The sequence below is a fragment of the Rutidosis leptorrhynchoides genome, chromosome 6 (genome assembly GCF_046630445.1).
Source record: "Rutidosis leptorrhynchoides isolate AG116_Rl617_1_P2 chromosome 6, CSIRO_AGI_Rlap_v1, whole genome shotgun sequence".
NCBI classification, from domain to species: domain Eukaryota; kingdom Viridiplantae; phylum Streptophyta; class Magnoliopsida; order Asterales; family Asteraceae; genus Rutidosis; species Rutidosis leptorrhynchoides.
Window position 1 is genome coordinate 157,332,294 of NC_092338.1, and position 72,089 is coordinate 157,404,382.

A 72,089-nucleotide genomic window follows, 5' to 3' on the forward strand; every position below is an offset into this window, starting at 1 on the left:
GAATACCCCGGAAAAGATAGAACTGTCAGGATGACATGTTCCTATTATGTTTGAGAATTGGATAGAATGTAAGAGCCGTGTAACATGGCACATGATGATGGTACTGTGAATCATCACATTTCATTAGAAACTTAACATGACTTACTGTAATATAATGAAGTTGATCAAGTTTCATTATATTATACTAATTCATGCATCAGTTCCCAACACTGCTTCAGAACATTCCTATTTTAAACTTGAAGGTTTTAGAACTTAGAAACTAACACAGTTTCTTTTATGTTGTAACGCAGATATTACGGAGAGATAAATATTCTCAGATAAGAATAGTTGTGAAAATATCTCCAGAAATATGGAGAATATGTATAACGGAAGATATGAAGATATCTTATAATATCTAAGATAAGATGATGATGAAGAATATCATCGGGAAAGGTTTAGAATAAGGGGTAGGGTTTTTACTAATGGTTTCAGCAGGCACTGAATCGTTTGAATCCTTTGAAAGCAGATTCAGTTCTTGTGATTTATCCACAACCTCTTTCATACTTTGCTCAAACCGTTTTCCGGTTCCAACTCTTCTCTTTTTCTGAGTTTTATCAACACACCGTGCTTCATCATCAAACTTTTGACTGTTTAAAATCGTTTACAATTTTCGCTGCTTCATCAGCATTTAAAGAACTACTTCATAATTCAGGGTGTTTTTCAGAAACTTCACCTTCAGAGTATGAAATCCTTAGGAATAGACGTTATAGGTATGACTGAGAAGTTTTGCGAGATTTTTAAAATACTAATTGCGGATTCCGCCAAAAAGATGACAAGCTGCTGGTACATGATGTCGTGGAATATGAAAGGTTCTCCGGTAGCAACGGTGAAAGGATAAGGTATATATATCGAGGTTATAATAAGAGTAGTCCTACTGAGAAATCAAAGTGGAGCTGTGACAAAATTGACTTATATTTAAAAGAGAAATGTAAGGTTGTTTTTGCCAATGAATGATAAGGAATTTGACGTGGATAAGTTTTAACGATAACTTCGGTTTCGAAAGTTTCAGGTGTATAACTGTATGCATAAATCTTCCTTCCGTAGACGAGGTGCGGCTGGTTCAACTTCTCGATCGAGGTGTTTTCAAGAATCATGAAAAGAATTGAACGAGGATTATAATTGTCGAAGTACAAATGAGATTTTGGATGAAATCAAGTGGCAAACTTGAAGAATTGTTTTAGTTTTATATGTTATAATCAACATTTTATTTCATTTTAATTGTCCAAAGTTAGCAGTCCAAAAGTCCGATTGTCCAATGGTTCAATAAATTCGTATATAAATTAAATATATAATATTCGAGTTAATTTATACGTATCGTGACCCGTGTACCGGTCTCAGTGTCGATCACAACTCAAACCATATATATATTTTGGAATCAACTCCAACCATGTATAGCCAACTCCCATCTTCACATATAGAGTGTCTACGGTTGTTCCGAAATATATATATATAGATGGGTCGATATGATAAGTCGAAACCTTGCATACGTGTCCCGTTTATTTAAAATGCTTAAAATAAATAAATATATATCATGACCCATTATACAACGTGTTGTCTCAGAATTAATCCGACGTATTGTTGTACATGTGTCCCGACGGTATGTAAAGTGCGGAAATTAAATAACGATAAATAAAATTGCGAGAATGTAAATTGCGATAAATTAAATGTTAATCAGTTAGCTGGGAACAGTTAGCCGAAACAGTTAGCATGGAATCTTAACAATGTTCATCATAGTTAATTCGTGTGTTTCTAACCAATTTTTAATTTGTCCAATGTTTCTTCTTTATGCCACTTGTTGGATTCGGATAGGTAAAAATCCAAATATGAAATTTAAATGGAAATGGTTATTCTGGGGTGAACGGATACGTATATCGATGGTTGTAAGTAGAATAACAAATGACCGTTGAATCAAATTCGAAGAATGTACAGTGTAACTTATTAATATGAAATCTAAATATTCCACGGGTACTACCTACCCGTTAAAATATTTTTCATCATTAACAGTTTGTACGAAAGAATTTTTAATTACAATCTTTATGAAAATATACTTGCATATATATTTTCTTCGGATGTAATTATGAATTTAATGAGTCAATAAGATATTAAACTCATTTGATTTTTCGGTTAGAATTGGAGTACATAATCTTTAAAACATTAAAGATTACATAATCGCTATGTAGAACAAAAACAAATGATGTAGAACAATACGTAGAACGATGATAATCAATGTGGAACAATATATAGAACAAAGATCATACTCGAAGTTCCGATGAGGTTTTTGAGGTATGTGATGTTGATATCCGAGATACAGTTTGTGAGGTTGAGATTTTGGGGGTGACAAGAGTACTGTCGGCGTTGATGATGGTGGTACAGATTATGCTGCTGGTGCTGCTGCTGGTGTTTGTAACCTTCGCACCGTATTTTCTAAAGCCACTACCCGAGCGCGAAGCTCGTTGACTTCTTCTATTATACCGGGATGATTGACGGTTGGAACGAGCGAATGAACAAGATTCGAAATATGGGATAGTATGTAGTCATGACGAGATACTCTAGAAATGAGCGAGAAAATGGTGTTTCGAATAGGTTCGCCGGTAAGTGCTTCAGGTTCATCGTTAAGAGGACAATCTGGTGGATGGAATGGATCACCTTCTTCTTGCCTCCAGAGATTTAGTATATTACGAACCCATCCCCAATTCATCCAGAATAGATGATGGGAAATTGGTTGATCCATTCCGGTGACGCTGTTCTCGGAGCTCGAATGGAAATCCATATCGGCGTAGCTATCGAAGTCGGAGGAATTCGAACTGGATGAAGAATCCATCTTGTATAGTCAGAGAAATGAATTTTTGGTTTAGAATAGATTATAGAAATTGGGTTTGGTACTCTTCAATACATAATTTACATATGTATATATAATACCAAAATCCCGTGAATTACGGAGAATTTTTGAAATACGTCAAGCAATGTCTATAGTAACAGATACGCTAAGATATGAATTTTGCCTATACACTATCGATGCACTAAATGCAGTAAGACGTGTTTAAACTTAAGAATGATAAGCAGGCAGTTTCCTAAGGATGATAAACAGATGATTTCCGACTAGAAATGATAAGCAAAACTTTTGACATGTAGACACGGTCAAAGTCCAGACTCACTAATGCATCCTAACAACTACCAGTTAGACACACTAATGCAAGGCCTGGTTCGCTAAGACCAACGCTCTGATACCACATGAAACGACCCGACCCAATCCATAGGGACGAATACAATAACATATGATAACATTGCGAGGTACATGACCTCTATATGATACATTTTACAAACGTTGCATTTATTCTTAAAAGACAATCTATCATTACATCAAAAGTTGACATGTTCGCCTAACATTTTATAATATCCAAATGACCTAATCTGTCATTTACTTAATAATAGTCTATAATGATCTTCAATGACTTGAATGCAACGTTCTTGAATCCTGGCTTAAATGGTCCCAAATAGTATCCTTTATATGAGCTAATGCACAGCGGAAGACTTAATACATACCTGAGAATAACATGCTTTAAAACGTCAACATAAAGTTGGTGAGATATAGGTTTAATGCCGGCAGCAATATATATATATATAGACCACAAGATTTCATATATAAACATTTTAATAAAAATATTCTAAGTGGTTGAGCACTTGGTAACCATACTTAACATTTAATCACGTCGCATATTCCCTTTATTATGAAATCTTACTACACCGTACCAAGTGTAGTCACGAAACGAAGTACTGTGCAACCGTTGAATACTGGTCGTCCAGTCCGGTTGGGATTGTCAGGCCCGATAGATCTATCAACAGGATTCGCGTTTACAATACCGCTGTAAATATTAGTTACCAAGCTACAGGGAAGTATGCCAGTGGTACAACTCAACGTAGAATATATTTTTCAGTTACTTGTGTCCATAACGTAAAACATAAAATACATGTATTCTCATCCCGAAATATTTAGAGTTTAAAAGTGGGACTATATACTCACTTTTGTCTTGAAGATATGTAATTTCGACTTGGTCTCCGATTGATATCACGAACCTATCCATATATAATATATCAATACCTTTTCTTTTTAAAACAATCGTCACATATATATACTTATTATACTTTTAATACTTTTAATAATTTCTTAGTCCGTAGTTAGCAGTCCGATATTAGTAATTCAATTTTAATGGTTCATTTTTAGGTGTTTAATAAACCCCCAATGAAATAAATAAAACCCCCATCGTATATGTATTGGTCGAGATTAATCTTGACCCACGGTACCGGTGTTGTCAAATGACGTGTTGCGTACATAAAGTACCGGTGTTGTCAAATGACGTGTTGCGTACAATCATGGGATCTTATGATTAATCTTCTCGTGTTGTTTACGGGTGAACCTGAACCATATAAAATTGAATTATGAGTACATATATATAAAATATCATGTTATCTTAGAAAGATGTGATTTATTTAATTTTCTCCAATTATTCACGTAGCTAAACTAGTCTTGGATAACCAATTTTGTTTTAGTCGTAGTTTCTTCGTTACAACTCCGTTTTCGTTGATTCAACTTGCCATCTCCTTGGATCGAGTCCCTCTTTAAGTCTATGAACTGTAAATACCTTAGTTTGTATTCAAAATCACACGGCATAGGTGAAACTTTAGTGAAACTTATGAAGTTAAACATTTTTGTTACAAAAATATCATTCAATGACCATTTTTCTTAAAAATATTTATACTTTGAATTAAATCATGAAATTTTTATGTGTTATCATATTCATAGTAAAAATCATTTTTCCAGAGAATAAACCTTCAATTCAAAGTTTAAGATGGTTTTTAATTATCCAACCCAAAACAGCCCCCGGTTGCACTCTGACGTCGTAAAAACAGTTTTTAAGGTGTTCTTTGAAAAACCAAGTTATACCTTGTTAAATTAGCATATATTTAAGTTATATTACAGGTCTTGAAGTATTTTAAAAGTTAAGTTAGAAGGATCTATTTAGTTTGCAAACAAGTTTGAAAACATTCAAACTATGTTCTTGTTGTTAAAATTTTATACCACAAAATAAGATAGCTATATATATATGAATCGAATAAGGTTATGAACAAAGTTACTACCTCAAGTTACTTGGACAAGATTGCTGTAAAAGAGGAGTGAAAACCTAGAACTAAAAGGGTGATGGAATTGGATGAAAGATTGGAAGTAAGTTTGTGTTCTTGGAAGGATTCTTGAAGTGTTTTTGTAAGGGTTTTCTTATGATGTTTAAATGTTGTTTTTGAAGCTAGTTCATGATGAAAATTTGCTGGAGTGTTTAAGGGATTCTTTTCTTTCTTAAAAGAGTGTGTTTTAGTTAAAGGAAATGTGTAGTAAAATGAAAATGGAATGGAGTATAAATGGTGGTGTAAAAGGTGTATAAGTTTGTAATTTTGTGAAAAAATCTTTTAATCATGTGAAATTGTCATACTAGATAACAAAAGTAGTTACCTTATACATAAGGCATGAACAAGGGCTGGTTGGTGGTGATTTGATGTGTATATACCAATAGTAAATACGTATAGAAGCTAGGTATGATACGAGTACATATACTCTAGATATACGTATAGAAATCTTGTGAAAAATGGAATGAGAATTCAAATATAGCTATCTTTTGTGAATATACTTATATTGTTTTATGTATTTAAGTCCTTAAAAAGTGATTAAATACATTATATATACGATATATGTATAAACATTATAGGTCATAAGTATTTATGTCAAATAACGTTACGTATGGTTATCGTTTTGAAAACTTAAGTTAGTAGTTTCAAAATATACTTATAACTTATTGTTATTAATACAAAATGAGATATTAAAACATTCTTAGATCATGTTAAATATGTATATATACATATATATACACAAACGTATAATTATCATATATTATATAGTTCGTGATATCATCGGTCAAACTACACGGTCAAACGTTGTGTAAAACTCTTTTCAAACTCATAAATCTCAACAATTTAGATTGCTTATCATGTTGGTAAGGTTTAATTTATGTAAATATTACTCTTATAAGTGTAAAACGATCGGAAAAATCCGGGTCGTTACACCAAGTATCGAAGTCCTTCACGAATCGGATATCCATGATGATTTTCCCGATGAATATCTCATGGCGATGGACAAGGTGGACGAGCCGTGGTACGTGGACATTGCTAATTATCTCATTGGGGGATTCTTGGAAAAAGGGTGGTCGCATCAAAAGAGGAAGAAATTCTTCAGTGACCTTAAGTACTATTTCTAGGAGGCTCCCTATCTTTTTCGTTGTTGTCCCGATGGGGTTATCCGCCGGTGCGTTTCTGGTAATGAGTGTAAGCGTATTTTAACCGAGTGCCATAGTGGGTCTACCGATGGGCATTTTGGACCCCAAATCACGGGGCGTAAAGTCTATGATGCCGGTTTCTTTTGGCCGACAATTTTCAAGGATGCCCACCGAATTTGCAAGTCGTGTGATTCTTGTCAAAGGGCCGGTAAAGTCACCAAACGGGATGAGATGCCTCAACAAAGCATCCAAGTTTGTGAAGTATTTGATGTTTGGGGGATTGACTTTATGGGGCCATTTCCAAAATCTCAGAATTATAGTTACATACTCGTTGCCATTGACTACGTGTCTAAATGGGCCGAAGCTCAAGCTTTTCCCACAAACAATGCACGAGTTGTGATTTCGTTCCTTCAACATTTATTCTCTCAATTTGAAACTGCTAAAGCTTTGATTAGCGATAGGGGTATTCATTTTTGTAACGCCTAAATGGAGAAGGTATTGAAGCGATATGGAGTTCTCCATAAAGTTTCTACTTCATACCATCCCCAAACGAGCGGACAAGTTGAGAATACCAATCGAGCTCTCAAAGGGATTCTTGAGAAAATTGTGGGGTCGAATCCGAAGGAGTGGGCAAATAAGCTCGATGAAGCTTTGTGGGCGTTTTGAACCGCTTACAAAACGCCAATTGGTACCACTCCTTATCGGTTAGTTTATAGAAAAGCGTGTCATCTCCCATTGGAGATTGAGCATAAAGCGATGTGGGCGCTTAAAAAGTGCAATTTGGATTTGAAGGAAGCCGGACGCCTAAGGGCGGGGCAATTGAATGAGCTTGGTGAATTACGCCTTGATGCGTATGAGAATTCATTAATTTATAAAGAGAAAACCAAGATATGGCATGATAGAAGGTTAAAGGGTCCGAAAGAGTTTAATGAGGGCGATCGAGTGCTCTTGTTTAACTCTAGATTGAAGCTTTTACCGGAAAAACTTAAGTCCCGGTGGACGGGACCATTGGAGGTTGTTAAGGTGTACCCTTACGGTACGATTGAGTTGAAAAATGCAAGTGGTACTACTTTTAAGGTTAATGGACATCGTGTTAAGAAATATTTTGATGGTCCGATGGAGATTGATGACGGGGTTCACATTGAACCCCATCCTAAGGGTACTTGAAGTTGAAAACGAGTTTTGTGAACGACTCGTTAAACATGGTTCACATTGTTGTATAGTTTGTATTAATATGTAGGTGATCACGGGTTTGCTGCGTCTTAAATGCTAAATGATTGATTATGATAGTTTACTTGTTATTTTTGTTGGTTGTTATGGTGATTAAAGGTGATTGAGGTTGCTGCATACATAACAAAGTCGTGGTATCAGGATGTGTACATTGCCGCGGCGCGACATTTGGGGTCGCGGCGCGATATTTGAAGGGTTTGCGGAACAGAAAGTCACTTTAAAATGGTTTTTAAACACGTTAATTTCCGCGTCGCGAGGAATGCGGTCGCGGCGCGAGGTTTCAAAGGTTTTGAGGTTCATGAATTTTTAAAGAATTAGAATCAGGTATGGTGTAAAGCCGCGGCGCGGCCACTAATGTCCCGGCGCGACGTTTCTGCTGCGCAGATTCCTACCCGTCGGTCATCGTTTTAAATTAAATGGGGTAACCGACCCACTACATAACCCGACGGGATTTTAACTCTTTTTAGGGGTTTTTGGATCTGTTTGCACCCACCATTCTCACACTTACCTCTCAAACAAAATTAGAGCTCTCAAACCCTAATTCCAATTATCACTAATCCATGTCTAATTTCTTCAATTCCTTGTTCAATCATGCCGGTTAAGGTCCGATTTTGCTATTCTCTTGCTTTTTCTCTCATGTTTCTTGATTAATTTTATTAATTCTAGGGTTCATGTTAGAAATTTTAAGGGGTTTGTTTAATTGAAATTTTTATGCCTTAATATTTGATGAATTATTGATGAATATGATATTATTGTGTTTTCTTCATGAATTCTTGTGTTGTTTATGCATAATATTGATTCTTGAAATTAGGGTAGTGATAAATCCGAATTTGATATTGAATGTTTGGTGATTTTGTTTGTGAGGGAGATGTTTGCTAATAATTATATGTTTCAAGATAGTGTGGGGTGATTTGGGCGGGTTACATGTGATTTTGGAAATTGGTAAAGCATGATGATTTTTGTGATTTGTGAGATGTTTATTTGGTTGTTGGAATGGTTTATTCTTCTTGGAATTGGTTAATTAACTAGATGAGTTTGTGAAATTGAGTTAAATGGGGGTTGTTTAATGGGGCACTTACATGATATAGTGTTTTGAGAATTGGTTTGAATTTGATACCATGGAACACAAACATATGTTGTGAATACTTGTTTTTGTCTAAATGCCTAATTGAAGTTGAGACGAGTATTAATGGTACTTGGTGCAAGTATGTGGAACATGTTGATTTTCCTAACGCTAACTTTTCAATGTTTTGTGTTTGGTTTGGTTTTTGTTTCATGTGTGTAGAGAAGCAGACTTGATACTCCATCATCCTCCACGGCTCAATCCCGAAGGGATGAAGAACGAAGAACTAATCCGGAGATTTGGTTACAAAACGTTGAGGAGCAATTCTCGGAATATTTTGGATACATTTCAACTCGGAATATTCAAGCGACCTGGTATTTTAGTTGGGATGAGTTGAATAGTGCATCTAGTGAGATAAAGGAGGATATTGCTTATATGTTGGTGATGTCGAGACAGGGGGTCGATCTTGGCACTTGGGAACGTGCTTTATCTTTGAGAGACGATCTGTATCGTGAGTTAATTGTTGAGTTTTTCTCCTCTTTAAGTTTCCGTTCTTGAAGGGATGAGACGGATCAAGCCTTTTTGACATTTCATTTAGGAGGAGAAAGTCGAGCCATGAGTCGAATTGATTTGTCTCGAGCACTAAATTTGTATGAAGAATTGGATGAGAAGTCTTTAATACGCTATTTGAAAAAAGAAACTGAGTTCATCGGGAATCAGGATGATTATAACGAGCGAGACTTTTGGTTTGAAATTTCGGGTTTGACTCCATTTGTGTCTAATGAGTCGAAAGGGTCCGATATTCGAAGCAGAGATCTACGGTTACTCCATAAACTGTTGTCGTGTACTTTTTGTGGACGAAGAAATGGGAACGATAAAGTTAATTCTACCGAGTTGTGGATAATGCATCGATTTCGGGCTAATGCGCATGTTGATTTGTGTATGTTAATTGCTACATATTTATCTAATCAGTCGAGGGAGACACACCCTTCGAAGCCACTGCTGGGTGGTCATTTTGTTACAAAAATTGCACGATTTTTCAACATTAATTTTAGCAGGTGTACAAAATTGACCGACCCATTGCAAGTAATGAAACCTTTTAATTTAAGGTTTTATCTTAATGTGCGTTTTGTGATGTGGGATGCGAATCGAGTTGGCTTGGTCGCATATGTTGAGCCACAAGAGCCCGAGGCCGGTGGTAATGTTCAAGGAGGTGATGAGGCGGAGCCGGTTACTCCGAATGTGCCAGCGGGGGGTCAGCCTTGGGGTATTTCCCAAGAAATTTGGGATAACTTAGTCTCGCGGGTTGATAACGTGCAAATCGGTGTGTCAGACAGCTTTGATGAGTTTCGGGGAGAACAACGGTCGCATAATGACCGTATGTGGGAAAGTCAGCAGAGGGTCGATGAGAGTTCGGCTGAGTCTTTGTATGACCAGCAATGGATGGCATATGGGAGCGATTGGCAAAGGCACAATGCTCGTCTTTTCTACTACAACCTGGATCATTATTATGGTACTACTGCTCAGCCACCCGTGTATTATCGCAGTCCAGTTCGGCCACGAGTGCAGGCCCCGATTTACAGTGAGCAGGAAAGGTTTAAAGATGCGCATCAGAGGTTTCAGCAGCAATATCTGCACGGCAATTGGCCGTATGATGGTTTTCAGTGAGGAGGGCCTGCGAGCCCGTGATTATGTTGTAATTTGTTTTAAACTATTTCCGTTTCGTTGGTTTGTACTTGGATAATTTTATTTTCTGTTTATGTACTCTGCAACTTATTTGAGAGACAAGGCGTTTCGGCATAGGGTGGTGCCACCTTGTTCCGTTTATGTAGTTTCTTGTGTTTTTCTTTTCTTAGGTATGTTGGTGAAACAATTTTTCAAGTCTGGCATTAAGTTCAGCAAAAACTACTTGAGTGATGATATTGGTGTGAGGATCGGGAATGGACGATGTTCTTATGCTGGCAGTCAGTTCAGCGCCATCTGTCACTGTCATTCCACGATCAGTGGTTAACTCGATAAGTTTTTATTTTTCTTATCCTTTCGATTTTAATCTATTTTTGATCTCAAGTAATGGGGACATTACTTGCTCTCAAGTGTGGGGTGGGGATGTAAAATCTCCCGGGTTGGTTATTAATGAAATCATCATCATACTAGTTTTGATATTAAAAGACTTGATGTTTCACGGGGTTTTGGTCGTAAAAAAAAAACTTGAAAAATTAGAGGGAAAATAAAAAAAATGAGAAAAGTTAGTTTAAAAAGAAAAAAAAATAGAAAAATAATTAAAAATTCGACCAGAACCCTTGTTTTTGATATGGTTTGGTATTTTGAACTTTAAAAAGAGTGAAACATCACGTTTTAGGCCATTTTTGGGGAATTTAATTTTTTTTTATGGTCTAATCCGTGATTTCAAAGAAGCCAAAATTGTTTCACATGTTCATTATATTGGACATGAAATCCTACGAGTTCGGGGAACTCAATAGTAGGTCACCTGTACCAAAACGGGTGTAAACCGTGAGAGAGCGGTGATTGCATAGCGTGATTGTGACCGAATCACGTGCCAGATCAAAAACTTTTGGTTACTTGGTATAGCATACTTCCGAAACTATATCATTTTATTATTACATTATCTAATGGTGTGATACTGTGAGAAGAGGAGCCTCGAGTTTCACCAGTGCTGTCCTTTTTAGGAGCAATAGCTACGTGCTTGTGTTTGCTTAGACAACACAACCCATAGCCAAAAGCTATGGCACCCAAAGGTTTTTGGGATTTATTGGAAGGGTAGTATCTACTTCTTACCTTTCTTAAAACAAGCAGAAAAGCTTGTCATGTGGGAAGTAGGCAAACCAGTGTCGATAGAAACAGATTGGCACTTCCGAGTGACTCAGATCCACTCATTAAGGAAGTAAAGTCTTCGAACCGTTTCACTTGGTACGTATACCTCTTAAGCGTGCCATTTCATTACCCATCATTTCACAATGAGGTACTGTTAGAGGAGAAAGTCTTGAACTTTCAAAACATGTTCATTATTTTGAATGTGAAATCCTACATGAACATTTAAATTCATACGTAGGTCATCTGCACCAATGCGGGTGTCAACCGTATGAACGGTGATAGTAGCGTGTGGTTGAACCGGACCATGCGCTAGATCGAAAACTTTAACAGGGCGATCCTCATTGTTTCTCCTAACAAGGACAATGTTGCACCCGACCACCTTATTTAACCACACATGATGTATCTTTTCCATCCTTAAGGGAGTCAAGTCTTCCGAAAGACACACTTGCTGATTTGTTTCAGAAGATGTAGTCCAGACCAGTTGTAGGGTGACGAAAAATCTTGAAAAGTCATTGCTAAAATCGACTGGAAATCTACCAGGCCTCAACGTCAAACAGGGAAACTGGTAGTCAAAGTTTATCTCAATGAGGGAGATTTGCTAGCCAAATGGGAAGCGCACCATGATACACAAAATGTCAGTGATTGATCAGATTCCCAGTGGATAACCTCCGGAAAGGTAAGATATCAGCTTTTAAGCCTGATGAACCTCAATCTTTATGGTTGACTTAACGGATTAGATGATCACCTCATGATTATCGATGATATCTGGACGTAATGTGTATCCTCCTAAGCACATTATTTTCTTACCGACATCTCGCGATGTTAGGTACTGTGGGAGGCTTGGCTTGACCAATTGCGGGGTGGCCCGTGCGTTCTTTTGGCACATTTGTTCGATTGCTATACTTGTTGGTGCTTGGTTTCTACTTGATTCCCGTTTTATTTGAAGACTTATTTATGATTCAAGATTCTCTACTTCATCAGTATGGGGAATGCAAGTGGGAACCATGGTTGTTACTTATGCCAAATAGTGCCCACGCTAGTTGTTTGTTTGGTTTCTTGTTCGTTGGTTCTACATACACGTTTGAAGAAGTTATTATATGGTAGAAGATTATTTTCGAGTTCTATTGCTTGCGGACAAGCAAAACTCTAGTGTGGGGTAGTTTGATATCGCATATTTTATACACGTTTTTCTTAGCGATATCGATCATAATTTAGTCCGTTCGGACACGATTTGGTGTTTATTTTGATAATATTGAGAATGTTCGAGTTCGAGGAGCTATTTGTAGAAGAGATGCGGTTTTTGAAGTATTTGAGGCATTTTGTTAATTTGTTATTACTATTGGTGCATCGAGGATGAAAACGTTAAGTATATATCGGGTATGTTGGTTTTGAGATGATGTAAGTGAAGAAATAGTGCAAAAAGCAAGAGGGAATCTGGTTGCGTGTATTGTCGCGGCGCGCCAAAAGGGGCCGCGGCGCGACGTTTAACTTGTTTCCAAATCAGAACACGGGTTTTAAAAGGTTCCAGTTCGTGTGCTTTGTCGCGACGCGACAATTGGGGTCGCGGCGCGGCGGTTGGTCGGTCCAGATTATTTAGCCAGGTATTTAAGGCCCGAAAAATACCCTAATTATTCATTCTTCCATCCAGACGAATTGTAGCAGTTTTTGGGCGACTTTTGGTGATCTTTGGAGAACTCCAAGGTCATTCAATCACTTCAATCATTCCAGATTCAACCTTCAATCCGTTCATCATCCGCGATTGCTTAATTGATTAGGTTGATTTCTTTGTCATAAACAATGAATTCTTTCCTTTATTTATTTGTGATTTTGGTTTTAGCCATGATTGTTGGCTAAGCTTTTAATGTTTGTCTAGATTGAATATTTACATGTGTTTGGATGATACTTTAATGTTTTATTGATTAATGCATGATAATTATGAGTTTTGATTAAGAACCATTCTTGTGGGTGTTGATTATTGTTACTAGGTTGATTAGTGAATCTTGTTTGAACAAAGGGAACCCTGTTTCAATTTAGTGATCTAATTTCCAATTGATTTGTCTTAACCGATTGGGTGCTTACTGGACCAAGGGGGTAAACCGGGTAACATTGATTGAACAAAATAGGGGTGAATTGTGTGGAGCGAACGCGTAACCAATTGAATCTTAATCTTATAATTAGCTAATTACTAAGTCACAAACGAAAGAGGTCTTTGGTGAAAGGGAACCCTAAGCCAATAAATCCTAGCTTGAAGTGTTTGCTAAAAGAGAACTCTGGGTGAACCGACTCTGTAATTGCATGCATTGATAAATAGAACTATTGCTTAATAACAAATCATCCGACACTGCGAATAGGTGATCTAGGCGAACATTCTTTTATCTATTGAATTCAAACTATCTTTATTTTCCGTTGAGTCTGCAATTTGATTTATTTAAACTTAAAAACCCAAAAATATTGTCTTTTACTTTTGATCTATCTTGATTTGGCTAATCGTTAAATAGCCACAAAACAAATATTCTCGTACTTTCGATTTTCATAGTTTAACTTAGTTTACTTTTATTAGTTGCAAACTTAATTCTCACTTAATACTGTCCTTGGAACGATCTTGGATTTTACCAATATCTATACTGCTACACGATCGGGTACACTGTTCGTTAGTGTGTAATCTTTTAATAACCGGTATTTTCCATTGATAAATAATATACACGATATCACACATCAATTATTTTCCTTAACTCCCAAAATCCGCGCAAGTCTTTAACTCACTTTTAGTGGCACTTTTGAGTGCACTATAGCTTTATGGCACTTTTCAGGCTTTAGTGGCACTTTTTCTTCAATTCTTTAAACTTCGTACTTTGTCTTCACATTTATTTATTTAAATGATTACAACTTAAAAATAGAATAATTATAACTAAAAACTTTACATATTGGGATGATATTGCTACTAAATATATGTTCGTTTGGAGCACTATCAAATATCCCCACACTTGAGCGTTGCTTGTCCTCAAGCAATATAGAACTTTGAAATAAAATCACACTTCACTCGAATCACTTTTTTATTCTCACACTTTATACATCAGTGATTTTGATACGACGGTATAAACAATGATAGTAACGATGTGGTTTACAGTCCCACATGACTATTAAAAATTTAGATCCTTTAAGGAAATTGGATCTTTATGAAAACATTTGATCTTTTTGAAAATTCAATCTAGATTTTACCCTAGAGAAGTTTTCCGGAATAACCCTTCACAGGTGTTTGCAAAATATTTTTGTGGGTTTTGTGGTTTTCAGATTTTAAAATTTTAGCTCAAAACTTGCAGTTTTGTGTCACCCACTTGCTAACCTTGTATTAGGAAAGCACACGTCCAGTATACTTGCTCCGTATATTACCTTTCGGTAAACTACCGTCCGATTGTAATGGAAAGCGTTGAACAAGCAACTGTTAAGGCAATATCTAATGACATGCAGATGTTCATGGTCTAAAACGTGTCGGATGCAATTACTATCCTTTGTAGGTGCAATAGTAAAGATCACCCTATAATTTTTCGGTCTGGCACAAGGTCCTGTCTTCGACCATGCTATGCAACCACCGTTCTTACGGTTGACACCCGATTTGGTTCAGGTGACCTAATGAATTCCAGGTGAATTCCTAGGATTTTACGTTCAATGGTAATGAACGCATTGAAAATAGGTTTTCAGAAAACAAATCGGTTTTAATTTGATCAAAATATTTTCTCGTTCAAGATCGAGTTTAGATTTCATCGAATTTCATGAGTTTGTAATTCTCAATCTTTAAGGTCAATCTCAAGGATTGAGTAATATCAGGCTTAAAAGCTGATTTTTAATCTTTAAGGAGATTATCCTTTCTGGGAGTCTGATTCATTAGTCTTATCAAGCTAATTTGCACGGCGTTCTCCCCATTTTACGAGACAGATCCTCTCATGGTTAGGATAAGTCTGACCACTTGGCGACCCTGTTTGATGCTGAGGTCTGTGGATTTCCTGCTGATTTTAGAGATGACTTTTCTAGATTTTTCGTCAACCTACAGCTGGTCTGGACGACAACTTTCTGACCTAAATCAAGAAGCGCGTGTCTTTTTCGAAAGACTTTACTTCCTTTTAATGATGGAATTGATTCATCGTGTAGATCCATCTTTTCTTTTATCTTTATTATAATATTGCGGGTAAAACAGTTAATTTAGTCCAAAACAAAAGCACCTGCAATAACTTTACAGAAAAATGTGATAGATAGTTTTTTAATTGAATAACTTTGTACATTCTCCCCACACTTAGTTTCTTTCTTTGCCTTTTTATTCTCCTTTATTCCATTTTAAATGAATTCAAGTGTTTTAGGGTGTTTCTCAATTTATGTCCTTTCCAAGGTAACAATAATTTCGGTATTATCACCTAGTTTTATCGTTCATAAATATGTATAAACATGTTTTTGAGTTCATTTAGTTGAAAATTTTTCAAATTTTCACAAAATTTGGCAATTAAACCAAGTGTAAACCTGAGAGAATTTATAACCCTTCCCCACACTTGAGATCATGCAATGCCCTCATTTGCATGAAATCATACTCTAATTATAAATTCATGAGGGTAATTAGTGTAGAAAAGTAGTTAAAGATACCCAGTTTGTAATTACAAAGCTCGTCGAATGATAGATGGCGCGCCTCATCGTTCATTCCTTCTTGTTTTATCACACATGTTTTTCTTCAAAAACGGTTGCTTTTCTGAACTGTTTGCTAATCTTTGAAAATGCGTCTTTTACCCTAACTTATTATGCATGTTTATCAACGAGTTATGCACTAACCCGAACCCCGAATTTAACGTTAAGTGAGGTTAGACTTCCCAACACTTAGCTAACGACATGTGAAGTCGGTAGAATAAGTTCCACGAATTAGAATAGTGAGCCAGTTATTTACATCTCGGGTGGTGTATAATATATCAATGGGTTTAAAGTTTAGAACCACCTGATCGTCACTACTTAATTCTTTTTTAAGTGTAGCTTTTAGTAAATGGATATGTCTCTTTTCTGGTTCTTGGTCAAATGGATCGATATACACCGACATACATATTATAGGGTGGACAATTCCTAACATTTCCTTCCTTTTATTCTCGGGATCAAAGTTTTCACCTCTATTACCCAATTGGGTGAAATCCGAGGTGTCATTATCTATTACAGCTCGTAGTTCATCTTCGGTAGATGACTCGTCTATTAAGAATATTGGGTTGGAAGGTTGTGGCTGGATTGAAGCAAATTCTTCTTCATTAACGGTCCTTATCGGTTCCTCTACTTTGGTCTCGGGGGTAAAATTTTCAACGTTATCGTTTTCCCAAGAGTACCAATTTGTCACCCTTACTTCTTCTTCATCCATTGATGGATCGATGATTTCGTCGGTAGAGGCTAATGTGTCGATATGTTGTGAAATTGGTAAGACTGTATAAAAAGTATCATCGGGATAGTTGATGATTTCGGAGCTCTCGAATTCATCAAAATTCGATGATATGAGATTTTCTTGCACAATATTCCTTAGATCAACAGGTGTGTAATCTGATAGAGTTTCAGCTTGCCTGTTTACAAACTCTCTCATTTGTTCATTTTAAGCATCGAGTTCTTCGAGTTTGATTTTCATATAATCTAAAGAATTTTCAGACACATAATTTTCCTCGTCTTCTGGTTGTTGAGTTTGGATATATTCTTGGGAATAATCCCAATTAGAATTGTATTCCTCATAATCATTCCATTCAGGTTCCATGGGTGCATAATTTTCCATAGGAACGTAATAATAACATTCCCATGTTGAGTGATAATCTCCACAGATTTCACAACCAGTTATTGTTTCGTCATTCGTGATCCAAGATTGACCGAACGAATTGTCATCAACACCCGTTTGAGAGTATTGATTAAATTGATTTCGGATGTCATAAAGAGTTTCCAAAATATTCTTGAGATTTTCCGTAATGCGCTTATTACCAAATTTTAGCTACAATGTGGTGCATTTACTAATTATCCTATTAGTTATAAATTATATAAGTTATCAAATTAATAGACTTTTCTGATTTTGCTCACGTTTCGAATAGCCAATAGATGCAGCAGGTAGCCAGGACCCTTTAAATCGGAAGCCCACAACTCGCCACTAACAAATCCAACTATTACTACGAACCAGAAAATTTGGATGTCTATCAATTTAACCGCTTAAAATAAATTTTCGTTTGGAATTTTAGAGAAGAAATAGAAAATCTATGTCCTAAAAACTAGCGTGTCGAGAAATAAGAAAGAAAAAGATTACGCGTCGAAAAACGTCGAAAAATAAAAATAAGAAAGTAGCGCGTCGTAACTTAAAAGGTACTAGAATTTATAAACAACGTCGCAAAATTCTAAAGCACCTAAATCTTAATCTAAAGAAAAGGCACTTAAGAGATTTTACGGGAAAGCCTAAAAATCTAGAAATATAAAATAAGCTATGGCAAAATACTAGTCTTAAAACTAATTACGAACGATAAAAATACAAATATTACGAATAAACGATAAAAATACAAATTGTAATTAAAATGATAAAAATACAAATTTTATAAAAATATTATTTTTATATTATATATTTTATAAAAGTATTAATTTTTTTTATAAGTATAAAACTAATTAAAACTTAAATTACAAATTAAATTAAAACTAAAACTAAATATTAAAATAAATAACCCTAAATAATAATAATAATAAATAATACCCCGTAATAAATGCTGAATAAGGGTTTCTGGCGTGTCAGATCAGGCCATGCGACCGCATGGTTTTAAGGCACCCGGCTCATGCGGCCGCATGGGCCTGGGTTTTAGGTTTTTTTTTTTTTTTAAATTTTATATTGTTTTTCACAAAATTATATATAAATATATTTACACAAATATATATAAAAAATATAGCGTTTCGCCGAGTTCTCCGGCAGCGACGCCAAAAACTTGATGTGCGTAGAGGTGTATACAAAATAGTAGTAATTTTTACAAGGAAATACTATTAAATACGATACAATTTTTATTAATTTACGGATGGGATATACCTAAACCTTTCTACAACACTTATAGGCAGTGTACCTAATCGTAGAGTAGTATAGTTTTTAGTAAGTCCGGTTCGTTCCACAGGGAGACGACTTATTTTACACTATATTTTTAAACAATTATATTTGTACAAAATATATTATATATAGTAATAATATATAAAAGGGGGTTTACCGTTTAATGACCGATTTGTCGATTTTAAAACTTAAGCGTAAATATAAATGACAATAATTAAAGTGCGTAAAATAAATAACAATATAATAATTATGCTTATTTAAACTTCCGTAACCATGATGTTTGACGTTTTGATTATTTATTACCCTGGGTTAATTGTCATTTGTCCTGGATGTATTTGAAACCTATCTGGTTTTTGTCCATAATAGTTCATCGGTCATAATTATAAAATGCTCGACAAATTTAACCTTATACCCGAAGTCAAATATTCCAACTAATTGGGAATTCGAACTGTAACAAGGTCTTAATACTTTGTTTAATGAATACACCAGGTTATCGACTGTGTGTAAACCAAGGTTTTAATACTTTGTTAACAATTACACCATTTACCCTTGAATGTAATCCACCCCTGTTTTAATGAGTCCATTGACTATTAATCCATCCCCGTGTCTGGTCAAATGAACAATAATTTGTATTTATAAATATCCCGCCCATCGTATCCGATTAAGCGTATGTGGTTATATATAGATACGTCAAATTGTAACCTTTATATTAAATTAACGAGGTATCATTAATTTAATATAAAGCCCATTAATAGCCCATAGTCTAATTTCCACAAGTGTCGTTCTTTTGTCCAAACCCCAATTATGGTCCAAAGCCCAACTACCCCATCTTAATATTTAGCCTAACATCACGATTACTTCGGCTCAAATAAGCATAATAATAACTTAAGTACGAGACATTAATTTAAAAAGGAGAACATAGCTTACATTGATTATTTATCGCGTAGTGTTACATGGACAGAGCTTCGACTTCAAAACCCGTAAAATAACCTTTACATAACCCAAACTAATCTAATATATATATATATATATATATATATATATTTATTTATTATATTACAGAGGGAGTATGATAAAAATTGGTGTGTTTAAACTGCCAAACTCGTTGCCTTTTATAGATGTGGCCCGATTTCTGAAGCCATGCGATCGCATGGCCAGCTGGATCCAACCACATTGCTTTGTTTTCTTCTTTGTCGACGTTATTTAATATAATATATAATATATAAATAATTTATATAATTATTTAAATATTATATTATATTCTTGTGCATAGTAGACTTGTAATTTTTGGTCCGTTGAGTCGGGCGTTGATAGTTGGCTCAGGTCCCGGTTCTGGTTTTTCGAACGTCTTTTCGTATAATTTAATATCTTGTACTTTGCGTTTTGCAATTTGTAATTTGCACAAAAATTATTTTCCTTAACTCCCAAAATCCGCGCAAGTCTTTTTAGTGGCACTTTTGAGTGCACTATGACTTTAGTGGCACTTTTCAGGCTTTAGTGGCACTTTTTCTTCAATTCTTTAATCTTCGTGCTTTGTCTTCACATTTATTTATTTAAATGATTACAACTTAAAAATAGAATAATTACAACTAAAAACTTTACATATTGGGATGATATTGCGACTAAATATATGTTCGTTTGGAGCACTATCAGTTGGCCGGAGCTTGCGTTGAACACAATTCCCTTAAAACAAGTACGAGCCTGTTTCCCAGGGTACGGCGGCTTAAAGCTGCGTATAGCCGGAGATGAAGAACTTGCCTGAAAAATGCAATAGAGACTGCGTGTATTTGCTGTGTTCTTGGTGTGTCTTCAATGGGTGAGAATGGTCATCTATTTATACACAAAATGCAATCAACACCATGATTTGCTTACCAAAAATAAGACCCATAAACTTAGAAAATATTGAGAGAAAATTCTGGAACCAGCTGGTGAGTCAACTTAACCCACATAAAATGATGGGTTACAGGTCAAAAACCAGCCTCTTGGGTCGGGTACAAAACTGACCCAAAACAGCCCCATTCTCTCTTAATTTTCAGCATCAACCACCTCACTTTGAAGCACGATATCTCATTCAACTCTTCATAACTTTGGACACATAATATATCATTGTAAAGCCCTTGTCAAGAGCTACGTAACCATATAATATATCGCTCATAAATATATTATGTACATATAGATATTTATGTCCAAAATTTGGAAAAAAATGCACTTAAAATGAATATTTTTTCCAACACCAATATCTTAGTTTGACATTAAAGCTATTAAATCAAGAATATTTATAAGATTTTTTTACTACCTTTATTGTTTCAGCTATGAATTTAGAGCTCCAAAAGAGATCAGTGAGTTTCTTTCTCTCATATTCATACCTAGAATATCACTACTATGAGACCAAGCATCAACGGAACCTACACCAATGAGAACATGATTAACCCATTACACTTGTGAATTTGGACAAGTTTGAGAAAGTGTCGAGTTGGGTTTGTTATGTTTCATCTGAAACGGGTTACATATGTGAATTAGCTGAGAAGACGGTGTGTCAAATGGGGTTTTGCAAAAGTGTATTTATTATGCATATAAGTAACTAACTCAAAAAATATCGAGTTCTGGAGTATTGTTGTAGTTACACAAACATTGTAATTGTAATCATATTTAAAAAATCAGGTGTTATCATAAGAAGTCCAAAATTAGACACCAAAAAAACTGTTGCTTGTCAATTGTACCCGACCAACCTAATAGTTTGATACATTTCAACATAACCCATTTGACATGTTACCCACCCACCCATAAAGTCACCTCTCTCGCAAAGTTTGAGTAGATTCTTGCATTATTTTGTTCAGCAAAGATAATAGTAGAGTTATCAGAAGAAGCAGAATAATTATACCCACAAATCTTGCCAAATCTGTAGGCATTTTTTAAAACAATTTTAATTTTAATAAATCACCAAAATAAAGATACTATAATTCTTCATTTATTTTTATTAGTGGGATTAAATTGTCAAGATCTTACCCTTACATTTGTAAGGGCAATTTCCACTATCAGCATCTTCCATCACCCATGATAATGTATTCGACATGAACCCTAAAAATTTCAGGATTTTACTCTCATGAAATATTAACCAAATTAAACAATATTTTAAAAAAAAAGTTAAATGTCAAATTTACAGAACCCTTCACCTTCATGACTTGGCATTCCAGTGTGCACGGAATTCTTCAACGATTTGTTCGTCAGATATAACGATGATGTATAAATCTATAAAATTTCTGAATCTTCGCCACTTTGATTTCTGAAACAACAGATGAACTAAATGTTAACGTGGATGTTGATTTGTATTGATCACTTGACAAATGAGGGATACAGTACATTAAATAGATATACGACCTAGGCTAAGAGGCATGCAGGCCCAACATTAGAATGTACTAGAACATGGGTTCGTAGGCCTTAAATAGGAAAACATGGGCTCGCAGGCCCTAATGAAATATCTGCTAACAGCCCCCCGCAGTTGGAGAGTGGGAGGATGACGGACGCTCAAACTGGACCGGAACTCATCAAACAGGATGGCAGGAAGACCTTTGGTGAAGATGTCAGCATACTGATATCGAGACGGGACGTGAAGGACACGAACCTCGCCTTTCGTGACAAGATCCCGCACAAAATGAATGTCAATCTCTATGTGTTTCGTACGTTGGTGTTGAACAGGATTACCATACATGTAGACCGCACTCACGTTGTCACAATAAGTGAGTGTGGCAGCAAATAAAGGACAGTGAAGCTCACGAAGCAAGTTCCGAAGCCAACAGGTTTCAGCAACGGCGTTAGCAACCCCACGATATTCTGCTTCGACACTGGATCGAGACGGCGTCAATTGACGTTTCGAAGACCATGAAAGTAGGTTATTACCCAAAAAGACACAGTAGCCAGAGGTCGAGCGTCGTGTACTAGGGCACCCAGCCCAGTCAGCATTAGAGTAAGCTGTCAACAACGAGGTGGATGATGCGAAAAGCTGGAGGCCAAGGTCTAGGGTGCCCTGAATGTATCGAAGAATCCGCTTAAGTGTGGAAAAATGCTGCTCTCGAGGGTCATGCATGAAGAGACAAATCTGCTGAACTGCATAGGTTATGTCAGGTCTAGTGAACGTGAGATACTGAAGGGCCCCAGAAAGGCTACGATACAGGGTCGGATTAGCAATCGGAGGACCCAAAGAGTTCAGCTTGGAGGTAGTTTCAACCGGGGTCCTGCTCGGCTGCCATCCTACCATGTCTGCGCGTTCAAGAATCTCAATAGCATACTTCTTCTGTGAGAGGAACATACCCGAAGAGTTATGTGTGACCGAGATGCCGAGAAAGTAATTCAGAGGACCCAAGTCTGTCATGGAGAACTCATGGTGAAGTGAGGTAATGACCTGCTGAAGAAACTCAGATGCAGTAAGAATGATGTCATCTACATATAGAAGGAGATATGCAGTCTGAGTGCCATGTCGATAAATGAAAAGAGACGTGTCACATCAACTCTGCTGAAATCCGACTCGCTGGGCATAGCTATCAAACCTCTGGTACCAAGCACGTGGGGCTTGCTTTAATCCGTATAGGGATTTCTGCAGAAGACACACATGATCGGGTCGAGATGGATCGCGGAAGCCCGGAGGCTGATGCATGTAGACAGTCTCAGAGAGATGACCATGAAGGAAAGCATTCTTGACATCTAGCTGATGAATCGACCATTGTCGAGAGATGGCAAGGCTGAGAACAGTCCGAATGGTGGCCGGTTTAACTACCGGACTAAAAGTCTCGTCACAATCGATTCCCACCTGTTGACTACGACCATTAGAAACGAGTCGAGCCTTATACCTATTGAGGGTGCCATCAGCATTAAACTTGTGCTTGAAGAGCCACATGGAGCAAACTATGTTCGTGTCCGATGGGCGTGGCACAAGTGTCCAAGTACCATTGTTAATTAAGGCATTATACTCTTCGGTCATTGCATGTTGCCAATTGGGGTCTTTGAACGTAAGAGGGTAAGATGTAGGGATAGGTGAGATGGTTGACACGTGGAGGTTAAGGCGTTGAACGAGTTTAGTGGTAACTGCACGATGACGAGTAACCATAGGATGAGTCGAGTTAGTCGGGTTGACAGTGGTGGTAGGTTGAGGTTATTGTGGGGGAGGGGATGGTGATGTAGTAGGTGGAGCTGGTGGTGGCGAGGAGGATGTTGTAGGGGAGGTGATGGTGGAGGAGAGGGTGTAGATGTGGTGGAAAAGCTGCGGGAGAAGTGGTTAGGAGGTGGATCAAGGAAATCGTAGGAGTTGGTATTGGGGGGTGTATTGGTAGAGGGTAACGAGGATCCATAGGGAAAGATGTCTTCATGAAAGGTAACATGTCGAGAAAGGATGACCTTGTTGGTAGAGAGATCAAGACATCGATATCCGCGATGATTAGTGGGGTAGCCAAGAAAGAGGCATGGAGTAGAACGGGGAGCGAGTTTATTGGTGGTATTCAAGTGTGGGTAGCAGAGACAACCAAAAACACGAAGTGAGAAGTAGTGAGGTTGAGTTTTGTAGAGTCGTGTGTGGGGAGTATCGTAGTTTATTGTGGAGGAGGGTAGGAGGTTTAGAAGATAGGCGGCCATGTGAAGTGCCTCTGTCCAATATGAGGGAGGAAGTTTGGCTTGAAAAAGGAGAGTGCGTATGAGGTTATTGATGGTGCGGATCATTCGCTCGAATTTTCTGTTTTGTTGGGAGGTTTGAGTGCACGAAAGTCGGAGTTAGATACCATCAGTTTTAAATAGTTACTGAAGAGGTGTGTTATCAAATTCACCACCTTGGTCACATTGGAAAGATTTAATTTCGGTGTTAAATTGTGTTTTTACAAAGGCGCGAAATTGAACGAATATATTGAATACATCAGATTTGTTACATAGGGGGAACACCCATAAATAATGCGAATAGTGATCCAAGAACAGTACATAATATTTAAAACCACTAAGACTCAAATGCGAAATTAACTTGCGAAGTAGAACTACTGAATGGAAGTCTCACGTGTTTGCCAAGTTGACATGCATGGCAGAACTCGGGAGACTTCGTTTTATTACACAAAATAGAATTATTAGAAACAAGACGACGAAAGATTCAACACTAGGGTGTCCGAGACGTTGATGCCAGGTTGTTGAAGTAGTGAGGAGAGCATGCGGAGTTGACTGAGTTGCAAATGGATAGAGTTCTCCGGCGCTGTCACATCGGAGGAGTAGGCATTGAGTCGGGTAATCCTTCATAGAAAAACCAAACTCGTAAAAACAAACAGATACATTATTATCACGGGTAAAGCGACGAACGGAAATAAGATTTTTAACAATATTAGGGGTAACAAGAACGTTTGAAAGGTACAGTGGCAGGTTAGGGTTAGGCAACGCGCAATTACCGGTATTGGTAACGGGAATTGTGTTCCCGTCGCCTATGGTGACCGAAGGGTACATACAGTAATTAAAAATGCTACTTAGAGTATTAATACTAGAGGAGAGATGGGTGGAGGCACCCGTGTCCATGTGCCATACTGTGTTACCGAAATCCTGGAGTGTCATGGTGTGCTAAACGCCTGAGGTAAATTTGTTTCGTGGCTAGGATGTTGCATGGTGGCCTGTGAATTTGATCCATTGTTGGAAACAGAAGCAGAGTGAGCAGTTCCCATAGCACCTGGTGAGCTGTTAAAACCGTAGGTGGGCTGAGGAGTGTTAGGCCAACTTGCGATGGGATGTAGGTATAAGCAGGCCCGCATTGTATGTCATACGAAGCAGGCCCAACATAATATGCTTGTGGACTAGGAGCAGGAAAGCCAGGTGGGCCGTTCATGTGTGCAAGGGGGTATAAGGCCGGAAGTCAAGTTGGGCCGCAGGTGTGAAACTGGCCCGTGAGTGGCCCTGTTGGAGTAATAGCTGTTGTTGGGCTGCAATGATCTCCAGAAGGCGAGCCTGGTTGTTGCCATTAGGGCGAGAAGAGATAGTAGGAGTTGGTGTGCGTGGTGTTGAGTGATGTAAGTATCGACATTTGTCCGCGAATCGACAGTGCCCGCGATTAAAATTGCGATAGACTTCGGGAGTAGAAGGCAGGCGTGGCGTGATAGTGCTTGGAGGAGTGGTCTGAGCAACGAGAACCGTAGGGGCAGATGGTGTCCCCTGAGATTCGGTGGTGATGCGGTTTTTGCGTGTTAACTGCATTTCTTCTAAGGTGATCACGGAACGAACCGTCTCAAAGTTTGGAAAGGGATCACTATGAATGATGATGTGTTGTGCGTGAGGAAATCGATCATTTAACCCATTTATTGCATAAGTAACGAGTTCTTCATCTTTGATGGTGGAACCAAGGTTGCTTAAAAGTGCGGAGATGGATTCTACCTTCCGAAAATATTGCTCAGCGGTGAGATCTCCGTTGTGTAGTGAGCGAAGTTCTGCTGTGAGCTCAACGATCTTGGAGCGTTTATTATCATGAAAAATCTTTTTGAGAAATTCCCAAGCATCATGGGATGTTTTGGGTTGCATGTTTAGAACCCGTTCAAGTAGGGGTTCCGAGATTGTTAGGAAGATCCAACTGAGCACCACCGCGTCAGCGTTGCGTGTTTCTTCATCGGGTGGATCTGTGGTTGAGGCGGCTTCAAGAAAGCTATGGACATTAAAGGCGTGGCAGTGAGTACTAAAGAGAGTACTCCAATGTGTGTAGTTGAGTTTGGCAAGATCAAGCTTAATAGGAATGAGATGATGAACCGATGTCACGGTGTAGATTTTATCGTATTTGTTGGAGGGTGCCATGAGAGGGTCGATTGGAGGAAGAGATGAAGATCGGCAGGAAGCAGCAGCAGTAGGAGCGTGTTTTAGGGATTTAGGGTTTTTGATTTGTCTGATACCATGTTAACGTGGATGTTGATTTGTATTGATCGCTTGACAACTGAGGGATACAGTACATTAAATAGATATATGACCTAGGCTAAGAGGCACGCAGGCCCAACATTAGAATGTACTAGAACATGGGCTCGCAGGCCCTAATGAAATATCTGCTAACACTAAAAACAACAGCATATTTGAAACATAAATAATAATGCAACCTGAACTATATCTATAGAACTAAACACGAACTTACCATTTCATAAACGACTAAAACCATACTTGTGCAAGTGATTGAGAAATCATACCTTGTAGAATACATGTCTACTGCATATCTATATGTTAATGCCTAATAAAGTGTTTACATAAGTTGGCCGTAAAAAAAAAAAAAGTGTCTACATAAGCATATAATCTGAAAACATAATATCTTCCAGCAAGAACATATAAGCTTATACAAAAATATCAGTGCATGCCTAAATCATAACAATAACATAACAGTAGTCATTAAAACACAAACACATATTGTAATGTGAAAGTTAACAATTAAAGTAGATTATTAAGATGTACTTCCTCAGTCCTCTGTCAAATATGATGAGTGCAATCACCCTTTCCCTTGAATCATTAAACAACATTATAAAACACTACTACATTTTGACTCATTTAATGCCCCTCATATAGACGCAGTGGCGGAGCCAGGTCAAAAGTCGGGTCAAATACAGGAAAGGTCGGGTCAATGCCGGTCAAAAGTCGAAAATTCTATTAAAATTGGTCAAAGTCGACGTCCGTTTCGACCCCGTCTCGCGTCTTTTTCAACCTTGAACTAGATTGAGAAATTTATGCGCAAAATATGTTAAATGGAATGTACAAATACATCGAATAAACAACACATAATAATTGATACAAATTGAAATTATCAAATTAATATAAGCATAAAACACAAATTCAATAGACCCTAATACTATAAATAAGGAAAAACGATTAATAAATATATAATAATTACCTTCTAAGTGTTTACGAAACTCAATGATGCCTCTGTTGCGATAAACAAATAAATAAATAAATAAATTGGAGATGATTTAAGAAATATGTATACGTGCATCAGGAATGATTATGTGACTTTAATATTATCTAATGTATCAATTCATGTTAATTGGGTTGTGCATTTGATTTGAATGTTAATTGGGCTTGTATATAATACAGAGTAGTGATATATATATAAAAGGTTTTCAATTCTTAACCGCTAAATTCATCTGAATAAGTGGGTTCATCAATAAATGGGATGGGGTCATATTAGTAGAGTCTAGAAATTTTTACACTGTAATTAAACTTACTAGCCTACACAAATATTGAGTGGTGTCAATTGACCCCTCAAGCTAAGCTGTAGCTACGCCACTGTATAGACGTATTCGACACTTAACACGTCTAATTAAACCCCAGGAACACATCTAATAAACATTATAATCCTAAAAATAACGGAACACGTCTAAATAATAGTAGGAACACGACTAATTAGAAACTTGCAACACGTCTAAATAAGTATAACACCTCTAATTGGTAACCACGTCTAATAAGTTTGACAAGGAACACGTCTAATTGACAACACGTCTAATAAGTTTTACCAGGAACACGTCTAATTGACAGTACGTCTAATAAATTTAACCATTAACACGTTTAATTAGTTAGATGAACACGTCTAATTGGGATACGTCTATATAAGTTACCAGGAACACGTTTAATTAACAAAATTAACCACATTAACAACTATTTGGCATCATCAAATCCTTTGCCATGGAAATACCTACTCACTTTGTGCCCCAATTTATCTATCTATCTATCTATCCTCAAATTAATTACTGTTAAAATTAAAACCATTTCGCTTCTATACCCAGCCCATGAACAGCTACGGTTCTACCATGCCCAACAGATGAACCCATTTCAAAAGATATTCACACAACCCTTGCTCACCTTCATCATCTTTCTTCCTCTTCATATTATCATCAACATCAACAAAAAATTAGGGTTATCAGAATTAAAGCGGTGTTCAACGGTCACTGAAGAACGAACAACTCAGAAATTCAGGTATCCACACTAAATTACACTTCGTCAATTTAATCGTCTTCTTCCCATAAACCCTAGAAAACTAAACCGACACAGATGACAAAGAACATACGATTACATAAAATTTAATCGTGGCAAACATATTTCCTGACTTTGGGGTCAAACTAGATTCTAGGTCAACTTTAGGGTTTGATTATTACTTGATTTGTGGTTATTTCGCCCTTTCATTTCGTTAATTGTAGTGGCTACGAACAACGAACACCATCGACGCTAATTGACAGTCTTAGGGTTTTGCTCTTGGTCTCGAGATGGTGACCTGAAACCCTTACGAGTGCTCTGGTATGTGATTCAGTTTTAAAAATTAGATTTTGTGATATGTTGAATTATTTTGCTTAATCAGTCCGATTTGAATTCGTTTATAATGTGTTTACATGTAGTTTGCACAATCGTGATGATGAATTATGGCAAGCCAACGTTTTTGATGCAACCATGCTTCTTTCATTATTTTATTTTATTTTTTTTTTACGAGGAACCCCCTAGCGACAAGCCATAATGGCTCCCCTCTAGTTGGTAAACCCCGGGTAAACGGCAAGCCAGGCCTCCACCGCTACCAGGCAAAGCATCCTCTAGTCAATCAGTCACTAAATGGAGCTCGCCCCAAGGTATTTGCCTTGAAGGGAATCGAACCCGTGACCTCTTGCTTCATTGGAAGTCCTGGTGGCCACTCAGGCTATGCCTGGATGGTTTGCTTCTTTCATTATGAGTTGTGCAAAAATTGTAATATTTCTAATCTTAAATTGTGTTGGTTGATCTATTGGATTTAGATGCGACAGTTTTCGTAACGACAAGTATGGTTTTCAGAATAGTGCAAGTATAAACCCATTGGCTCTGTTTTTGATATTCTTCAGTGCCTACCTATTATATTAGAATATGTTTAACGTGATCTTGATGCTTTCATTTGTGTTGATATTTAATTTTGTAATTCTAAATTAAGTTTGGTTATGATATTATTGCAGTAGCCACCACTATGAAAATTCGAAAGCTTATGCCTGCTGATGATCTCGCTATGATGTAGTGAAAAGTCATTTGCAAGTATGTTATCATTTATTATCAACCTTTCTATATTATAATAAAGGATTAGTTCCCTTGATTTTATGATATTTGGTTGGTTCAAAGTATATATTCATGTTCTTATTGTTCTTTCGTTCAGATTCTGATGTGCACAATTGTGCTACTCGCTGAAATCACACCATGTATCTCTGTAAGTACTTCTTTAGTTTTGTACCATATTTAATTATCAGTTGCTTATTTTTTTTGTTTGACAGCCACTTAGGTTTCGATATGGAGTTCATGATATATATATATATGTTTAAGTGTTTAAAGTAGATTGGTTATAATACTGCGCTGGTTCGTTTAGCAAGGACCGACCAGTTTCGCATCAGTACCAGCTACAAAACTAACCATTGTATGCTATAAGAAGGAATCAAACTTATATTTTGGATATTAAGAATACATATGTTAAGAATGATCGAGTTGAAGTAATATAAACCCTAAATATAAATTTTAAAGATGTACTTAAAGTAATATAAACCCTAACTATAAATTTTAAAGATGTACTTAATTGTTCAGGTGTTGAGATTGATGAGTTGCAGAATTCTGGAAGATGTTGACTTGTTAGACTGCGGCTGCTAGAGTTCCATTGTAAATTAAGTTTATGACTTTTTTTGAGAGTTCCATTGTAAATTAAGTTTATGACTTTTTTTGTAAATACTTTAAAGATATTTATATATAGTTTGATTTTGTAGTAAATTTAATTTGTTATATATGGTGCATTTTGATATTTGGTGGGTATTATTTGAAATATTTGAGATTTTGGTGGGTATAATTTGAAATATTTGAGAATTTAATCAGGGTTAACATTTACCAGGAACACGTCTAATTGATACATGTTGACACCGGAAACACGTCTAATTTAATCAATTAGACGTGTTATTTTAATCAATTAGACGTGTCTTTAATCAATTAGACGTGTTAATTTAATCAATTAGACGTGTTCCCGCGTCTAATTGATAAAAAAAATGAGGAACACCAATTGAAGCTGTCACATGTAGACGTGTTGTTCAACACGTCTAAAAAGCATTTTTAACACGTCTTAATGTGCCGAAAAGTAGTAGTGAAATACACATTACACATACATATCGGATTTATATGAAAAATACAGATTTTAGCAATTAACTAAGAAGAATTGAAACACTGAACAATGAAAGTAGTTATTGAATAAGTGTGAATGAAACATTGGAATTTGGTCACAATGTAATTCAAATAAAATATATGAATGCAGACAATCGTCAATAATATTAATCATCAACGTGTAAATATCTGGTTTCACTCGCTTGTATCCATGAATTGAAACAAATAAATTATAGATGTAAACAAATATATATAGTAGAGGGATCAAATGAGAACTTTTTTGATGTGAGAACCTGAGAAACTCCCAAAATACACTGAAATTCGATAAAAAAGTGGCGCGCAAGCAAAAAACAACGAATTCGAGCAAAAATGGGGAAATTCGAGCAAAAAAAAGCGGGCGAACAAAAAATTGATAGTCGAACAAAAAAAGGCGGGCGAACAAAAATGTGTTCTACATTTTTGAAATTCGAACAAAAAAATGTAGAACACATGATAGTCGAACAAAAATGTGTTCTACATTTTTGAAATTCGAACAAAAAAAAGGCGGGCGAACAAAAAATTGATAGTCGAACAAAAAATAAGGCGGGCGAACAAAAATGTGTTCTACATTTTTGAAATTCGAACAAAAAAATGTAGAACACATGATAGTCGAACAAAAATGTGTTCTACATTTTTGAAATTCGAACAAAAAAAAGGCGGGCGAACAAAAAATTGATAGTCGAACAAAAAATAAGGCGGGCGAACAAAAATGTGTTCTACATTTTTGAAATTCGAACAAAAAAATGTAGAACACATGATAGTCGAACAAAAATGTGTTCTACATTTTTGAAATTCGAAAAAAAAAAATTTGCTCGACTATGATTTTTTTATTTGTCCGTGTTTTTTATTTTTGCTCGAATTTCCTTTTTTTGCTCGCCCAGCCAATTTTTTTGCTAGAATTTCAGTGTATTTGGAGTGTATTTGGAGTTCCTAGAGTTCTCACACTAAAAAAGTTCTCACTGGATCCTCTCCACACACACACACACACACACACACACACACACACACACATATATATATATATATATATATATATATATATATATATATATATATATAGTCCAGAGATCAAATGAGAACTTTTTTGGAGTGAGAACCCTGAGAACTCGGAAGTTGAGAAAAAAATGGCGGGCGAACAAAAAATGGGTCTAGTCAAACAATTTGTTTTACAGACTTGGTTCTACATTTTAATATTCGAACAAAATTGGGGTAATTCGAACAATTCTTCGTTCTACCTTTCTAATTCGAACAAAAAATAGAGAAGGTCGAACAATTTTTGAGCAATTCGAACAATTCTACAAATTTGAGATGCATTTGCTTTGTATCTACAATTTTTGTAGAACGACATGTTCTACACTCGTTCTACATCAATTTTCTTCAAATTAAGTTTAGGGTTTAGATTTTACGGTTTAGGGTTTAGATTTTAGGGTTTAGGGTTTAGATTGAGTTTTTTACACGAACGATATATATATATATATATATATATATATATATATATATATATATATATATATATATATATATATATATATATATATATATATTGTTATAAAATATCTAGATTGTGTTATAAAATATCTAGATTGGATGTTAATTTTATTATTATTATATTTCTTGCATAGTAATATTTTATACTATAAATAGACATGTATGGTAACCATTTAAGGTGCACCATTTCTCTTGAAATATCAATATCAATATTTCTTCTCTCCTTCTTCTCTCTTTTTCTCTCTTTGTTCTTATAACCATTAAAGGTAGTTATAAGCCTACTGAATTATAACACGTTATCAGCACGAAAAGCTTAGTGTAATTAAAAGATATCTCAAACGATCACGAATCACTAATCAAGGTATGAAATTATTAATAATTTTCAGACTCGAATATATCAAATTTTGGACTACTAACATTTATATTTATGTTATTTAAGTTATATATGGTCGGTTATACCACCTGAATTATATTTCTGTAATCTAACTTTTACTAACTTCACTAACATTTATATTTATGTTATTTAAGTTATATATGGTCGGTTATACCACCTGAATTATATTTTCTGTAATCTAACTCTTATTAACTTCACTAACATTTATATTTATGTTAATAAGACCTCATGATTGTACGCAACACGTCATTTGACAACACGGTACTTTATGTACGCAACACGTCATTTGACAACACGGTACCATGGGTCGAGATTAATTCCGATCAATACGAATACGACGGGGTCTTTATATGTTATCTAACATTTATGATTACTTATGCAATTAATCATTATTTATTTCATGCATACTAATGTTTATTCTTAAATTTATAATTTTAAAAGTTAAAATAAAAAAATAGTTTGTATTTTTATTAAAAGTAAATCTTAAAAGTTAAAATAAGAAAAAGTAGTTTGTACTTTTATTAAAAGTAAATCTTAAAAGTTAAAATACAAAAAGTAGTTTGTATTTTTATTAAAAGTAAATCTTAAAAGTTAAAATAAGAAAAAGTAGTTTGTATTTTTATTAAAAGTATATCTTAAAAGTTAAAGTAAGAAAAAAAAGGGATGGTAAAATGGAATAGTTTTTTGTCAAAAATGAAGTATTGAAAATGAAGTGGTCTCCTTCTATAACTAAAAAAAAAATATATACTTTTATCAAATGAATTTTTTTTGTGGCCGACAATTTCAAACACGAGTCCGTGTTTAGTTTATCAAGAATATCTCTTGCTTTGGTGAAAGGTCACGATCACGATATCAGGTGTTGTGAAAGAATTAAAAAATTGGTCAAGTGGCCTTTTAAAAACTAGAAAAAAATTTTAAACAAAAAGTTTTTTTTATATATTTATAATTTACGGGTAACGTAAAAAAAAGGAAGTTTTTTTAAGAAAAAAAAAAACAACAAAGAAAGTGTTTAAATGAGTTTTACAGAAAGGGGGAAAGCAAAGTAAAAAAAAAAACTTTTTTCCAAACAAAGGTAAATGAAAGTAGGACTTAATACAAGAAAAAAGTAAACATCTCCTAGACGTGATAAAATCTATCAATGATAAGTATTAGACTTGATGAGCTAAATGTGACAAAAATGTTTCAACATGTCTTATGTTAATTTTCTAAAATAAGTTATTATTATTCCGAGTTTAACACATATACATATGTTAATTAAAAACAACCTTTTTGTTCTTATGTAGTGTTGGGTTGCAATTTTGGTTGTATGCCATAATTCCATCCAGTAGAGTGACAATAAAAAACTTTTGATGATAATCAATAAAAAACTTTTTTCCAAACTTGTCAAATGTTTTGTTAAAAACGTGACCGTTGAAAAAAGGAGGTTGAATAATAAAACTTAAAAAACAAATTATTTTTTTAAGAGTGTGCATCAAAATGGCCCGTTTAATAATGGGGAGTAAAAATATAGTCAAATTGTTTCAACGAACAAGGGTTCAATTGGATGTCTCTTAAAAAAAATCTGCGGGTACGGGTGATGGATCCAATGGATCCGCATCCACGACCCGCGGGTGCTATCCCTAATTGTGACAAGTACAAATCAACTAAAAGTCTAAAAAATAAATGCTCTTATAGGGACCAAATGTTCACAATAATTGCCTAAGCTAGATATGAAACAAATAGTTCATAAAAAAAAAAAAAGGTCGTTGTGCGTTTTCGGGATGATAGCCGAAATACACTTACAAAAGTAGGTCAGCCGTCAATTCTTTATGGCCATATCAACGTAGATCAATAAAATCATTTATGGTTTTGATAAAAGATTAATTAAAATTAATTGTTTTTTGGTCTTGGATTCTCGGTAACAAAAGCAAAGGTTGTTTTTGGTTGCCACAACAAACAAGACAGAGGTTGTTGACTTTTGTTGTTAAACATGGCACAAGTGAACAATAACAATAGATTATTGTTTTTGAAAAGAATAATGATGCGTTAATTTTATTGTATAAAATAAAATTAAAGAAAATGGTTTTCATTGATGACTATGAACAAACGCAAACAAAGTGTTTGTGGTATTTGGTGATTAAAAAAAAAGTGCATCTAAAGCTTCTACTGAAAATAATATGCATCTAAAGCTTCTACTGAAAATTAATGTGCAAGGTACAACGTATAACTATATGGTCAAATTCATTTGAGCCTTCGGAGTCACAAGTATATGATGTATATATATATTACTCAATTAACAAAATAGTAAATCTAAATTAATTCATATGAATAGTAAAACGAAATTAATTAATTTACTATTCACATAAAAAAGCGCATATGATAAAAAGCGCATCGCATATGATAAGCGCATATGATAAAAAGCGAATATGATGAAAAGCACAACGCATATGATGAAAATCGCATATGATTAAAAGCGCATATGGTGAAAAACACAGCGCATATGATTAAAAGCGTATATGGTGAAAAGGATATATGATAAAAAAAAAAAAAAAACACATATGGTGATTTATAAAAAAAAAAAAAAACACATATGGTGATTAATGGAAAGCACATATGGTGATTAATGAAAAGTATATTGTGAAAAAGAATCACAAATGTTTCTTGAAAGAATTCAAGATAAGATATATGAACCAATTCATCCATCATGTGAACCATTTTGATATTTCATGGTTCTAATAGACGCATCTAGCGGATGGTCTCATATTTGTATGTTATCAAGCCGTAATATGGCATTTGCAAAGTTTCTTGCACAAATTATTAAATTGAGAACACATTATTCTGATTACACCATTAAAAGGATGAGACTTGATAATGCTGGTGAGTTAACATCTCAAGCATTTAATGATCATTATATATCTACATGGATTGTTGTTGAACATCCAGTTGCTCATGTGCATACACAAAATTGGTTTAGCTGAATCAATAGATAAACGCTTACAGCTAATAACTAGACAATTGATAATGAGTACAAATCTCTCAATATTTATATGTGGACATGTAAATTTACATGCTGCGACATTAATTCGCATTATACCATGTGGAAGTCGTAAATATTTTCACTTAATACTTGATTTTGGCCAAGAGCCAAATATTTTCTACCTTAAAACATTGGTTGTGCAGTGTATGTTCCAATTGTATCACCACAACACAATAAAATGGTTCTTCAAAGTAAGATGATAATATATTTTGGATATAAAACATCTTCAATCATAAGATATATTGAACCCATGATGGGTGATGTTTTTACAGCACGTTTTGCTGATTGTCATTTTAATAAAACATTGTTCCCTAGATTAGGGGGAGAAATAAAAATAAAAAATAAAATGATGCTTCATGATGTGAACATCAATTAAGGTATATTGAACTCGCACAAAAGAATGTGAAACGAAAGTTCAAAAATAATGCATATGCAAGAACTTGCAAATTAATTACTTTATGCATTTACAGATATAAAAAAGTGACTAAATCATATATACCAGCGATAAATGCTCCAGCTCGAACTGAAATTCCAAAAGCTGGCAATAATGTCACTGTTGAGTCTTTGCCACGCATCAAACGTGGAAGATCAATTGGTTCCGAAGATAAAAATCCTCGAAAAAGAAAATCAGCTGATAATGAGGTAAGAGAAAGTGTTCAAGAAGAACCACAAATCAATATTCCTTCTGCAGAGGATATTGATAAATGTAAATACTAAAATTGCGATAAATTATGCAATATTATGGAACCGAAATGAAACTAAAATCTCTATGAGATATTTTCATATAATGTTACAATGACATCATGAATAAAGATGATGATCTGGAACTAAAATCTGTCATTGAATATACAAAATGGACATGATTGAGCTCAATGGAAAGGAGCAATAAGAGCTGAATTTGAATCGCTCGATAAAAGAAAAGTTTTCGGATCAATCGTTATCACTTTTAAAGATGTGAAACGTATGGGATACAAATGAATTTTTATCCGAAAAGAAATGTGCAAATGAAGTTACAAGGCAAAACTAGACTTGTAACTCAATATTTCCCACAAAGACCAGAAATGAATTAGGAGGAAAAATTATCCTCCTGTAATGGATACAATTACTTATTAGATACTTAATCAACCTGGTAGTTATTTAAATGCATCTCATGAATGTTGTTACTACTTATCTGTATGGATCACTTAATAGTGATATATATGAATATACCTAAAGGGTTAAGGTATCATAAGCATCTAATGTAAAACCCAAGGGAATATATTCCATTAAATCACAAAGATTTCTAAGTGGGTTTATACAAACGGGACGTATGTGGTATAACCGATTAAATGACTACTTGATAAAAAAAAAAGGGTATAAATATAAACTTATTTTGCACGTATGTTTTATAAAAACAATGTTCGGATATGAGATCGTAGTTTTTTATGTCAATGTTCTTAACATCATATGAACAAATAAAGAGATCTATGAAATCATTCAACTTCTAAAGAATTATTTTGAAATGAAAGATCTTGAAAAAACCAAATATTACATTGGATTGCAAATTGAGCATATGCCTAATGGTTTACTTGTACATCAAACAACTTATACCGAAAAGATTTTAAAACATTTTTTTTAAAGACAAACTCATTGTTGTTAGATCACTCAATATTGACACTGATCTATTTCATCCCTGCGAAGATCATGAAAATTTTAACAGATCGGAAGTTCTATATTTTAGTGCAATTGAGGTTCTTATGTATCTTATAGATTATACAAGATCTGACATTTCTTTTGCAGTTAATTTGTTGACAAGGTTCAGCTCAGCCCCTACCAAAAGACATTGGAATGGGATCAAACAAATAGTTTGATACCTTCGGGGAACTACTGATTTATAATTATTTTATTCTAACAACTCGAAACAAGATTTGTTTGGTTATACAGATGCAGATTATTTATCCGATCTACATAAAGCTAAATCTCAAACTGGATATGTATTCCTAAATGGAGGCACCGCAATATCATGACGTTCTCAAAACAAACACTTGTTGCAACATCATCAAATCATGCCGAAGTGATTGCATTACATGAAGCTACTCGGGAATGATTTTAGTTAAGATCAATGATACAAATCATTATTGATTCTTGTGGACTAGAACGCTATAAAAGCGTAACAACTATCTATGAAGATAATACAGCTTACATAATACAAATGAAAGAAGAGTATCAAAAATGACAGAACAAAACATAAATGCTGACGAGGCGCTAAAGCTATAAACGGTCTTAACGGTCATAAGTTTGATGGAAAAGAATGGTATATTGGTAAGGCTCAGAAAAAGACTGAAAGGGAATAGGAACTGAAACAACGGTTTGAACAAACCATGAAGGAGACTGTAGACAAATCACGAGGGCCAAACTTGTACAAAAAAGATTTAGATGATACAGTTTCAGATGAAAACCTCAGATTTTTCTCATATACTTAAGATATCGTAAAAGACAACCAGATTAAAATGAGATACGTTCAATCAACAACTCTGCTGATCTTTATACCAAAGCACTGCTAACTGCTATTTTCAGAACACACGTTCATAATATTGGCATGAGGCATGTTCAGAAGATGTAACAACTCAGGCGTTGCCTACTTGAGGAGGAGTCAACTTTATGCTGCACTCTTTTTCCCTTAGCTAAAGTTTTATCCCAATGAGTTTTCTTTAGCAAGGTTTTTAACGAGGCAGTACTAGTTATTCTCTAATAAAATTGTCATCCAAGGGGGAGTGTTATAAAATATCTAGATTGTGTTATAAAATATCTAGATTGGATGTTAATTTTATTATTATTATATTTCTTGCATAGTAATATTTTATACTATAAATAGATATGTATGGTAACCATTTAAGGTGCACCATTTCTCTTGAAATATCAATATCAATATTTCTTCTCTCCTTCTTCTCTCTTTTTCTCTCTTTGTTCTTATAACCATTAAAGGTAGTTATAAGCCTACTGAATTATAACATATATATATATATATATATATATATATATATATATATATATATATATATATATATATATATATATATATATATATATATATAGGGAGAGGATCCGTTGAGAACTCTAAGAACTTGAAGTCGAGCAAAAAAACTTTATTTTTCGGTCTGCCTATAGATTGAAGAGTCTGCAGATCGAAGGTTGCAGATTGAACTCAGTGTGTGTTAGTTTCATGGGTTCTCTCCCACCCTTGGTTCTCCATTGATCCTCTCTCTACACACACACACACACACACACACACACACACACACATATACACACATACTAGGTTTTTGAGCTCGTGCATGCGTTGCACGGGTATGTAAAAAACCGTGCATAAAATGTAATTTGCAGTTCATATTGGTATGTAAATAACGATACTAATAAATAGGAAAAATATAAGAATTATTTAAGAGCTCGTGGTGTTGATAAATTTTAAAAATTCTTTTGAGTTTAAAACCCGTGGTGTTGACAAATTTTAAAAGTTTTTTGAGTTTAAGAGTCCGTGGTGTTGACGAATTTTAAAAGTTCTTTTGAGTTTAAGAGCCCGTGATATTAATTACATATAAATTATATACTACGTAATAATTAAGTACATTGAAAATTTGTCATGGAACGTAACGTTAGTAAAGTCTAAGTTATATTATTTCAGAATTATTATATACAATTTTTTTAATAAAAGTGTAACCCGCGAGTTTAATTCTAGAAAAGTTGTTAATCATTTCAGCAAAATAAGGTACTCAGGGGGTCGTTATGTATAATGAAAATTAAAATAGTTATATTTGTGTGTTCATAAATATTTTGGACTTAAACTGTAAATTCAAATCACTTCCATATCTATTGCTAAAAAGAAATGCTCCGTTGGTAGTGCATCGAAGCGCCGTGTCAATTACAATTTATTGCTTTGTGTTTGTAAAATTATTTCGAGTTGAACGGTGATGGCGTTGGAACCTAGCTTGCGGCGAACAGAAAGATAAATCCGTTCAAAAATTTTGGTGTGTTTATATTAAATAGTTAATTTAACTTTTATACCCCTGATAAATTACAATTAGTACCCAAGTGTGAGGGAATAGATGTAAATCTGAAGGAAAAGACAAAACAAATTATCGACATATATATATATATATATATATATATTGTTACATCCCAAATTTTCGAGGTAATAATAATAATATTTTATTATTATTGTTATCGTTATCTAGTCGTATAGTGATTTTTATATGTTTTCGTTAAATTATATACGTAAAATCTAGAAAATTATTAAGGGTAGAATTGATGAAACTCGAGAGACTAAAAGAGTAAGAAGCTGAAACTTTAGGGTTTAAAATGAAAATATTAAATAAGTAGTTAAAATACATCAGGATGCTTCTTTTAGTCTCTGTATCATTCAGAAACTTCTTTTGGTTCCCTCCCATACGTACAGAAGAACACCCACAACCCTAGCTCAACCAAATCGAAGCCTAATTCGTCCGTTTTGATTGCAATTCGACCTAGAATCATTACTAGAACGCAAGGTAATCCCTTAATCTTGATTTAATCGGTTGAATACAAAGAAATTGACTAACTTTAAAATGACTAGGGTTAGAATTAATCAAATTTAAGGTAGGGTTATGTTCCTATGTTGTTATAAAACATGTGGGTTGTATCAATCTGTTAATTGGATGGTGAAAAGGGTGAAGTTGGTTAAAAAAATATTAATTCGCGGTTTTGCTTAATTGAACTGGTTCAATTAGATGTACTATAGATGAATTAATACTTAATTTCGACATGAATACACTAAGTAGGGTCATAGTCTTAGTCAAGATTATATAGTGAAGTTTGACTTTAAAAGTCACACTATACATTCTGATATAGTTGATATAGTCTGATAGTCACTAAATTAGTTATAACATTTTCATGAGTTGTTATTGTGTTGTTTGTTAGGTGCTAAGGACTAAGGCGTGATCGTGTTAAAATTATAATTAGTTAAGGTGAGTATACTGGACTTAAAAAGGGTAGCAGGGTCCTAATGAATCAGATTACAATTGTGTAATAGATTTAATATGACTAATGCAGTTATGCAGTATTTATGTAGTTATACATATACTATACTATTGCTGTTATTGCCGTTATTGCCGATTAACATATGAAAAGCCGAATATATGCCGTTTATATATGCTGAAAGGATCCTATGCAGCCTTGCAGTCTTGCAGTAATGAATGATGTGCATAATGTTTATTTATGTACATTAATGTTGTATGTTATTTGTTTAATTCTTGTATGCTCACTAAGCATAAAGCTTATTTTTTAAGCCGTTAATATTGTAGGTACTGAAAGTTCTAAGGGAAAAAGGCATGGGAAAGAAGTAGTCAAGTCGGAACGTGGATGATCTTGATAGTAGGTTACATCTCTTTTGATCACAGTTATGTTGCTACTAGTGTTGGTGCACGCCCTTTTTGAAGTTAAAACTAAAAGTGTCGTTTTTGGTATTGTCGTATATTAGTAGTATGGTTTGATTTGATCACTTTCAGTATGTAAATGTATGTTTGTTGGTTTGAAATATTAAATTGTAGCTTTTATAATGAAATAGCAGGTGTTGTATATTAAAAGCGTCTTAACTGCCCATTTTGACCCCTCTACCCGTTTGGACTATGTAGTGTCAAAACGGGTATTTGTAGATCTGTACACGTCCACAATGTCATGTTAAGTGTATTGGCAGGTCTTGGTATCTTAAAAACGAGTTTTAAATATATTTTGTTTATAGTGGGAAATTATAATGTATTTAGGTCACAATTGTCCATTTTGACCCATTCGTATTAATTTGGGAATCTGAAGCTTCTAACATGTTTAGAATGTCATCCTAGGGTTGTGGACTGATTTTGGGTCATTCGGGTGCGTTGGATAAGAATTTGGGTCGTCAACCAATTTAGGTGTCATTTTGGGCAAAGATGTTAAAACGACTCTCGGGCCTATTTTGCGGGCTCATAAGTTAAACACGGTTAAGTTTGGATGAAAAAAGATAATTGAGATTGAAAGTATTTGCGACAATCTTTAAAACGGTGTATAATATGTTTGGTAATTTTGAGTGTAAACAAGTTTTAAATGGACGTCAAAACGGAGTATTGCAGCTGCTGCTGAGTTGCCTCTGTACAGCAACAGCAGGTCACTTATAAAAAGTTCAGTCGGGGGCTGTTTTCGATAGATCATAACTTTCAACTCATTACTCTGTTTTTAATGAATAAGCTGTCTATGGAAAGGCGGAAGAGCGTACTTTTCAATGGTCATAGTCTAAAGTGTTAAATCTGCCTATGTTGGACCCGGAATATGTTGAAAAGTGGCTGCACACACGCAAAAAAAAAAAAAATCTCAATATCAAGGGCGTAATAACTTGGTATCAGAGTTGTGGTTTAAGGGATTTAGATAATCCACGATAGGATTGTCTAGATTTAAACCTAGATTGTGTATGTTTAGATTGCGTATGTTTAGTGTCAAATATCATACTGTGATTTAACTGCCGAATATGCTTTCCCCTTAGATTATAGCCGATTGTAAATTTGCCGAATTGTGGGTAAGTTGTAAGTAGATGTATGTGACATTAAGGGAAATGACATTCGAACTTAGGTTTGTTTAGGAATGTTGAAAATGAAGTATGTATTTAGTGCAATATAACGACGCCTGGCCAACGTGGTTATATTACACCAAGACATATGGAGGGTTCAACAACTCTAAATGGATTACGAGACGAATGTAGGTTATCCTTAATGATGGAAGTTGGGGGTAATTAGCTCTAAATTAATATAAGTACAAATTTGTCGTTATCTAATTTTTGTTATCTTCTAGTAAATGGATGCTTCGAATCGTCTCTGAAAGGTGCTAGTGATACCGAAAGATTAATGGCGGAAAATCAGACTGAGAGACCCCCAAAAGATTCTCCTGATCATGAGGAGGATACCTTTGATGACGCTGATCCTTCAGGCAGGGGTGCTATTAAGCAGGAAGTTGCTTTAGCTTTGGAGAGTTTTGCACCTACCTTACTCTCGCGTGTAACAGAGACCATAACTTCTAAACTTAACGAATTTGTGCAACGCTACCTTATTATTCAAGGTAATGATAAAGGTCCGGAACGTCAAACAGTCAATCTTGATATGAATAAAGAAACGGAAAGGTTTGATTTCAAAAATTTTGCAAATTGTTAACCCCCGGAATTTAATGGGGAGATGGATCCGATGATTAGTATGCGTTGGATATATGAGATAGAGGGGACATTCATGCTCTGTGAATGTCCTGAAAGGTTGAAAGTGTTATTTGCTACTCACTAAATGAATGGTCGTGCTCATGAGTGGTGTGATCTTCAAACTAAGACTTATGGATTTCAGACAGCCGCTAAATTTCCTTGGAATACTTTCAGGGAAATGTTTGTTGAAGAGTTTGTTCCTAATGCAGAAGTTGAGAAGTTGAAGGAGGAATTTCTTTCCATTGATCAGGGTGAGATGTCTATTTCTGAATATACGGGTCTGTTCAATAACAAATCTCGTTTTTGTCCCGAGTACACTTCTAATCCAACGTTGTTACGTGATCATTACCACCGCCACATGAAACCCGAAATTAGCGAGTTTATTGATCCCGTTCTCTATGATACCGTGTCTAAAATGATGAATAAAGCTTTAAAACATGAAAGATAACTTCAAAGGAAATCCACTTATATTGCTGAGAAGAGGAAGACTGAGCAGGTACCGTCTTCATCTTATCATACTCCATCAAAGAAAACAAGATACGATGAAAGGCCACCCCAGCAACAACAAACGCAGTATAGGCCTTCACAACGCAAAGGTATCAGAAACCGCAGCGATACCAACCACCACAACAACCATTTCAGCAGTCTAAGGGCGGGATTGGAAATGCTCCTGTCTATAACCGATGTGGTAAACGACATTTGGGTATGTGTGCAACACAGCAGTCTTGTTTTGGTTGTGGTAGTACTGAGCATTTGGGCAGAGATTGTTCGAGTCCTTTTCGATTACGTTTTTATTGTTATGGAAATGACCATCTAAAGGCAGACTTCCCAAAGTTGAAGGAAGATATGAAGAAAGCTGAATAGAGAAAAGACGCAGGGAGGAGAGCTGCAACCGAGAATTTCAAACCCAAAACTCGATCTTTTCAGTTGACTACAGAGGAGGGAAAGAAATCTCATGACGTTGTGACGGGTACCTTTATTGTTAATAATATGCCTGCACACGTTCTCTTTGACTCTGGAGCTACTAAATCCTTTGTGTCACTCTCTTTTTGTGAACGTTTTAATTTACCTATGTGCAAGCTTGATTATCCTTTAGAAGTTGAAATAGCCGATAGCAAGTTAGTGATTGTTATCGACATATACAGGGGTTGTATTATTGAAATTAACGATGAGCAGTTTAAAATCGATCTGGTTCCAATGAAAATGGGAAAATTTCATGTTGTTATCGGTATGGATTGGCTGGGTGATCATAAAGGAACTATCAAATGTCATAAGAAGCTTGTTCTTTTACGTGCTCCTAGTGGAAAAAAGATGATTATTTATGGTGAACAGTCCCGACAGGTCGTTCCTATTTGTTCTTATGCTCGTGCGAAACAATTCTTATCACACGGGTGCCAAGCTTATCTAGCAAATGTGGTTGATACTACAAAGTTGTTCATGAATTGAAAGATATTCCTGTTATTTGTGAATTTTCTGATGTATTTCCAGATGAATTGCCCGGTGTTCCACCTGATCGACAAGTAGAGTTTCGAATTGATTTAATGTCGAGAGCTGCACCTATTGCAAAAACTCCATACCGGTTAGCCCCATCCAAAATGCAGGTGATATCGCTCCATTTATATATATTTTATTCCGCGTTATCTACCTCACTTTGTTCAGTTTTTGACTATCTCGAGGCCTATTTTGTGTGCTACTGAGCTAATTGGTAAATTGAGGGATAAGGAGTTGATTTGGTGTAAAATCTACCAAATCTTGGGCAAAATTGGCTAATGAATTGAAAAGTGCATAATCAGCATCAAAAGCGCCGCTCCTCATCCTAGAGCGCCGCTCCTGTGGATCAAAAGCGCCGCACCTGCTGAAAAAGCGACATTCTCATGCACATTTCAGTTCCATTCTTCATCAGTGAGCAAAAGCGCCGCTCCTATCCGGTTAAAAGCGTCGCTCCTCCAACAAAAGTGTCGTCCCTGATTTGAGCCAAAAGCGCCGTTCTTCATCAAAAGCGCCGCTCCTCATTAAAGCCAAAAGCGCCGCTCCTGAGCCAGAAGCGGCGCTCCCGTCGCTGTTTCAGCCCAGATTTTCAGCACTATAAAAGGGACGAGATTAGGTCATTTTCTTATGCATCTTTAGAGAGCAGCTATTTAGGGTCCGAATTTCACACACTAAACCCTAATTTCATCATCCATTGGTGTTTAAGGAAGGATTCAATGAAGCTTGCTCAAAATCCATCTTTGTTTAGCTTAGATCTTCATCTTCTTTACATTTTGGGTTGTAATCTTTACTTTATTTTACTTATTCTGCATTGATTACTTGTAATAGCTTGAAGATGATGATTGTTTATGTTTCTTTGATTATTATGAGTTTGATCTTAGCCATGATTGGCTAAATCCTTTATGTTTGCTTATCTATGAATCTCTAATGCTAGTGTTTGCCCCAAATCAATTGATTATTGTTGTTTGAATGAATTACATGATCATGTGTTGTTGAGTTAGCTAAAGATCCATTGCTATGAGTTTGTTTTAGGCTTGACTTTGATTACAAATGTTGAGTAGCTCTCTTAGTGATTTGAGAAGTGAATCAATGTGTGCTTCAACACCTTAGGTGATCTAGACAACTAGCTAAGGAATTGCAAGTGATTGTCTTCTTGATCTAGGTTGGTTTTCAATTGGCCTTTAGTCAACATAGTAGTGCCGATTATCTTAAGTGATTTCGATAGTTGGGGATTTTAAGTCATTTCAACCCAAGCTCAATCTTAATGACCAAATCATGCTTAACTCGATCTTAGGATACAATGCTTATGTGAATTCGCGGAGTGTCATTTGATTTGAGGTTTGGAAGTGGTTCTAAACATTTAATAGTTCAACAACTAATGAGATAGCAAAATAGGCAAAATGGAGCAAGCCAAACATATAGAGGATTAGATAAGTGAACACTTCTTAGTTTATTTGATTTAAGTCTTAATACTTTGCTACTTGTTTCTTGCTACTAGTTTATTCGTTTAGTTTAAGTTTGTTTAATTGAACAAGTTTTAGTTGTTAGTTAATACCAGTCGAAACCCCCCAATCAAACAAACCCTAGGACAATCGACAGTTTCAAACACTTGACTTAGACCGCTCCCTTGGGACGAACTTGATAAGAATACTTACATTGAAGTGCTATAATAACCAGGTTTTAAGTGCTCATTAGTTGTGTGTGCTTATTTGTTAGTGTTTGAATCAAATATAAATTTAGAGGGTAAAAGTTATGCATAGCATCACACCATCACACTTTCTTGGCGCCGCTGCCGGGGAGCGGTTAGCCTAGTTAGGTGTTTGGTTTGAACTTTTGATTGTTCGATCCTTTCGTAAGGGTTTACCCTTACGGAAGTTACTTTTCGCATTTTATATATTATTTTTGTTTGGAAAAACCGCTTGTGTTTGTGTTGTGATTGAAGGATAGGTGCCTTTGGTGTATGAAAACAAGGTCTCACAAGGATCAAGAGTTCACACATCCATTCTTCGATCCGGAAAAACACATGCACGGGGTTTATAATCGTAGAGAAGCAAGGGTATTAAGAAAGAATTTCGAAGCTTTGCCATTTTGTTTAGAAGACATGGATCCTAACGGTCAACCGATTCTTAATGAAGAGGGCAATCCTAATGGTCCTCCGGTTAATCAAGAGTCATTGAATGATCCGAACGACACACCAATGTGAAACGCTAGATTGGTTGCACCAACATTGATAGCACCGGCTATTACCAAACCACCAATTGAAGCGGATAATTGGAAGATTGAGGGTAACTTTTTCACGTTGATCAAGGATACATACTTTCACGGTTTGATAGATGAGAATCCGTTTGAACACATTCAACACTTCAATGATCTTTGTGATATTTACAAAACCAAAAACGTCACCGATGACGCTTTTAAGTTAAGGGCATTCCCCTTTACACTTCAAGGAGACGCAAAAGCTTGGATGAGAAGTTTGTCATCCGATTCCATAAGGTCTTTTCAAGAATTAACAAATGAGTTTATCAATCACTTCTTCCCACCGTCAAAAGTAGAGCGACTTAGAATGGAGATTAATGGGTTCACCCAAAGGGGTGATGAGAGTTTATATGATGCATGGGTACGAATCAAGAAGTTACTTAGGGCTTGCCCACCGCATGCCTTGACGAAGAAGGAGTACATCAATACATTTTATTGGGGTTGTAATACTTTAACAAAGCAATATCTTGATTCTTCATCCGGTGGGGTATTTATGTATAAATCACCAAATGCGGCCGAAGTTTTATTAGAAGATATCTCGGTCAACACATATGAATGGGCACCTTCACCGCGAGATTTGACAAGGAAAAGTGTAACACAAGTTGAGAGTGATAATGGGCAAGTGACGCTTGCAAGCTTGAACAATCAATTTCAAACATTTAGGAAGGAGTTGAGAAAAGTTCAACAAACGGTAGTTGCAATGCAAGTCGGTTGTCAACGATGCGAGGGTCCACATCTCACAAAGAATTTTCCTCAAATTACTCAATGCAATAATATTGATCTAGATGATATTCTCATGAATTCGGATGCTCATGTGAACTATGTGAGTAATCAAAACTATCAACGGGGAGGAACATCTAATCAAGGCTACTACAATCCTAATAAAAAACAAGTGTCATTCAATAATCAAACCAATACACCACCCGGATTCACAAACAAAAACCGAAACCAAAGTTATAACAACAACTACAACCAAAACCGAAACAACAACTTCCAATATAAAAACAACCAACCTTAAAACAATCAACCTTATAACAACCAAACCAATTCGAATTATCAAAACAACCAAGGTTATAGTCAAGCACAAAATAACCAAGGTTACAATCAAAAACCTCAACAAAACATCCAACAATTCCAACCTACAAAGAGCTTAGAAGAAATCATGCAAAACTACATCAAGAAGGTAGAATCAACCGAAGCTTTCCTAATGAAAGAAAATGAGCTCTTGAAGCAACAAATCCGAAACCAACAAGCCTCATTCCAAAACCTTGAGAATGCCGTTGGAAGACTTTCAAGTCAAGTTTCCGAAAGACCACGAGGAACCTTACCTTCAAATACTCAAGTTAACCCAATCAACAACTACAACAATAACCATCAACCAAACCAAAATCAACAAAACAACAACACAAGAGTGATTCCCATCGAAGGCACCAACCAAAACCCTAATTACCCAAACCGAAATGAAAATGTCAACACCATAACCACTTGAAGCGGGTTAACCACTCAAGGGATTGAAGATCCCCATCCACAACCCTTTATAACCCATGAACCACTACCAAGTTTTATTGAAGAGGAAACCGGGGTCAATAAGGAGAAGGGTAAAGAAAAGGTCAACTCAACCGAGGGTACGGGTAATGATGAATCGAGTAAGAAAAAGGGTGATGAATCTTCAAAGGTTACAAGACCGGTGCCATATCCAAAAGCTTTAAAGAAGGACAAGTTGGCGGCTCAATACAAAAAGTTTCAAGAAATGATGAAAAACATCTTGGTTAACTTGCCAATAACCGATGTGCTTAAAGGAATGCCAAACTACAGTCGGTTCATCAAGGAGCTAATATCTCAAAGGGGTAAATATCATGACAAAACTTCTTTCTTTATTGAAGAGGAGTGAACAAGATTCTTGCATCAAGGCCAAGGATTCCTAAGAAGTTAGGAGATCTGGGAAATTTGTTTTCCCTTGTATGTTTGGTGAATCAGAAGTGTTCAATGCACTAGCCAACTTAGGTGCAAGCATTAACCTAATGCCCCATTCACTTTACGAGAGACTTGGTCTTGGACCTCTTAATCCGACCTGAATTAGAATAAGATTGGCCAATCATTCGTTTGATACCGCTATTGGCATCGACGAGGACATCTTGGTTAGCATTGACTCCTTGGTGTTCCCGGTCAATTTTGTTATCATGGAGATGAAGGAGGACCTTCAAGTCCCCCTCATATTAGGTAGACCATTTTTGGCGACCGCCGACACCATCATCTTAGTACAACGCAACCAACTCCATATTGGAGTTGGTGAAAAGCGTGTAACCATCAATATCTGGGAAGCTATGAAGCAACCGAATAACACAGATGATGATGAGTGCTATGCTTTAGACCATATTGACATTTATGTGCATGATGAACTTGAAAAGCTTTTAAAGGTTGATACTTCGGAATTTGACCAAACTTGTGATAATGAGATTGTGGATTTAGAGGCCGATTTTAGGGAATTGATGAAAGTTAATGTAGATGGATTTGAAAGTGAAAATGAGACAAATCGGGAAGAGTCATTTGAGTCTATCCTTCATGAAGATAGATTTCGAATCAAGTCTTCATGGGAGGAGCCTCCCACTCTTGAGCTTAAAGAGCTCCCTGAGCATCTTGAGTATGCTTATCTTAAGGAAGAAAACCAACTTCCGGTGATTATTTCTTCAAAACTCACCCAAGACCAAAAGACCCGACTTGTTTCATTACTTAAGTCTCACCATAAGGCCATAGTATGGAAGACCACGGACATCCTGGGGATCAATCCATCGTATTGCACGCACAAGATCCTCATGGAGGAGAGCTATAAACCGGTTGTCCAACGACAACGAAGACTTAACCCAAACATGAAAGAGGTTGTCAAAAAGGAAATGATCAAACTATTAGACGTCGGCCTTATTTATCCAATATCCGACTCACCTTGGGTGAGTCCCGTCCAAGTGGTGCCCAAAAAGGGTGGGACCACGGTGATCTTAAACGACCAAAATGAGCTTGTCCCGACCCGAACCATCACAGGATGGCCCGTATGTATAAATTATAAGCGTCTAAATGATTCAACGAGAAAATACCATTTCCCACTTCTTTACATCGATCAAATGATCGAACGTTTAGCCGGGAGAGAGTTCTATTGCTTTCTTGATGGGTTTTTGGGTTACTTCCAAATCCCGATAGACCCCGAGGATCAAGAAAAGACGACCTTTACGTGCCCATATGGCACATTTGCCTATCGTAGAATTCCCTTCGGGTTATGCAATGCCCCGGGAACATTCTAGAGATGCATGCTTGCTATCTTTTCCGATATGTTTGAGGATACTATGGAGGTTTTCATGGATGATTTTTCGGTTTAAGGTGACTCTTTCGATCATTGTCTTAAAAAATCTTGATAAAATGTTAACTCGTTGTGAAAATGCAAATTTGGTTCTTAATTGGGAAAAATGTCACTTCATGGTCAACGAGGGGGTAGTTTTGGGCCATAAAATCTCCAAGGCGGGAATTGAGGTTGACAAGGCTAAAATTAGTGTGATAAAGGAGCTACCTAGACCATCGGATGTGAAAGAAATCCGAAGTTTTCTTGGGCACGCGAGATTCTATCGCCGGTTCATAAAAGATTTTTCAAAAATCGCCCGCCCTATGACCAAATTGCTAGAAAAGGACCAACCTTTCTTGTTTGATGACTAATGCACCGAAGCATTCAACTTGTTGAAGGAAAAGCTTATTAATCCACCAATTCTTATTTCTCCCGATTGGGACAAAGACTTTGAATTGATGTGTGACGCGAGCGATTATGCTCTAGGCGCAGTTCTTGGTCAAAGAGTTTACCAACACTTTAGACCGATTTACTATGCAAGCAAAACCCTAAATGGGGCCCAATTGAACTACACCACTACCGAGAAGGAGCTTCTTGTGGTAGTGTTCGCTTTTGATAAGTTTCGATCTTATCTTGTACTTTCAAAGACGACCGTCTACACGGATCATTCCGCGTTGAAGTACCTTTTTCAAAAGCAAGATGCAAAGCATCATTTGATTTGTTGGGTGCTACTTTTATAGGAGTTTGACATATAAATTAGGGATAAAAAGGGAGCCGAGAATGTGGCGGCCGACCATTTGTCAAGGTTAGATAATCGTGACTACGACCCTTAGATGAGTCCAAAATTCGGGATACATTCCTAGATGAGCATTTAATGAGAATTGACCTAGTTGATGAAGTCCCATGGTTCGCCGATTTTTCAAATTACTTAGCGTCAAATGTTTTATGAAAAGGCTTGTCTTACCAACAAAAGAAAAAGTTTTTCAATGATTTAAGGTATTACTTTTGGGATGACCCACACTTGTTTCGCATCGGGGTGGATCAAGTGATAAGGAGATGCGTTTATGGGCAAGAAGCCTGGGATATTTTAAGGAATTGTCATAGTGGGCCCACGGGAGGCCACTTCGGTTCGAATCACACCACGAAAAAGGTGTTCGATTCCGGGTTTTGTTGGCCCACTATTGTAACACCCCAGCTTAACATGACCACAATATTGTCCGCTTTGCCCGCAGGCGCACGGATTTTTCTTGGCGACCACACACGAGAAGCACTTTCCCAGGAGGTCACCCATCCTGGTAGTGCTCTCGTCCGAGCACGCTTAACCACAACGTACTCACACTTCTGCTCAGCCTGTGGTCCCAAAACGCGTTGTGTCATTTAAGCGTGAGTATTACCTTATAATTTCATGATCACTCATGTTCGTGGGCGATGTGGGATTTGCCTAGGGTGTTACATTCACCCCCCCCTTAGGGACTCATCGTCCTCGATGAGGTTTGCCCCACCACCCCCAACGGCACATGAGTGGCTCTGATACCATTCTGTAACACCCCAGCTTAACATGACCACAATATTGTCCGCTTTGCCCGCAGGCGCACGGATTTTTCTTGGCGACCACACACGAGAAGCACTTTCCCAGGAGGTCACCCATCCTGGTAGTGCTCTCGTCCGAGCACACTTAACCACAACGTACTCACACTTCTGCTCAGCCTGTGGTCCCAAAACGCGTTGTGTCATTTAAGCGTGAGTATTACCTTATAATCCCATGATCACTCATGTTCGTGGGCGATGTGGGATTTGCCTAGGGTGTTACAACTATCTTCAAGGATGCACACGAATTGGTTAAGCGATGTGATTCATACCAAAGGTCGGGATCCATCTCCAAGAGAGATGAGATGCCACAAAATGGGATTCAAATATGCGAGGTATTCGACGTATGGGGTTTAGATTTCATGGGACCATTCCCGAACTCAAATAAGTCTGTCTATATCCTAGTGGCAGTAGATTATGTCTCCAAATGGGCCGAGGCCAAAGCCTTGCCAACCAACGATGCAAGAGTAGTTGTTAAGTTTTTGAAAGGGTTGTTTGCTAGGTTTGGTGTGCCAAAAGCATTGATATCGGATCGAGGGACACATTTTGCTAATAGTCTTATGGAATGAGTCATGGAAAAATATGGTGTAGACCATCATTTTTTGACCCCTTACCATCCCCAAACTAGCGGTAAAGTCGAAAATACAAATTGTGCCTTAAAAAGGATTTTAGAAAACACGGTTAGTAATAACCCTAAGATTTGGTCGACTGATACGGCCAAAATGGACGGTTTTATTTCATGCGATGTCGTTTGGTCGCAACGCGTCAGAGTCAGCCACCGAGAGAGAGGGTACTTGTTTTAAATTTATATTTAGCGGGGCCTAAATCGTACTACTCCTTATTATGAGTAAGGGAAGTATGACCTAGAGTCGTATTTTTGAGATATCAGTAGAATCAAACCTATACCTAAAACTTAAGATAATTCTAAGGTGCAGGAGTAGTGGTTGATTACCTAATTTTGGGTTTTCTAGATAAAGTAAAGTAAAGTAAATACGATAAAATTTGTAATTCAGATAAGGCTAGAACAAGTGCATGCTATGATTTCATCAGTTACTTTGTCGGTATTATGGAGTGCTGGCTCATGGATAGACAGTGACCTTATATTTACTACACTAGTCCTAAATGCCCCTATCATAAGACATGTCACTGGGTAATGCGATAGGCTTGAAGATTTTGAATAGACAGCAACGTCCCTTACCCCGACGCCCGTGCAGTCTGACTACAGGCATACACGTTCAGACGACTCATCCGATTGAGCGACTCGGTTGGGTGACGTATTAACATTCCAAAATGGTCTAAACTTTCTTAAGCATAATAGAATACGTGGTTTTCCATATCCGAGAGACGTGATGTGCCTCGATGCTTTCGTTAATGATTGGTTTAAAAGATAGTTAGGCCCTTAAAAGAGTTCAACCATACAGAACACCATGGCCAAGTCAAGCTGACTTCCATGAATACGTTCGATTATCCTAACGGTCCAATCCTTTATGTGTTCGAACAAACAGTTCCTTAATTAACCAAGAATCCCTCAAGCGGGGTGCAATGCTTGAGACCGCGTTATGGTGAAGTGTACTAGTCAACACTAACCGTGTTCCATGGCCTTACTTAGCAGAGGTACAGCTTACAACAACCGTTGTGCTTCAGCGTGCACGTACAAAGTTTATATGCTTGGTGACTACACTAGCATGGTCTAGGACCGACAATGTACTAGGGGTCTAGTTAGATGTTTCACTACGAAAGATTCCTCAGTCGAAATCCAAGGCTCGGTGGACTTACTACAACCGGTGTGCCTCAGTCAAACTTACGTTGTATCCGATAGTCTTCTCTTACCAAGGGGGGACATAGATAGTGTACTCTGAATCGGGGTTCGCGACTTCCCAATAACAGAGCCAATAACTACGTTCTATTAGTTGGAAAAGCGATTGAGTTCAAAGCATAATCGGAAAGCATTTTGACAACATACACAAATCATAATATAGTTTCGGCATTATAACTGATTACGTCATAACATACACTAAAGATAACTACTCGCTAATCATGGCAACAATATCACAAAGCATAATAATGGAAGACATTATATAAAGACAAGGGATAGAAGTACCAGTAGATTATACGAGTTCTGAATACAAAAGTGACAACTTCAAGACTACAGACCGCTCCTAATACAATCTTCGGCATTCTTCTCCGGGTACTAGGTTTCCAGCACGGAGTCGAAGACCTTGAAAGTATGACTAATATTGTACAAGAGAGAGAAAGAAGTGAATTGAAGTGTGTGTTTGAAATGAATGACAAAGACCCTTTAAATAAGATAGGATTTTGTTTGCAAACGGCTGGCAGGCCGTTTGCAGGGGCCATTTTCCCGGGCAGGCCGTTTACAGGGGCCGTTTGCTTGAGCCATTTGGCAGGCCGTTTTTGAGCCAGGCAGGCCATTTGGCAGGCCTGGTTCCCTGGATCGTAACTTGATTTCTTGTCTTTCACCGTTTTCGCTCTAGAATCTTCATTTTAGCTCCGATTCTCTTGATTCTTTTTGCACCATCTTCGTAATTACTTGTTCTTCAATTCTAACCAACGAAGTGGGTATTTTGCCGATAAAGTTGAAATCTTTCTTGTTTTTGGCCTTTAATACCGGGTGAAAACGTGACTTTTTAGCCGATATCATCGAGTAAGTTAGATGAAGCATTATGGGCCTTTAGAACCGCTTACAAAACTCCAATAGGCACCACACCGTTCCGTCTAGTGTATAAGAAGGCATGTCACATCCCGGTTGAGCTTGAACACAAGGCATTTTGGGCAATTAAGGAAGTTAACCTAGACCTAAAACGATCCAAGGAAAAACGGGGGACACAATTACACGAATTAGAGGAGCTTAGGTTAGAGGCATATGATAACTCTTTGGCATACAAAGAGAAAACTAAGCGTTGACACGATGCCCGACTCAAAGGTCCTAAAGAATTTCACCCAAATGATAAGGTCTTAGACTTTAACTCCCGCTTTAAGTTCTCACCAGGTAAGTTCAAATCTAGATGGACGGGTCCATACATTGTTAAGAGAGCCTATCCTACGTGATATGTGGAGTTATATGGGAATGGGAACACTTTCAAGGTGAATGGTCATAGATTGAAGGTTTATAGGGATGACATCAAGGCTATTGAGCTTGATGACATCAATCTCTACCCAAAATGACACCTTTGATCTAAAACGGGTCAAGTGATAGACCCGTGATAAAAAACAATCACGTTTGTGTATATTTGTGCATTTAGGATTGCATTTCATATAGACTTGTATGATATTATGTTTTTATAGGTTGCATTTGCATGTAGTTGCATTTCATGCACTTGGGTAAATTGGAAAAACTGCAAAAATAGCTTTTGGTTGAGTTAAAATGGATTTTGAAATTGCAAAACAGCTTCCGGTACAAAAGCGGCGCTTTTATCCTAGGAGCGGCGCTTTTTGTCTCCAAAGAGCGACGCTTCTTCTTCAAGAGCGACGCTTTAACCTGTAATTTTGGATCAGATATGGACAGTAGCCAAGAACGGCGCTTTTCCTTTCAAAAGTGGCACTTTTTGTCTGCTCAAGAGCGACGCTTCTAATTGAACAGAGTAGTCAAAAGGCGAAGCTGAAAAGAAGTGAAGAGCATCCCTGACCCAAGCATTAATGTCACCGTCTTTGAGTATATCTCCCTACATCCGGATTTTAATGTGAAACTAGGATCCGTGGATTCTTGGAAGATACGTGCTATCTGCTTCGTAACGTAGGTGGCAATGTTGTCTCAGTCTGGTTCAAGATGAGAAAACGGGTTGTTGCGTCTTACTTCCTCTGTGACTGCGTCTTGTAACTTTTTGATAATTAGATCGGCGTGGTGATCAATTGTTACGTAAATTACTAGCCTCTCTGGTGTGCTTTCGAAATTATCTCTCTCTAAGAGAGCGAAAAAGCTGTGAAGATCCTCGATCATTTGCAAATCAGAGTGGTAAGTCGGGCGTCCGGTGGAATGATCCATATGCTTCCGGATGAGAGTCAGTAGTGCTCGTAGATTTGCTGAGAATGGAAGTGCAGATCCGGCTAAGGCGTTATAGACCTTAGAGTAAATGATCTTCTGATCTCGACAAAATCTCGTCTCTAGAATAGTGCGAACTACTGAATCGTGCTCTCGTTACCTTTCTTCGAGGTAGATATGATCGTGAATGGTATTGATAAAGTCTTTAATGCGTTCTTCTAGGATTTCAGCATTATTGTCTTCTCTCTGGAGATAAAGGTCGTATTCGTCCTTGATAGTTGTGATTCTTTCGGTTAAGCGTAGTGTATAATCAATTGTTGATTTATGAATGGCTTCGAGAATCTCTTCAAATTCATCGGTGTCATTGATGAAGGTTATCATGTCGGCGTGAGTGGATATGATCGGAATCCAATCTGAAGAAGAGTCCGGCTCCTCCTGATCTGGTTCGGATGGAGAATATGAGTTATCCCAAATATCTTCATGTTGCTCTTCCTCGTTATTATCGGTAGAATAATCGTCTGAGGATTCGTCTGATGAACGAGTTTCTTCAGTATTCTGGTTCTTCACTTTGACACTTTCGGGATCAATTTCTGTGTCTTTAACTTCAACCTTATCAGTCTTCTTTTTGAAGTGAATGATTAAAGTGTGATCTTTAGTCTCAAGCCTCATTAATTTTTCGTGACGCTTTGGGCTTGGAGATGGTATTATCACAGTTTCTTTTATGTCTTCCATTTCCTCTTCCTCCTCAGATTCCTCCTCTTCCTCTATTTCTTCGCTGTGATCCTCTTCTTCCATTTTTGGGTCATCAACAGACTGTGACTCGACACCCATCTCGATATATTCGGCTGGTGGTGGTGACTCATCATTGGAAGTGATCCGTCTGGTGGAAATAACAAACATCTCTGCATGTCCAGAAAGATCGGTAGGTCGGTCAATTTTGAAGGTAACGCTCTCCCCATGTGATCGTAAGATCAGGGTTTGATTGTACACATCAACGACAGTCCTAGCCGTATTGATGAAAGGTCTTCCTAACACTATTGGTGTGTGTAGGTCTTCCTGAATGTCCATCACTACGAAATCCATAGGATACATGAATTTGTCGACTTTCACCAAGACGTTCTCAACTATGCCCTTAGGATATCGAATTGTGTGCTCGGCAAGTTGGATTGTCATTTTATTTGGTGACAAGTCTCCTAACTCTAATCTCTTGTAGATAGAGTAGGGGATTAGGTTGATACTTGCTCCTAAATCTTCTAGCGCATGAATGGTTCCAGATTGGTAGATTGTACACGGGAAAATGAATCGGCCCGTATCTCCTAGCTTCTGCGGTAGAGAATTTCTGAGTACTGCTGAGCAGTCTTCACTCGGTGGAATTTTATTAGAATCTGGTATCTTTTCCTTTGTAGAGAGAATCCTTCGGATATATCTCTTTTGATTAGGCACTTTGGACAAGGTGTCCAGGAATCTTCCATCAAGTTTGAAGGAATCAAGCTTGGATGGTTCCTCCTGCAACCTTCTAGGGTAGGGTACACGAACCGGAGTTGCGGTGGACAACTGCCGAGTATATGTCGATTTGTTCTTGATTCTAGCTGACCTTCTCCGTGGTTCTTCTCCTGGGATTACTGAGTCCATTTGCTTAGCTTCCTCTATGTTGGGATTTTGGATAGTATTACTAGGTAACCTTCCCTGGGGTCGGGTTTCAAGGCGTCTGCGTTTCTAGACTTTGAGCAGAGCCAGTTGATTTCTCATTAATATCTCCGTCTGGTCTTGTCTAGATGTAGTTATCTGATTTATCCGTTGTTGTCCTTGAATGAACTGTGTCAACTGATCATCAGTTCCGAGGGTAGGGTTGGCTACTTTTGTAATTTGGGTGGTTGGGGAATTTTCCTCAGCCGGTTGACCAGTGAGTGGAAGTGGTTGATCGTAGGTCAATTGAGATTGTTGGGGTGGATAAGGTGGGTAACGATAGCGAAAAGGTTGGTTGTTTCTTTGGAATTGGTTAACCCTAGGTTGTTGATTGAATCCGAGATTTGATTGGCGAGCTGGGTATTGAACGTAACAGACTGAACCGTCAGGGTTTTTGTACTCAACTTGATATTCTTCAATGGGTTGCTGGTTGGTAGAATTTAACACAGGCCTGGACCTGGTTAACTTGCTGCGGATGCGTCTTCAATTCTCCGAGTTGTTTGGCAAGAGACTCCATATTGTCCGTGAGAGATTTGATGGCCTCTGTTTGATTATTAAGTGCAGAGATTGGTGCAGATGATGAAGTTGTTTCACCACTGTTCCAGTCATGATGATGCATTGTCATGTTCTCGAGCAACTCCCATGCTTTGTCTACGGTTTGTTTCATCAGATTTTCTTGAGCGGCGGCATGGATCGTCGTCCTATGATTTATCGTAAGACCATTGTAGAAGGTGCAGATTTGGGCTGACCGTTCTAACTGGTGATAGGGCATTTTTTTCAGCAGGGTTTTGAATCCCTCCCATGCAGTGTAAAGAGATTCATCATAACTTTTTTTGAAGTTAATGATATCATTCTTAAGCTTGGTTTGTTTAGAAGGAGGGAAATATTTGGTTAGGAATTTAGTGGCCATCTCCGTCCAAGACGTGATGGAATCTTTTTCCAGTCCTTTGAACCATGTTTGTGCATAATGAGTGAGAGAATAGGGGAACAATTATAGCCGGACTATATCTTGTCCTATCCCTGGCTGCTTGTAGGAATTTGAAAGAGATATGAATTTATCAAGATGAGAATTTGGATCATCATTCGATAATCCATGGAATTGGCAGCCATTTTGGATGAGCAGTATAATATGATGTTTTAACTCGAACGAGTGTCCTTGAATCTCTGGAAATCTAATCGGTCCTCCTCGACCTTCAATCTAGGGTTTGGTGTTTTCTGCTAAAGTAATGCGTAACGCCATTTGTTTTCTGATTCTTGCTTCCATGCGTGCTTTAGAGATTATGGCGTCTGGATCAGGTACGAATAACAATGGCCCTGATCTAGATCAGATTTAGGTCATACACTGGGTATGCCTCTTTTTGTTGTTTTAAATTTTAAGCAGATAAACTAGGTTCCTAAGGCAATCTAAAATAAATCTAAAGTAATCTAAGGTAATCTTAATCTAAAGTAGTCTAAGGTATTCTAAGCTAAGGTATTCTAATTATCCTAATTATAGATATGTTTTTGGTTCTTGCTACTGATTCCTTGGTATTTCGATAACAGAGCTTCGCACGAACTATTCAACAAACCAAGTGGCCAGGCCGACTACGAAGAGGCAGGATCCTTTTGGTTCCAATATAATTGGAGACTGTTCGGAAAATCCAACAACCAAGTCAGTGTATAATTGTCTTTCTTAGACACCACTTAAATGCTTGTGAATGAGTTTGATAGATTGTCTGATACCAGTTCCCCGGCAGCGGCGCCAAAAACTTAGTCTCTCTCTTGATATGGCCAAAACGGACTATTTGATTTCGTGCGATGTCGTTAGGTCGCAACACGTCAGAGTCAGCCACCGAGAGAGAGGGTACTTGTTTTAAATTCATATTTAGCGGGGCCTAAATCGTACTACTTCTAATTATGAGTAAGGGAAGTATGACCTAGAGTCGTATTTTTGAGATATCAGTAGAATCGAACCTATATCTAAAACTTAAGATAATTCTAAGGTGCAGGAGTAGTGGTTGATTATCTAATTTTGAGTTTTCTAGATAAAGTAAAGTAAAGTAAAGTAAATACGATAAAATTTGTAATTCAGATAAGGATAGAACAAGTGCATGCTATGATTTCATCATTTACTTTGCCGGTATTATGGAGTGCTGGCTCATGGATAGGCAGTGACCTTGTATTTACTACACTAGTCCTAAACGCCCCTGTCATAAGACATGTCACTGGGTAATGCGATAGGCTTGAAGATTCTGAATAGACAGCAACGTCCCTTACCCCCGACGCCCGTGCAGTCTGACTAGAGGCATACACGTTCAGACGGCTCATCCAATTGAGCGACTCCGTTGGGTGACGTATTAACATTCCAAAATGGTCTAAACTTTCTTAAGTATAATAGAATACATGGTTTTCCATATCCGAGAGACGTGATGTGCCTCGATGCTTTCGTTAATGATTGGTTTAAAAGATAGTTAGGCCCTTAAAAGATAGTTTTGCCCTTAAAAGATAGTTTTGCCGATAAAGTTCGAATCTTTCTTGTTTTTGGCCTTTAATACCGGGGTGAAAACGTGACTTTTTAGCCGATATCATCGACTAAGTTAGATGAAGCATTATGGGCCTTTAGAATCGCTTACAAAACTCCAATAGGCACCACAACGTTCCGTCTAGTGTATGGGAAGGCATGTCACATCCCGGTTGAGCTTGAACACAAGGCATTTTGGGCAATTAAGGAAGTTAACCTAGACCTAGAACGATCTAAGGAAAAACGGGTGACACAATTACATGAATTAGAGGAACTTAGGTTAGAGGCATATGATAACTCTTTGGCATACAAAGAGAATACTAAGCATTGGCACGATGCCCGACTCAAAGGTCCTAAAGAATTTCACCCAAACGATAAGGTCTTAGTCTTTAACTCCCGCTTTAAGTTCTCACCCGGTAAGTTGAAATCTAGATGGACGGGTCCATACATTGTTAAGAGAGCCTATCCTACGTGATATGTGGAGTTATATGGGAATGGGAACACTTTCAAGGTGAATGGTCATAGATTGAAGGTTTATACGGATGACATCAAGGCTATTGAGCTTGATGACATCAAGCTCTACCCAAAATGACACCTTTACGCTAAAACGGGTCAAGTGATAGACCCGTGATAAAAAAACAATCACGTTTGTGTATATTTGTGCATTTAGGATTGCATTTCATATAGACTTGTATGATATTATGTTTTTATAGGTTGCATTTGCATGTAGTTGCATTTCATGCACTTAGGTAAATTGGAAAAACTGCAAAAATAGCTTTTGGTTGAGTTGAAATGGATTTTGAAATTGCAAAACTGCTTCAGGTACAAAAGCGGCGCTTTTATCCTAGGAGTGGTGCTTTTTGTCTCCAAAGAGCGACGCCTCTTCTTCAAGAGCGATGCTTTAACCTGTAATTTTGGATCAGAAATGGACAGTAGCCAAGAACGGCGCTTTTCCTTTCAAAAGCGGCACTTTTGTCTGCTCAAGAGTGACGCTTCTAATTGAAATGCGGGGCTCTTTCCTCATCAGGAACGGCGCTCCTACTGCAGGTGCGACGCTCCTGGACCTGGGCTGTCAAGTTTTAAATACGACTCAAACACTTCATTTTCTCCACACACTTCATTTATTCTCTCATTTTGCGACTAAGGCTCAGCTACTTTGACCCCTAGCACCAAATTAGCATCTTTTGTGAAGGTTTTTTGCATTTTAATCAACATCCAACATGATTAAAGTAAGATTCATGCTTCATTAACACTTATCTTCAATTATTTGCATGATTCTTGCTATGTTCTTATTTCTTCTTATTTCTAGATCTATAAGCAATTGATGATGATTATGCTAAATTGGTCTTGAGTCCTTGTTATTATCATGATTCTTAACATGTTTTGCATGCTTAACTTTGAAAATCTACACTTGGAATTTTTGGGGTTCATCCCAACTTGGGGGTTTTCAAAGATATTGTCTAATTGAGAATGTAATGATACAATTGGTCATTTTATACTTCCATGCTATGTCTAGATAAAAAATAAACCAACTTGCATGCTTGTATGCGATTAATTTGAAATTAGGGTTCTTGATTTTTTTGACTTTTGACTAAGTTTGACCAATTGGGATGTGATTGCAATTGAACCTTACTTTGTTGATGTTTATACTTGTTGTTTTGGCTAATTGCTATACTAAAATGCATGCTCTTAGTTTTAAGCCTATTTTGACTTTTGACTTTGACTAGAGTTGACTTTTTGCAATTAGGCCATATTGTTCATGGTTGCATATTGTGAAGCTCATATCGTGAAATTAAATGTAGGGGGCATGTTGCCCCACTATTGTTTACATGCGATATATTTGATTGTTGCTCATGTCATAAAAACATTTTTGCGCGTATTGTTTGTTGAGTCTATTGCAGGGAACTACGTTTAAAGGAGAGGTATGTTTTACATCCACTGATGTTCATGAGTGGTTGCAAGGGATTTTAATGGATGAAACAACTCAAGATAAGATGATTCATAGGCTTCACGGTTCGGTGTGCCCGGCTAAGTACATCAATTGGACCGACTTTGAAATGGCTGGGTTAGGTTATCAAATTAGGGAAACTTCACGGTCGAACAGGGTGATAAGGTTTTGTGCCCATGGGAGATGCTTCTTTACATGAAAGAAAGTGTCTATCCATTGCTAACCCGTGAGTTCCTTGCAACTCTGAGGGTTGACTTCAAGGTCATCTCCCCATGGATCCGCAACTACCTCGGGTTTAGGCTAGGGGTGCGGAATGGCAAATGAGCATGGCCTAATTCATAGCATGCCTTGGTCTCTACACGGATTCTGATCCCGATTCAACCTTTGCTTACTTGGCGAAATATGAAACCTACAACCCAAACGAGTTTGATCCCAAGCAAGCATGGAGCAAGATTAGTCATGTCAAATTAACCCCCGATAACCAAGTCCCTAGTGCGCTAAAAATCCCCTTACTTCGTTGCCCCCAAAGGTTTTTCGCCCAATCGGTTTTCCACCGAACGAAAGATGTTGCTAAGATGACAATGTTTGATATTTGGTTGATTCATGCTATCCATAAGAAAAGCACATTCACATTCCCAACCTTATCGCAAATTATCTTTTCTATGCTAGTGGCGAGAAGTCGTAGCTTTCGAGTGTTGGTGGGCATTACGTGACTCGAATTGGGAAGTTCTTAAAGGTAAATTTCAGTGAGTCGGAGGAGGTGCCTATGGCGCATTTGGGTTATCATGAGTGCATTTTGAGGGGAGTTTAGATGTCAAGCCGGCGCTCAATGGGAATTTGGTAATAAATTTTCATCATGGTTTGTGAACAATTTTATTTTATGAGTTGGCATGTAACTTAACTAAATTCGATAATTTTGTGTGTGTGTGAAACTTTGAATTATTGAATCGGTGTGAGGTAGTAGACTCATATTGCTATTCTCACACATGATCTCATCTAAGTTTGTAATAATTCAACAATGGGCGTGTGTGCATATTCTTGTGGTTGTTTGTATTGTTCTTGCTTGTTGTGGTTCTTAGTGGCAGGATACAACTTATTGATGATTGATCCAAGTCTGGCATTAAGTTCAGGCGTCAAGCTCATCGACTTGCATTCCTTGGTGACTACATATTTTCTCGAATGGTAACAACAAAGATCGTTTGATCTTGCCTGGTTTTTAATTTCTTTTCTCTCATCTTTTCTAATTCAAATGTCCCTCATTTTCACTTATTCTATCACTTTAATGCAATGAGGGCATTGCATACGCTAAATGTAGGGTGGAGAGAGTTAAAAATTTGGGCCATTTTAAAACTTTTTCGGGTAAACATATCACACACTACAAAGTTTCAAGCTTGCATTGTCGAACAATTTTTGGAACAAGTTTTTAACCATTACACTAAATCATATCATAAACATTAAAATGGTTAAAACTTGTAAAATTTTCAAACTTTTTGGGAAAAGTAAAGTCTTTTCCTTGTTTTCAAAACTTAAGGAAGTAAAGTCTTCCTTTTGTTTCATTATTGTGATTCACCAAGTAAAAGTAAAGTCTTTCACTTTTCTTATGATTTTGCTCAAAAATGATAAAATTTTGAGGAAAATCAACTTATGCTTGAAAGTTAAAGTCTTTCATGCATGTGCACCAAAACCAATTGTTTAAAGCTTTATGCTTTAACACTTTCGGATGAATCGAGTCCATCCATTGTAGGTGTCAAGTCTCCTGAATTTCGTTCTACTTGGTGTGGGAGACTTCCTAATCTACACCATTTCATATTGACATTGGTTGTCTCATCATTTCACGATATTTCAACCGATGTATCATACCGTGAGAAGAGGAGCCACCGAGCTTCAACGTGTGCTATCTTCTTGATGAAGAGCAATGGGTTTGTGCTAGTGTTGCTAGACAACATAACCCATAGCTAAAAGCTATGGCACCCATGTTCGATCAATTATGGAAAGGTAGTACATACTTTCTACCTTTTCTCAACATAAGCATAAAAGCTTATTATGTGGGAAGTAGAAGAGTGAATAAAAGCTCTGAGCTTTGACACTCATGGGAGAGTCAAGTCCTCCCATTATCTCATTTTGGAAGTCAAGTCTTCCAAACTTAGAAGTAAAGTCTTCCAAGTTATGTGTGTTCCAAGCTTGGGAGTAAAGTCTCCCAAGTCATGCTCTATCATTTGAAAGGAAGTTAAAGTCTTCCTACAGCTTCAAAAATTTGGAATTGACGGACTCTCTTATTTAGCCACGTGGGGCTCTAATTCCACGAACCTCCGTCAATGCTTTCGCCCTACTATGAGAGAAACCATAGAGTTGTGATAGAAAGCTTGATGAGTGTCGGTCATCCCGAGCCCGGGGTGACCAATAAAGGTGGGGTACCCAGTCCCTTACCTTTGGCACACCCACCTTAACCCTATATTTGGAATTGACGATTATTATACTTGGAATTGACGAAAATAGGTGTTTTGGGGGCATGGAGGTGGAAGAGGGATAGCCAATGCGGGTTGATGAGGTGAGCATTCTTTTTGGAAGCATATTCTTTGTACGATGTATTATTTCATGATTGGTGATGATGTGTATGATTTTCATGGCCCTTGTTCATTTTGGGTGCATTTTGTAGTGACCCGAACTTTTCCATGTTTATATATATTAATTGAGATTGATATTTACATGATTAAATGTTTCCAACATGTTAAGCAATCAAACTTGTTAAGACTTGATTAATTGAAATATGTTTCATATAGACAATTGACCACCCAAGTTGACCGGTGATTCACGAACGTTAAAACTTGTAAAAACTATACGATGACATATATATGGTTATATATATAGTTAACATGTTTTTATTATAAGTATGTATCTCATTAGGTATTTTAACAATGAGTTATATACATAAAAATGAGACTATTAATTTAAGAAACTCGAAAACGATATATATAACGATTATCGTTATAACAACGTCTTACTAGGTACATATGAATCATATTAAGATATTGATACACTTGGTTAATTATGTTAAATGATAAGTAAATATATTATTAAGTGTATTAACAATGAAATACATATGTAAAAATAAGACTACTAACTTAATGATTTCGAAACGAGACATATATGTAACGATTATCGTTGTAACGACATTTAACTGTATATACATCATACTAAGATATATTATATATCATAATATCATGATAATATAATAATTTAACATCTCATTTGTTATAATAAACAATGGGTTAACAACATTCAACAAGATCGTTAACCTAAAGGTTTCAAAACAACATTTACATGTAACGACTAACGATGACTTAACGACTCAGTTAAAATGTATATACATGTAGTGTTTTAATATGTATTCATACACTTTTGAAAGACTTCAAGACACTTATCAAAATACTTCTACTTAACAAAAATGCTTACAATTACATCCTCGTTCAGTTTCATCAACAATTCTACTCGTATGCACCCGTATTCGTACTCGTACAATACACAGCTTTTAGATGTATGTACTATTGGTATATACACTCCAATGATCAGCTCTTAGCAGCCCATTTGAGTCACCTAACACATGTGGGAACCATCATTTGGCAACTAGCATGAAATATCTCATAAAATTACAAAAATATGAGTAATCATTCATGACTTATTTACATGAAAACAAAATTACATATCCTTTATATCTAATCCATACACCAACGACCAAAAACACCTACAAACACTTTCATTCTTCAATTTTCTTCATCTAATTGATCTCTCTCAAGTTCTATCTTCAAGTTCTAAGTGTTCTTCATATATTTTACAAGTTCTAGTTACATAAAATCAAGAATACTTTCAAGTTTGCTAGCTCACTTCAAATCTTGTAAGGTGATCATCCAACCTCAAGAAATCTTTATTTCTTACAGTAGGTTATCATTCTAATACAAGGTAATAATCATATTCAAACTTTGGTTCAATTTCTATAACTATAACAATCTTATTTCAAGTGATGATCTTACTTGAACTTGTTTTCGTGTCATGATTCTGCTTCAAGAACTTCGAGCCATCCAAGGATCCGTTGAAGCTAGATCCATTTTTCTCTTTTCCAGTAGGTTTATCCAAGGAACTTAAGGTAGTAATGATGTTCATAACATCATTCGATTCATACATATAAAGCTATCTTATTCGAAGGTTTAAACTTGTAATCACTAGAACATAGTTTAGTTAATTCTAAACTTGTTCGCAAACAAAAGTTAATCCTTCTAACTAGACTTTTAAAATCAACTAAACACATGTTCTATATCTATATGATATGCTAACTTAATGATTTAAAACCTGGAAACACGAAAAACACCGTAAAACCGGATTTACGCCGTCGTAGTAACACCGCGGGCTGTTTTGGGTTAGTTAATTAAAAACTATGATAAACTTTGATTTAAAAGTTGTTATTCTGAGAAAATGATTTTTATTATGAACATGAAACTATATCCAAAAATTATGGTTAAACTCAAAGTGGAAGTATGTTTTCTAAAATGGTCATCTAGACGTCGTTCTTTCGACTGAAATGACTACCTTTACAAAAACGACTTGTAACTTATTTTTCCGACTATAAACCTATACTTTTTCTGTTTAGATTCATAAATTAGAGTTCAATATGAAATCATAGCAATTTGATTCACTCAAAACGGATTTAAAATGAAGAAGTTATGGGTAAAACAAGATTGGATAATTTTTCTCATTTTAGCTACGTGAAAATTGGTAACAAATCTATTCCAACCATAACTTAATCAACTTGTATTGTATATTATGTAATCTTGAGATACCATAGACACGTATACAATGTTTCGACCTATCATGTCGACACATCTATATATATTTCGGAACAACCATAGACACTCTATATGTGAATGTTGGAGTTAGCTATACAGGGTTGAGGTTGATTCCAAAATATATATAGTTTGAGTTGTGATCAATACTGAGATACGTATACACTGGGTCGTGGATTGATTCAAGATAATATTTATCGATTTATTTCTGTACATCTAACTGTGGACAACTAGTTATAGGTTACTAACGAGGACAGCTGACTTAATAAACTTAAAACATCAAAATATATTAAAAGTGTTGTAAATATATTTTGAACATACTTTAATATATATGTATATATTGTTATAGGTTCGTGAATCAACCAGTGGCCAAGTCTTACTTCTCGACGAAGTAAAAATCTGTGAAAGTGAGTTATAGTCCCACTTTTAAAATCTAATATTTTTGGGATGAGAATACATGCAGGTTTTATAAATGATTTACAAAATAGACACAAGTACGTGAAACTACATTCTATGGTTGAATTATCGAAATCGAATATGCCCCTTTTTATTAAGTCTGGTAATCTAAGAATTAGGGAACAGACACCCTAATTGACGCGAATCCTAAAGATAGATCTATTGGGCCTAACAAACCCCATCCAAAGTACCGGATGCTTTAGTACTTCGAAATTTATATCATATCCGAAGGGTGTCCCGGAATGATGGGGATATTCTTATATATGCATCTTGTTAATGTCGGTTACCAGGTGTTTACCATATGAATGATTTTTATCTCTATGTATGGGATGTGTATTGAAATATGAAATCTTGTGGTCTATTGTTACGATTTGATATATATAGGTTAAACCTATAACTCACCAACATTTTTGTTGACGTTTTAAGCATGTTTATTCTCAGGTGATTATTAAGAGCTTCCGCTGTCGCATACTTAAATAAGGACGAGATTTGGAGTCCATGCTTGTATGATATTGTGTAAAAACTGCATTCAAGAAACTTATTTTGTTGTAACATATTTATATTGTAAACCATTATGTAATGGTCGTGTGTAAACAGGATATTTTAGATTATCATTATTTGATAATCTACGTAAAGCTTTTTAAACCTTTATCGATGAAATAAAGGTTATGGTTTGTTTTAAAATGAATGCAGTCTTTGAAAAACGTCTCATATAGAGGTCAAAACCTCGCAACGAAATCAATTAATATGGAACGTTTTTAATCAATAAGAACGGGACATTTCAGTTGGTATCCGAGCGTTGGTCTTAGAGAACCAGAATTTTGCATTAGTGTGTCTTATCGAGTTTGTTAGGATGCATTAGTGAGTCTGGACTTCGACCGTGTTTACTTGAAAAATGATTGCTTAACAAATTTTGTTGGAAACTATATATTTTTAACATGTGAATATTATGTGATATATTAATCTCTTAACGCGTTTGATATTATGTGATAGATGTCTACCTCTAGAACAAGTCCCATTGACTCACCTAATAATAATGAAGAGTCAAATGTAAATTGGAATGATTCGTGGACTGATTCACAAGTTCCCGAAGAGGAACCGGAAGAAGAGTCGGAACCGGAAGAAGAATCGGAACCGGAAGAAGAATCGGAACCGGATGAAGAAATAGAACCGGTGGGGGAAATAATAAAACGGTTAAGTAAAAGAAAATCCTCAACCAACCGACCAAGGTTAATTATGGTCAATGGTGTTTCCGCCAAGGAAGCAAAATATTGGGAGGATTACCAATTCTCCGATGAATCGGATTCCGACCAGAATTCCGATGATGTTATAGAAATTACCCCAACTGAATTTAAAGAGGCAAAAGAAAATAATAAGGGAAAGGGCATAAAAATAGAGAAATCTAATTCCAACCCCGATGAACTTTATATGTATCGTCAACCCCCGAAGTCCTTAAGTTGTAACAATGACCCGGGAACCTCTAAACCACCAGGTTTTTCTAAACCAATGTGGATAACGACGGCTCGTATTAGGGGAACATCATATATCCCTAGAAACTTGGCAAAACGAACCAAAACCGAACAAGAAGAAACGAGCGAGTCGGAATAAGATAGTTGTATTCGTGTGGTGTAATATATGTAATATAGTGTGCTTATGCTTTATGATATATGTAAAAATTGCTTGTATTAATAAGTAATTTTTTTATGAATCTAACTCTTGTCTATTTTACAGTATAAAAACACAAAATGGATAGACAACCCAATATTTTAAGAGACCTACCTGGAGACATGATTGATGAAATCTTGTCTAGAGTCGGTCAGAATTCCTCGGCACAACTATTTAAGGCGAGATCAGTTTGTAAGACATTCGAAGAACGTTCCAAGAATGCCTTGGTTTATAAAAGGCTTTCATTCGGAAGATGGGGAATATCACATTGGGAAATCCATAAGTTACGATGTGTTTACTTTGACGCATATATTGCGGGGAACCCAAATGCTATTTTACGCAACGGGTTAAGAAATTATTTTGACTCAGTATATCCGAATATAGGACTTCGTGATTTAGAAAAAGCGGCTAACATGCAACATAAAGAAGCATGTTATGCTTACGGGTTAGTAATGTTCGCTTCTCACCAAAGTGAGAACAAGAACATCGGGCTACAACTATTAAACAAAACGTTCCCACAAGTGACGGAGTCGGTAATTGGGGTAAGAAATGAGGTTTTTAGATTGTTACGGGACTGTTGGACATTACGTAACCCTCGTCCCTTTGATGACGTTACAACACGCTGTCTTATCAACGGCCATAACGGTTATGTTGCACAAGACCAAGGATGGGAAGTAGTCCTAGTAAAACCAGAATGCATGACTTGTTTCTGGACGTATGAATTACGTGTCTTTATTGCCTTTGCCGAACGACTTGTGTACTAGCTAGAATTGTCTTCACAACTATCTTGTATCAAAGTTATTGTGTGCTATATTTCATGCTTTATGTAAAATAAGCGGTATTGTAAGTTTGTAAAATATTGTATAAAAGTTTAAACGCGAAATATTATTACAATCAGTTTTTCATATAGAATTGTAGTAGTTGAATTGTATATTAGCTACTAAGTATGAACTTAACGGGTAGGTACTACCCGAATTTAAACTTATAAAACGCTAATATGAAGAAAAAGCTTTTATAAATGAGTTCATATTATGCTACGAAATACTATTAACTACTCTTAATATTCTGTATGATTAACTTGTTCCATTTAACTATTTTGAAGGAAATGGCACCAACTACTCGACACACCGTGAATATGAATGAAGAGGAATTCCGTACTTTTCTAGCTTCAAACATAGCCGCAGTACAGGCTGTGCTACATACCAACAATAACCTTGGATCTAGCAGTACAGGAAATCGTGTAGGATGCACCTACAAAGAATTCACTGCCTGCAAACCTTTGGAATTTGATGGAACCGAAGGACCGATCGGATTGAAACGGTGGACCGAGAAGGTTGAATCGGTGTTTGCCATAAGTAAGTGTACTGAAGAGGACAAAGTGAAGTACGCTACGCATACCTTCACAGGTTCTGCGTTAACATGGTGGAATACCTATCTAGAGCAAGTGGGACAAGATGATGCGTACGCACTACCGTGGTCAGCATTCAAGCACTTGATGAACGAGAAGTACCGTCCCAGAACCGAGGTCAATAAGCTCAAGACAGAACTTAGAGGGTTACGAACCCAAGGATTTGATATTACCACGTACGAAAGACGATTCACAGAATTGTGCCTATTGTGTCCGGGAGCATTCGAAGATGAGGAAGAGAAGATCGACGCGTTTGTGAAAGGATTACCGGAAAGAATCCAAGAAGATATAAGTTCACACGAGCCCGCCTCCATACAACAGGCATGTAGAATGGCTCACAAACTAGTGAACCAGATTGAAGAAAGAATTAAAGAACAGACTGCTGAAGAGGCCAATGTGAAGCAAGTCAAAAGAAAGTGGGAGGAAAACGGTGATAAGAATCACCAATACAACAACAACAGCAATTACAACAATAATCGCAACAATTATCCCAACAATCGCAACATCAATCGCAACTACAACAAACGGCCCAACAACAACAACAACAACAACAACAACAACAGCAACTACAACAATCATCCCAACAACAATAATAACCGCAACAACAACAACAATCAGAAGCAGCTATGCCAAAGGTGTGAAAAGAATCACTCGGGATTTTGCACCAAATTTTGCAACAAGTGTAAAAGAAATGGTCATAGCGCGGCGAAGTGTGAGGTCTACGGACCAGGGGTTAATAGAACGAAAGGAACAAATGGTGTTGAAACGAGTAATGGCGGAGCAAGTAGTGTCGGAGCAAGTTATGCCAATGTAGTTTGTTATAAATGTGGAAAACCGGGCCACATTATTAGAAATTGCCCGAACCAGGAGAACACGAATGGACAAGGCCGCGGAAGAGTTTTCAATATTAATGCGGCAGAGGCACAGGAAGACCCGGAGCTTGTTACGGGTAAGTTTCTTATTGACAATAAATCTGCTTACGTTTTATTTGATTCGGGTGCGGATAGAAGCTATATGAGTAGAGATTTTTGTGCTAAATTAAGTTGTCCATTGACGCCTTTGGATAGTAAATTTTTACTCGAATTAGCAAATGGTAAATTAATTTCAGCAGATAATATATGTCGAAATCGTGAAATTAAACTGGTTAGCGAAACATTTAAGATTGATTTGATACCAGTAGAGTTAGGGAGTTTTGATGTGATAATCGGTATGGACTGGTTGAAAGAAGTGAAAGCAGAGATCGTTTGTTACAAAAATGCAATTCGCATTATACGAGAAAAAGGAAAACCCTTAATGGTGTACGGAGAAAAGGGCAACACGAAGCTACATCTTATTAGTAATTTGAAGGCACAAAAACTAATAAGAAAAGGTTGCTATGCTGTTCTAGCATACGTCGAGAAAGTACAAACTGAAGAAAAGATCATCAATGATGTTCCCGTCGCAAAAGAATTTCCCGATGTATTTCCGAAAGAATTACTGGGATTACCCCCACATCGATCCGTTGAATTTCAAATAGATCTTGTACCAGGAGCTGCACCAATAGCTCGTGCTCCTTACAAACTCGCACCCAGCGAGATGAAAGAACTACAAAGCCAATTACAAGAACTTTTAGAGCGTGGTTTCATTCGACCAAGCACATCACCGTGGGGAGCTCCTGTTTTGTTTGTCAAGAAGAAAGATGGTACATTCAGGTTGTGTATACTACCGAGAGTTGAACAAACTTACCATCAAGAACCGCTACCCACTACCGAGAATCGATGACTTATTTGATCAACTACAAGGCTCGTCTGTTTATTCAAAGATTGACTTACGTTCCGGGTATCATCAAATGCGGGTGAAAGAAGATGATATTCCAAAGACTGCTTTCAGAACACGTTACGGTCATTACGAGTTTATGGTCATGCCGTTTGGTTTAACTAATGCACCAGCTGTGTTCATGGACCTTATGAACCGAGTGTGTGGACCATACCTTGACAAGTTTGTCATTGTTTTCATTGATGACATACTTATTTACTCAAAGAATGACCAAGAACACGGTGAACATTTGAGAAAGGTGTTAGAAGTATTGAGGAAGGAAGAATTGTACGCTAAGTTTTCAAAGTGTGCATTTTGGTT

At 36.7% G+C, this 72,089-nt stretch overlaps 1 protein-coding gene, 1 long non-coding RNA gene and 1 other non-coding gene across 4 annotated transcripts; 1 reads left to right on the forward strand and 2 right to left on the reverse strand.

The window, feature by feature from the left end:
* Positions 1 to 25,384: 25,384 nt before the first annotated feature.
* On the reverse strand, positions 25,385 to 26,341 carry LOC139854201 (uncharacterized). The gene has a single exon (XM_071843519.1). It carries the CDS (start codon positions 26,339 to 26,341, stop codon positions 25,385 to 25,387), a length of 957 nt encoding a protein of 318 aa, XP_071699620.1.
* Positions 26,342 to 28,287: 1,946 nt separating this feature from the next.
* LOC139855485 (uncharacterized) lies at positions 28,288 to 30,198 on the forward strand. Of its 2 annotated transcripts, none has more exons than XR_011761462.1 (5): positions 28,288 to 28,492; positions 28,714 to 28,810; positions 29,488 to 29,563; positions 29,682 to 29,732; positions 30,101 to 30,198. It is a non-coding gene; the product is annotated as an uncharacterized lncRNA (long non-coding RNA). The 2 variants fall into 2 exon arrangements; XR_011761461.1 differs by having other exon boundaries at positions 29,682 to 29,736; positions 30,109 to 30,185.
* Positions 30,199 to 46,862: 16,664 nt separating this feature from the next.
* On the reverse strand, positions 46,863 to 46,969 carry LOC139856607 (small nucleolar RNA R71). The gene has a single exon (XR_011762078.1). It is a non-coding gene; the product is annotated as a small nucleolar RNA R71 (small nucleolar RNA).
* Between the last annotated feature and the right edge of the window lie 25,120 nt (positions 46,970 to 72,089).

Coding starts and splice junctions, on each gene's coding strand:
- LOC139854201 (XM_071843519.1), bottom strand. CDS start 26,341: ATGGCACCCTCCAACAAATACGATAAAATCTACACCGTGACATCGGTT.